We start from the raw sequence: 60,948 nt of genomic DNA on the forward strand, positions 1-60,948 counted from the left end.
CCGACGCCTCGACGAGGTCATGAGAAATACACTCGATGTGTCATTTGAATAGGATGGCTTGTAACAGCTGAGCTCCCCCCACACTGACGTCTTTTCCCCTTACATCTTTGCATATCTTATTAGGTGTACAAGATACAATTAGGTATCAAAGGGGTAGACGTAGTGCTTAGAGATACAGTTTGTGGTGGTTTTTGTCAGACTTAGGTTGATGGTTGGATGAGATGATCTGAAAGGTCCCTTCCAACCTAGGCAATTCTATGATTCTGTGACAATACTGAAGAAATATATTTGCTGCTGATGCATGCAGTATTAAGCACAGATGACAAGATGACTAATAACTAATAAATGTACAGCACGGTCTGTTCACCATTTTATATCCTGAAGTTCACCAATAAATCTGTCCACTCAATTATTGCTGTATGTAGGATTACTGGTACATATCTGGCCAGTGCCTTTAGACGCCAGTGATTAGGAAATTATGTCTGATTCAAGTACAAAGGTATAGTAAAACCTCTCTTTTCCCTTTTTAACATTTTTTTTTTACTAATTATAAGCCTGTTTATATCTCAACCTCTGAATATTATTCTCAAAATTAGATCTGAAAGACACTGTGGCTTTTAGAATAATTTATCCTGGTGACAGAACCTTACAAAAAAATTTCCTAAATTGTACCTTAGGCTATATAATTTTGTACTGATCTTGCATTCTTATCTATTTCTGTGTCATATGGCAAGCTGATCCTGTTTCTCCATTTATTAAGGTAATGTTTATGGCATTTTCAGAACTGCATAACAGTAAATTAGACACTTTATGTGACTGAAAAGGACAAAAGTGCAGTGTATTTTGCATGTGAAGAGATGAGCAAGTGTGTTTGTTCTTCTAACTTCAGGCTAGAAAAAGAAAAATGGAGAGAAAAAAACCATGCAAATACAGTCATCCTACTGTCCTGTAATCACCTGTAATTAAAGATGGACTTGCCTGCACAGTCATCTATGAGGGACAGACTCTTGTCCTTCCACTCTACTGGAAGTTAGATACAGTCATACGATTTGGATTTCTAGACACTCTGGCAATGGTATAACAACATATAGAATAGCTGCTGAACTGTCAGCGTGTGAGCAGTCTCACTGAGATTTGTGCCTGCAATATTCAGGCCATTTTTTGATCAATCCAGTTGAAGCTCATGGGACTCTTCAATAACTGGTGTCAGTGGGGTCCACGGCTACAGCTCCTTCCGTTCCATAGAAGGCCAGTTGGAAACATGCGTACCCTTTCCAATATTACTTTAACACAGCAGGGCTGTATTTGCTGCAGCATTGCTCCAAGGCTGCCAATAGGCAATGGTGTGATCCATGAAACAAAACTGCTGCATCAAAATGTTGTCTCCTCTAAGAAGTGATTCGAGTACTGCTACCTCAGTATTTTGATTCTCTGTTTAACTCCTCACTCTCTGGGTAAGAAAGAAATAAACTAAAAATTAATTCAGACACCCTTTCCACCAGAGCCACTGCACTGGACCTACTTCTGTTCACCTGAGATGGGCTCCTTTAACTTTCCTTTCAGCAGTTCCCACATCAATGCAAAATGATGAGTTTAACAGCTTGATTTGAATAACCTTCTAGCAAACATCCCATTTAAAATTAAATGGAAATGAAATGGAAATATTTTCATGTCCCGAGGGCGAATGCTCAGACAGATTGGTAATCTGCAAGGCAAAACTACCTTAAAAGTTATTGCGGTGTGACACGCACATCTGACACACACTGCAGATTACTACGCACTGCTAACTTGGGTGGCCTACTTTGGTAAGCAATTGCTCCTGATGTATTATAAACACACACACATATATATATATTTGCACATGTATCTTCATATAGTATATACACACACACATGTATGTATCTCTTCATTATGATGTATAATACAATGAAAAAATAAAATATCTTACTTTCATCAATCTTAACAAGAGATTGTAGATTCTACAAAGAGCTGTAAACTGTTGGCTTTTAGGACTCATAGCCTGAAAGAGTAACGTGTTACCAAATAGCTACAGGGTCAAAAACATTTTCAGCCTGAAATAAAAACTAGAAGACAGAAAGTTACTACTTAAAATTGTAAAAGACCTCCTAACTTTCTGACACATCAAGGTAACGGGAAGGTTGAGTAAGTTGCTGCCATTTCAGAATTTTAAGTCACTGGGACTGAAATAATTTGTTATGGTAAGTTTTGTTCCACTTATAAGGAAAATTATTTCAGAGAACCACCAAATCATTGAAATTGCCTGTTTTCATCACTGCGTTGATCTGTATTCATTCATGCTCAAAGGCAACAGAGCACTTAACCAAGTGCATAATTTTAAACATGTCTTAAAGCTCCATAGCATCTTAATTTAAAATTAAACCTGGAAGTGGTGTGCTGGATCAGCGCTTCTAATAAGTGAGAACTCCTTTCTCCCTCCCAACCTTTTAAGACAAAACCAAGTCCACCCTTCTTACACCTCAGAAGGATATTAAAGTAAGTGACCATTCAATAAGAGGCAAAATAGTGCTACAGTTAAGAAACCTACCAAGCAAAGAGAAAGTCACTTGCAACATAACGAAACAGCAGAAAGGAATCCCAAAGTCCCTAGAGGAGGACTGATTTTGCAGAAGATGGGGGATTAACAGTGAAGAGGCAAAATGTCCAGATGACACAAAATTATTTAGAGCAATGAGAATTAGAGATTATAATGGAAATTTCAGTGGTAATTTTTAAACATCAGGAGGCACCAGAGCTGGTATAATTCAGTGTTGATAAAGTGTGAGATAAGGCACATCAGGACAAATAACATGCAGGAATGGTAGGTGCCTATAACGACCTAGAGAAAGAGCTAGTCATTCACATAAGTCTAGCTTCGACTGAAATCACATTAAAATTGATTTTTAAATTGTATTATCAAATATTTTTGCATCAAGTTTTATCTCATAAGTCATTACAAGTTATTATGCCTGGTGCCTCTGGCATCCAGTCCTGCACTCCCCAGTACAAGAGAGACGTGGAGCTACTGGAGAGAGTTCAGTGAAGAGCCACTAAGAAGATGAAGGGACTGGAGCATCTCATATATGAGGAAAGGCTGGGAGAGCTGGGAATGTTTAGCTTGGAGAAGAAAAAGACTGTGGGCGGATCTCATCAATGTATATAAATACCTGAAGGGAGGGTGGAAAGAAAAGAGAGACAGGCTCTTTTCAGTGGTGCCCAGTGACAGAACCAGGGGCAATGGGAAGGAGATCCCCTCTGAACATCAGGAAACACTTTTTCCACTGTGAGGGTGACCGAGCACTGGCACAGGTTCCCCAGAGAGGTTGTGGAGTCTCCATCCTTGGAGATACTCAAAAGCCTTCTGAACATGTTCCTGGGCAGCCTGCTCTAGGAGTCCCTGCTTGAGTAGGGGGATTAGAACAGAACACCTCCAGAGGTCCCTTCCAACCTCAACTGTTCTGTTAATCTATGTCATGAAACGAATGCTAGTGACTGAGCCTAACCTGAACTCATTTGTAAATCTACAGTTAAAGGGATTTTCATTGAGATTTCTAGGTGTGTTTGCCAAGTGACAAACCACTAGACAGAAGAGGCAGGCAGTGAAAATTACCATGTGTCACAGACCAAGACACCTTAAATCACATTTTAGCTGAAACCATTTTCTGTTTTGCAGAATGCTTTGCATTTTTTAACTGTTGAAATTTTGTTAAATTCAATCTTTATCTGTATCTCTGTATATAGATAAAAACATTCTATTCAGTAAAGACATTGGATCAAAAGCAAAACTAACAAAGATTGTGCACTTGCCTCTTGTTTTCACAAACTCAAACAAAGAACCAATATATGTCAGCAGTGTTCAAAACCAGGAGCTCTTCCTCTGTGTTCTTAAAAGGCTCTGTGTAACCTTCTCTTCTGGACAGGAATGTCTTGCTGGCAGTTGATCTTGGTCACTCATGTTCTTGACCAGATTGAGCAATTAATAGTTCCTAAACACTGTGAAAAATTCCTACACTCAATTCCTACTTTCTGCTTATAATTTCAGGAGTATCTTCAACTATGTTATTTGTAGTAAGTGACAAAAATTTAGATAAGCAAGCACAAAAATAAGTCATGAAGAAAATTATGCTAAAGTGTTTTTCCTTAATATATATTTTAAGCTTACCTTAATACAGTTTTGGGGGTTGGGTTGGCCTTTTTTATTAGATACATTGTTGAAAAAATAAAGACATGTAAGAGGAGTAATGTTTTTATTTTTTTTCCTAAGCTTATTCAGTTACAGAAACCCTCCAAACCTGTCTTGGAGGTGGCTTTCCAGCCAAAGTTTTTGAATAATTTAACTATTTTCCTTCCTTTTAAAAAATCTTTTTCAAGTATGTTTTAAAATTTTTTAATATTATTATTTCTTTTCTGTTTCAGTCGTTGATCTGTTGGAACAATTCAATGTGGCCGAGGGGTTTTGGCGTCTACATTGTTCCAGGATCACAGAGTAACCTCACGGAATATCAGCTTGGGCCAAGCGTGCAAATCAGAAGAAAAATCAGGTACATGAAGTGACCTTGGTAGACACTTAGGCTTTCACACAGACATTATACAAGCCTTTCCTCCTACTATGACCTTTGTTTTCTATGACAGTGCACCCAAGCATAACTGACTGCCAAACTATATACTAAAAACAATGCACCATCTCCATATCTCCTGAAAATCAGTATATCTCCACCGGGTTTAGTAGAACCTGCAGGTCCTAATTCTGTCTGATTCAGATTTAAAATATATGATGATAATACAAGAATTATAATATTTTACTCATTTGTCTGGATATTTGTCCTTCCTCAAGGGTGCTACAGTACCTTTAAAGCCCTGTTCGGTACATTTATTCCCCTTCTACTGACAACCATAATTTCCCATGCCAGGTATCTTTAATGGAAAAAAAAAATTTCAAGGAGGCTTCATGTTGTTGCAGTGACAACACAGAATAAATACTTCAAAAATTGTACTGCGATTTTTTTATAGTTTTGTTCTTCCTGAGGAATAGTTCATGGTCTCCACCTTCTGAATGAGAGAGGACACTTCTAAGTTGACAAGGGACCTGTGGGAGATAAAGGACAGAGAAGGGGCTGACCAGTTCAGGTTGTCTCCATGGGGACAGCAAGGCAACTGGCATCTACAATGCAGCTGGAGAAGGGTCTGGAAGTGAGAGTACCATCTTTGAGAATACAAGGAAGGTTTTTGATGAGCCTGGCACAAACATGCCCCGAGTAGTAAGGGAAGGCAACAAACTGTGTTTGCAGAATGGCAGCCAGCACTCACGGCCCCTGTCAGTCACTAGAGAGCAAGGAGGGCAGATGGCGACGGTGCCCTGGCAAGGTGAGCCCGGGACAGTGTTACTCCCTGGGTGATCATCAGGGCCTTATTGTGTACATAGAGCTCCACTTGACCTCAGCTGCCAAGAGTTACCCTACGCACAGCTTTGATTGTGTATTGTAATGGCAGGAATTTATTACTTCATTAATGTTTGCCTTTGAGATTGCTGTTCTCTAGAAGCAGAACTGCGGTTAGCTGTCTGAATTTCGGGTCTGGGGACAGGGTTTGTTTTGTTTCAAGTGCAAAGGATACGCTCCACCGTAACTAGAAATGACTGGCTCAAAAGTCTTCAACCTGTTTAAGAAGAGAGGCTGATGAGTGTGCTCTGCCCTTTGCTTTGGTTCCTCCAAAATACAGAACAAGCCTCTGTCCCATAGCCAAAATAACCCTGGAGACTCAAAGCAGCAGTCATAGCATTCTTCTTCCCTCTACGGCCCTGAATTGCTACAGAAAGCCACCACTGGAACAATACAGGGCTATCCAACCTGGGAAAAGTAACACAGGTTTTCACAGGCAAAAAAAATAAAATTCTAGAAACTCACTCTCAGCTGAGATCACTTCAGACCCTAACACTCTCCAAACTAAATGCACGAGATATTTCCTTGAGGTTTAATATTTCCACAATTAGTTCTTCAGATGCAAGCACCACAGCACCAGAAATCCTCTCCATCCCATGCAGACAAATCCACAAGCCTACCAGCCTCTCTCTCCCACAAACTGTGAATTAATTGTTACACTCGGTCCTCTACCTGGGAAATGCTCAGACACGCTGGTGAAGGCATCTATATGGATAAGCAGACAGGCTGGACTTAGATTGCAACTGCTGAGGAATTTTAAAACCTGTCTTCCTATTGACTTATCCCCTAGGTTGATGTGCAACAGCTTGAACTTCATGTAGATCATAACATGGCAGCAGAGGAAACCTGCTGTGAAGTTCCTGGCACGGTGAGCTGACTGACTGCAAATAATACATCCTTGTGGGCTTTTTTCCACCCCCGAGATTTTAATTAAATTCATTTGCTTACTTTTCACTGTTGTTCTTTCCTTCACCTCTTTTCTTCCTTACAGGAAGACGAGCAGGCAAGTTTCTTACCTTATGGATTTGTAAATATGGAAATTAGACATACATATTTTCTCCCGCTTGGAATGCACAAGGAAAGTGTATGTCAAGTACTGCTTAAACGTGCCAAGTTTAGCCTAACTATGCTCTACTAATTTGTTTTTCGTGTTGCATGTTTCTTCCCTTCCCTGCAAGTGTGCTTGTTTGGGACATGTGGAAGCTCCGACAGATTGCAGCAGAGTTTTTAGAGAGCCAGGTCACGCCAGTCTGCCTGGTAAGGAGAACAGACATTTACGGACTAAAGAAGAACAAGCCTCTAACAGCACATGAAGCGTTAAGGGTTTGCAAAAGTGTATTCCTCATTTGCTTAAAAGATTTTGTTTGAAAATATTAAAGGACTAAGGTGAAAAACTGGTCCCACTGGAATCAGTAGTCGGTCCCCTGTTTTTTTTGTAGAGCCAGAACTTCATCCTAGATCTCCAGGAGGCAAAGCCTCTCTCCCTATAGCTGCAAATCAAAGTACTTCTCATTCCCCTTAATTTACCTAAGATTACAAACAGGTGTGGTTACTCTGACTGGGACCTGTATTTGAATCTGAGAGTAAATTTCAGCTCTAGGGCCGCTGCAAATTTAAGTTTTGGAGAACAGGGGCTTTTTCTAGTCTTTGAAGAATTTCCTTTCTTAACTTTTTACAGGCACGTTAGTTTTTATCAATAATGATGTACAGCGAGTTGGGGGAAGGATTCCTAACTATCACACAAAAATCCTTAAACGTTTCTGGACCAAAGTCTTGACCCCTCTGTCCTGTCTCTGTGATGCATGGTGCGTTATCATGTTACAACAATCCATCAGAAGCACTGATGTATAGTATCCCAATCCATTGGAACAAAGATTACAGATTTATATTCTTTGTAGTTAAGTGACTCTGGAACCATCCCTCCACATGGGACTCATACAGCATAGTCTGCAGCACTGTTATATGTTTATGTCCGAGGGAAGTCAGTAGAAGCGAAGACTAATCAAACATTCTCACAGCTGTGTCTTACCCTCCAGAAATGTTTTTGTGCTCTTCATCCAAGGGATGAAAAGAGGGCATCTAGATACTGCAGGGAAACTGGAGCATCTCTCATATGAGGAAAGGCTGAGAGACTGTTGAGCCCAGAAAAGAGAAGGTTCAGTGGTGCCCAGTGACAGGACCAGAGGCAGCGAGCACAAACTGAAACACAGGAGGTTCTGTCTGAACATATGGAAACACTTCTTTACTGTGAGGGTGACCAAGCACTGGCACAGGTTGCCCAGAGAGTTTGTAGAGTCTCCGTCCTTGGAGATACTCCAAACCCCATCCAGACATGGTCCTGGGCAACCACCTGCTTGAGTAGGGGGATTAGAACAGATGACCTCCAGAGGTGCCTTCCCACCTCAACCATTCTGTGATTCTGTGACCACGGGGAGGACAACCATATAGTCACACCTAGGAACAGCAAATAATACTTATCCATCACATGCTTAGAAATGAAATAATTTTTTTCACGTCCTAACTTTATTCCCACTACAAAACCAGTTTCTTGCATTTGACCTGCAACTAACAAAAAAGTGGTATGGTATGGTATGTTAATAATATGAAATGCCAAGAATTGCTATAAGAAACAGAATTACAAGAAATCAGTGATTGCAGTGTGAATTACATCTTTGATACTACTGCCCACTTCTCCCACACACACCCCAGCAAGTTACTCTAACACTGCATTGATTTTTATCTGGACAGCTTTTCACCCAAAATGCATTCCCTGCTTAGGTCACAAATCCTTTCTTTATCAGATTATGATCTTTATCTTCTGGCTGGTAGTACTAAAAAGGAAAGTCTGGTAACTTGGCTGAGCACCAAGCACGTCCACTACTACACGGCCTCTCAATGAAACACTACAGGATCACTGTGATTTAAGATAGATGCTGTCTTTTCCTATTTATTTCCCTCCCCAACAGCCTGCATTTAGACTAGCCTAATACATGCATATACATAAAAACATAAGGCATATACTATGTATGAGTTATTGCAAAGTGTATCACCACTGGGCACCAAGCGCACCTTTTACAGAAGCACTTTCATCCCTTCTCCATTTTTCAGGATTAATTATGGTAACAGAAAGTCAGCTTAAAAATGTTTTCATCTCATCTGTGATGTCCCTGCTCCAGAGTTACCAATTAGTACTTGCTTTATATTTGACAGGTTGACTCAGACCCAGTAGGCTCTGAAAGATCCTCTGGTTACTCAGGAACCATGGTAAATGATCAAAAACTTTCAGCAACACACATAATTACAATCCATGTAGTTTCAAAACATATACCAGTTGCTGTGTTCTTTTGTTCTCTTCGTTAAATCTTATCTGTTTGCATTATCAGGTGCCAGGCAAATCGCTTAGCGGGACTTCAATAGCTTTGATTTTGCGTGGTTCCAAGAAGAGAGACGTTACCACACAGTGCACAGGTTTGGAACAATGCCACTTCTTACTTGTATAAAAAAAAAAAAGTCACAGGGGTAACTGTTGAGTTTTCTGAAGAAAGAGATAAAGTTAGTTCTCAAGGTGAGGAAGCCAATATTTTATACCGCCTCATATCTCACCTTTAATAAGAAGCTTGACTTAATTAGTACATAACCATATCACCCTTGTTTACATCTCTTCTATACTTGCAAATCCTGTCCTATATTTAGGTTGCAATATTTCCCAGTCAAAGACAATCTTTTGTTAGTTGTTTTGATGAAGCCAGGCAGTGCAGGGCTGTCATCATTCACTGACCTTTTCCAAAGTTACTTTTGATGAATTCATACTCAGTAAGGAGTAACATCCACCCATTTGTATCGTGGTGCTGAGAAATGAAGACACAATTAATTCAATGTGTCTATTTTTAACTGTCTTAATTCTCCATCACAGAGAGATCCTTCTTTACCTGGTTGACTAGGTCTGCAGTGTAAGTCTAATTAATACTTTGCATTCTTACATTGTTTGCTGGAAGCAGCTAGGTAAGAGTCAATGTAAGCATACTGCTCGTTCAAACCCCGAAAGCAGTAGCTGTTTTTGCATTCCAGGGTGGTATTGATAGGAGTGAGGGAGATGGGTGCTCATGTGCTAGAGAGAAGATAACAAATACCAGCCTAATTACAATCTGCATTTATGAGATTTGATCTTGTTGCTGTGTTCATAAGAAACAGAGATCCGAAAAAATGAGCATTCACAATAGTAGCATTTCACTGCAAATAGGCATTTAATCAAGATACCTTTCTGCAACGTTATCCTTAAGATAAATTTCCGTTCAAATATCAGTGTGTTGTCTCCTCTACACAAATGAGGTGTTCTTCATGTTTACCATCTCCCACCGATTTAATGCACTGATATACACCGTTGCCCATGACGTAGCTAAAACGGCCACTGGGGCACACCACAGCTCCTAGATATTCTCTTTAGGTGGGGCTTACCAGCCAGCAGAAGCCAATCCTAAATCCACACCATTCTTGAGCAGCTATACCTTTTCTATGCTTTCTTTTTTATTTCCTTTTTTTCCCCCCTTTCTTTTTTTTTTTAATGCATTGGTTTCGAGGTGCATCTGTTCTCTGCTCAGGCTATATAAGAAAAGACAGCAAAAGCAAGAGGAATGCAGGATTCCCCTTTCAATCACAGGCCACATACTGAGCAGCATAATTTGCCTGTGAAGCTACATCCTCAGATAATCTCAGAAAGCATGCAGAATACATTGGCTGAAAAACATCACTTTGCTCAAAGGTATCAAGTGCCTGAGAGCACTGGATAAAGCCACAAACTTGGCCTGGATTTACAGCAAGACCTTCACAAGAAATGGACTAAAATAACAAAACGTTGTTTGGAGTTCATGTTTTGGACTAGAGTCCTAGAAGAAAACAACAGTCTCCAAGAATTGATGGATCCAAGGTAATTGGTTGATGGCATTGCTGCAGAACCAGCCTAGCAAATTCAGCTAGATGTAGATACAATTAACTTCTAACAGACTTTTAAAGAAAGAGAAAGAAGCAAAAATAATATAAAAAAAACATCTTGAGATGAAGCTGAGGTTTTGCAGGAGGATTCATGTAGGCATGTGTATAGAAGGGAACAAGAACTGTCAGTACATCTTATATTGACTGTTCAGATCTTTGGGACGTGAAGGTCAATAGGCCAAATCTCCATCTTTGTTTTTCTCCAGAAAAGAACAGTTGCTCATATAGGGTTAAGGAGCAAAAGGAAAATAATCCTTAACTGGTGGTACAAACCTGGGAACAAGGAGGAAGAAGGGGAAGAGCTGCATTCAAGGGCTTCTCTTGGATCACTAGGGTTCTTTGATGATGTGGCACAATCCTCTGCTTGGACCTGTGTCGTCAAATTAGGAACTTGGCCTGGCAAGGACTGTAAATTGTTTCTGGACATCATTGAGTGTGGAAAGCAGCAGACTGAAGTTTCAAGTCAACGTCCAAGGCTAGGAATGTGGGTGGTGCATGCTGCATTGAGGGGCCTCCTAAAGAAGCAGATTTTCTTCACAGAAGAGCTCTACAGGTGTGGCACGCAATCTGCACTGCCCAGCTCTGGCTACTCCACCTCTTTCCCTAGGGGTGGCTAATCTGAAGTAGCCCATGCAGTGAGAGGGACCCAGATCCCTAGAGGTGCACAAACCATCACGTCCCTGTGTCCTGTGTTCTGCAGTTTGATGAAGATATGAAAGCACCAGACAGCAATTTTTGCTAAGCTTGGTGTCACTGACTGGCATGTGGCTTCAGATGTGGTTCAGTAAAACAGGGCAAGGAGAGAGGCACCTGAGACCAATTTGAACTGAACTTGCCCTATTCCTTTATCATATTAAATCTGGTATTTTTTTGAGAACTCCTCGTGGTACAGAATTTGTAGTGAACTCACAGAGGGCTGGCTGTGGAGGCTAAAGGACTACAGGTATAATTTAGTGAGGAATAAGCAATTGTGTTTGCGTAACAAAACAGAAGACTCTCCAGTCTTCATCCCAGGGTTTTGCTAGTGCTAGCGGACCCAATTGTCTACCTGGGGAGATGGTAGATCTACAGCAAGACAAACCATGAGTTGTGCCTCCATCAATGCTGAGAAGGGACATCCTGAACACACAAATCCTTCATGTGTTCACAGTCAAATAAGTTCACAGAAATTTTGCAGAACTAAATTACAGTAGATTTAGGCCCTACATATACAAAACTATTATTTGCTTTGGTGTATTCTCACTGAAGTAGTCATTAATGAAACCAGTAGCAATGAGGCAGGGCTTATCCCAGTGCTGGTGCTTCCAAGAGGCAGACAGGCCCTAGACATCCTAGCCCCCACCACCGTAACAAAAATACCTTTACAGGGACCAGGTCGCTATTCTTGCTCTCTTATGGAAATACTTTTCCCCAGAACGAGCCCTCCTGACTCCAGCAGGACTGAGCATTCAAGGACCTAGAAGACTGCAAAAATCAGGCCTAAGGAAGGATTCAGTGACTTTCAGTGAGCTTAGCTGAAAGAATAAGACGACCAAGAGGCGTCTACTCTTTAAGGTTGCTGTGTCTGCACAAGTTACTTAAGAAGGGCACAAAGCACTAGGGCAATCTCTCTTCATCAGCCAAAGGACAGGATTCAAATATACAGCTACATAGTAGGCAGACACACTGTAGCCTTGAGGAGATTTTATTCATTCCTGTAAAAATTGAGGAAATTATTACTATACAGGGCGATTTGCCCTGACTTTGGTCTTTGCAAAGCAACCATTCTGAGATTCAAGACTGATAAAAGCTTATCAAAGGTGGTTTTCTGATGCTTGTTATTCAAAGGATCACAATCTTTTTGAAGTCATACACTGCGTACCACACAAAGTTTCAGGCAACTCAATTACAGCACCATTCCTTTAATTTTCCTTTACCTAAGGTTATGTAGGGTGTATGGGAGAGACTGGAGAAGGCAAGTGTGCAATATAAAACAAGGTCTATTCTGAGTTTGGTCCCACGTCATTAATATCAATGGTGCCAGAAATTTCTGTAGAAACAAGTGTAATTCTTAAAAAGTGATTTTTAGGAACCCATAATGAAAATATTTCAACCTGTTTTTTCCCTTTTCGGAAATTGCGAGCATCCTTGCTGTGAAAACAGCACCTAGAAGGTTACTCCTGGAAGGACTTCACTGCAATACTTGGGCTTCACTGCCTATTGTGCAGAAAATGCCATTCCCCTGGTTTGCTGAAAGGCTAACAGGATTTTCTCTTGTAGGGCGTGAGCTGGAGTACAGAATGAAACAAACTGTTCCATACGTTGTTCAGTTGGCCTAAAATCAAAGATATTCTCTTGTGCCTGAAGATGGCTAACTAAAAGCATGTAAGCTGAACATGACGTGCAGACTTCCAGCTTTGAAGAGTTCCTGTTCTATGGTGGAAATAATTTTGAGGGAACTGGGCATGTTTAGTTTGGAGAAGAGGAGGCTGAGGGGAGACCTCATTGCCCTCTACAACTACCTGAAAGGAAACTGTAGAGAGGCAGGGGTTGGCTTCTTCTCCCAAGGGAATAACGACAGGACCAGAGGAAATGATATGAAGCTGCGGCAAGGGAGATTTAGATTAGATATTAGGAAGAATTACTTTACTGAAAGAGTAGTCAGGCACTGCAACAGCCTGCCCAGGGAGGTGGTGGAGTCACCATCACTGGAGGTATTTAAGAAACGTGTAGACATGGCTCTTCAGGGCATGCTCTAGTGCCCAAGATTATTGGTTTGTGGTGGGGTGTTGTGTGTGGGGTTGTGGGTGTGGAGTTTAGTAGGTGGGTGCTTTTTTTTTTTTTTTTTAAACGTGGTTGGACTCAATCTCAGAGGTCCCTTCCAACCACTAAGATTCTGTGATTCTAGTGGTATCAAAGCAAATTATCAGAGAGCATTAAATTCATTTAGATACACAAGCAAAACCAAAAAGATCCTCCATAACACTGAAAAATATTGAGCAAGATGGGGAGCTTTATTTGAAGGGCTGTGTTATTTCCAGGGTGATGAAGGGTATGTGGGAATCTCAGGAGTGGATGGCAATCCAGGAAAATGTGCGAGTTAGGGCTCACTTCAAAGTGTTAACGAAGCCCATTTTCAGGCACAAAGAGCCTACATACCCTGACAAAGATTCCTTTATTTCCTCAGGGTCCCTTGGGGATCGCAGGGCTAGGGGGCAAGACAGGATCCCTGGGACCAAAAGACAATACGGCATGGCTAGTGCATGAAATCGGTTTTAGCACTCACAATAACAGGGACACAGAACAAAATGAAACAAAACGATAGCAGAAACAAACATCTCCCAGGGCTTTACCTTCCAACAGCACATGACTGGCTTTACAGCTGAAAGCCTTGCCAAAATCTAAGAGTGGCTAAAGAGCTCCAGATGATTCCTACAGCCTAATTTTTATTATGATTACGCCAAGAGGCTTGCCACATAATCCAATAACATCCTTGGCTATTGCTGCTGCCTTCTAAGCTTCTCCTTTCTGGCTAGTCAGGGTTGCTGTAAAACCAAGCTTGAAATAGAGATTTTATCATTCTTCCAGAACTGAAAAACAAATAAAAGAAGTTCCATAAGCCGTGATGAGTCCAGCTTAATAACTCTTAAGATTCACCTAAACTGCATAGTGAGCTTGGGTCAAAGCCTATTGCCATTAACTGCCCTTTTCCAGAAGTGAACGATCCCAGATGTTTTCAACTGCCTTGGCAGGAGCGAAGGGTGAACAAGGTCAAGGGTGCAGGAAGACCAGGCTTCATTGTGCTACACAGCACAATCCGCTTCAGTGGTGCAACTTGGGTACCAGTTTTTGGACCCAATGCGGTACAAATCCAGACGTGGCAGTGCACGCCTGTTCATGTGCCAGCACAGTAGGAAGTGGTGATTTATTATTTTTTATTTATTTATTTAACTGCTTAAAATGCCATTTCCAGGCTGCTGCAAAGCCTGAGCAGGAAAGACAGCAGTCTGGAGGGAAGCCGGTGGATGGCAGGAGGATGCCATGGTGCTAAGGTCTAACTGCACCGTCTCAGGCAAACACAAAACTACAGTCTTCTTGTGAATGATGTGGGTATCTGGGGTGCAGCTGGGACTACAGGAAGCATCACCTCCCTGCTACAAGCAGAGTCCTGCTGATCCCAGAGGTGGGGCTGACCAGTTCAGGCTCCATAAGGAAAGCAAGACAATTAGTATCTACAATGCAGCTGGAGAAGGGCCTGGGCAGCTGGTTTATCAGAATCCAGTTTTCCCAGCAGGGTGACGGACTTAACACATGTCTGACTCAGATTTAACATTAATCAGAGTTTACGTTTTACTCTCATATCTAACAGTTATGTCCACCACAAAGGTCTGACTTCCCTTGACAAATATCAGGTCAGATTTCTATACTTCATTTTGGTGACCTTTTAAAAGTGGCTGCTGAAATATGACCCATTCTTTCTTTTTTGCATCCTATGCTGATAATTCACATAACTGGCTGTGTCTATTTATCCTAGCATCTTGAACTGGAGAGCAATAACAAATAATACATGAGCAAGCCTCACTCTCTGCTTGACAATGCAGACAGTTCTTAGTTTGAGTATTCCTGCCTACCTCTTGCCAAAAATTCTCTCATGGGATAGCTCTGAATCGTAACGCTGTGATGAGCTGTCTGTGAGGAATGCCCCTATCATATTCAATCCAGTTGTTACTAATTTTATTCTTTTCAAACTTGGTAATCCCACAGCCCCGGGACAGCAACTTGGTCCAATTCAAAAATTCCTGCTTTCGCCAGTCACACCGCTCTGAAGGTCATCTTTCTGAGGTGCTATCTCCCATCCCAAGACTGATTCCTCATCACTCACAACCTTCTGAGATCACCATGACTGCTCTGGGGTCCCAAATAGATGTAATTTTCTCTTTATCACCACCTGCTGCAAGACAGTTTTTCAAACTCTGTCTCTATACCTTCTGGCTCGATGACCCATCTTACAGTGTCATCAAACTGTGCAATATTGTGCAGTCTATGGACCTGCACACTAGAAATTAGTCCAAAGAGTCTGGTAATACCCATCCTTTCATCCCAAGCGCTGGCATACAGGATGGCATCACAGGTACATGCAGGTAGATATGTGTAACCAATCCTTGACCGCTGCTTGAGTTGCCAGGTTTTGTAGGTACGTGGCTTTAACATCAGTTTGGTCTGCTAAGTACATCAATCATGGGATGGTATATCCCTTCAAGAAGTCCACTTCCTGAAACAGCGTCAGTGGAGCCTACCCAATCCACTTTAACCATTCATTCTGTTTTTCTAGTAGTTCTGGCTTAGATATTCCAACCCATGGGTCTATACATAGGCACACCCAGGGATTTTTCAGAATTATCCAGATCAATCGTGTTGAGGGGTGTGCTGTTTATGGTCCATGCTGGACAGTCATTGATAGCATAAGAGTCCTTCGTAGGCTGAACATAAAAGGCATGGCACTTCTCCTCTTGTGTTTTGAGGCCTGTCAGATCACAAAAGACCTCTAAATTTTCAATGTTTTTCTGCATTCTGCCCCAGGATTCACTTAATAGAACCAAGCCGTCTGCAAAAGCCAAGGTTGTTATATTTGCCAAACAGTGTTGGAACCCACACCCTTCCTCCTCCAACTTGCACAGCAGAATGTCCACAGATAACCTGAAGAAAACTGGAGACATTGGATTGGAAGCTCTAAGAGAACCTGAAAGAAATGGAGGCTCTAATGTTCCCAGGCTATGGATAAATGCATTCCTTCTACTCCAACAAAACTAACCAATACCAGATCAAGTACAACTATTTTGAAACTTGTTCTAAATGCCATTAACAGCTTTACAACTAATTTTAAAAAAAGCTAGAGAGGCTTAAAGATTTTCCTGATATTTCCTAAATGCAAATGCTTATAGCAACATTTTAAGATTGAACTAAATTTAATCATAAAGTTTTAAAAATGAACCCATATGAAAACGAAATATTGGATTATGTTTTTAAACTCCTTAGCTCAGCCAAGAAACCAAGTACTATTCCAGTTCTATCCTCGGTTGCTTGTAAAAACAAAAAACCCCAACTTTCCAGTACTTTGTTTTCATAGGAGGAAAAAAATAAAACAAACACATTACTCTTGGCTTAATTTTAAAATTAAAAAAAAAAACCCCAAAACGTGCAACATGTTAAAAAAGGGAAAACCTGATCTGCCTGGGCTTAATGGTGAGCCTGGCCCCAGAAGACCTATGGGATTTCCTGGAGTGAAGGGAGCGGCTGGGAAACCAGGTAGGAACCCAAAAGCCCCCAGGGTCAGTTCACAAGGCAGAATTACACAGCGGCCAGACGTGCTTCTCCTCTCATTTTGTGTCGTGCAGGAGACAAAGGCTGTAAAGGGTAGAAGGGCAATTTGGGCAGAGGTCTCCCTGGCTTAGAGGGATGCCAAAGTCTCGGAGGTAATGTACATGTTGAATGACAGCCACCTCTTATTGAATAGTTTTATCATCTATTTACCATTGATTCAGCCACGAAACCCAACTTCATGGGAGCAGAAAGGCTTTTTATATAATAAAGGGTTCATTTGTAGTCAGATATTCAACAGCATCGGTAGTCAGAGGCTCAGCAACAGCGCCTCTGTATTTACTGTTTTAGCAGTGTTGGAATCATGGTACTCATTTAACCTCTGTGAGAAACTGAGTTTGTTCGACAGTTGCCACTGCATAGGCAAATAACGGGATGTGTCCCTAGGGCCTTGGCGAGAAAAACGGCACAAGCGTGTCTGTTGGCATGTTGAAGGAAAGGGAGAGCAAGCTGCTCTGTCTCCCAGCAGCCTTTTCAGTGCCAGGTAACTCAGCCCCCCTCATTGAAGTGTTTGCCATATACTGAGTGAGCGCTGAGGACCCCCTAGGCCCTTTGCATGAGGAGGGTGCAGCATTTAAGAGAAGACGTGTCCCTCCCCTGTGCCTTGCTGCTCAGTTCCCATTGATCTCACCATTTGAGGTCAATTCCCATTGACCTCTGAATCCCCGTCATTTGCTCACGATACTGATTTTCTCTGAAGCACGCACCAGATTCAGATCCTCCTCAAATTTTACACTAGTGTATTTTCACCCCTTCTCATAGAGTCACTCCTGGTCGGCGCAGTGTAAGCAGACGACTTTGTGGTGGACAGTGAGGAGTCAACTCTTTCCGCTTATTTGCTTTATATAGCCTCATTTTCTCTTTTCAGGGTCTTGTAGATATCTGGTGGCTGCCCAAGATAGGCAGCCAGGCAAAACACATGCCCCCCACCACCACCACCACCCCCCAACACAGTGGCCACCCTGGGTGTCCAGCACTCCCTGGTTCACCTGGGCTGTGTGAAGCAAAGGACTGCATTACGCACGTCCCCAGCCTGCCAACAGAACAGGAATCTACAGAGGATCAGCAGCTTCAATATCTGATGTAGTAACAGATGGATGTTCAGCCCTCCTAATGGAGCCTCCCACTGGATTAAATCTACCATCAAATACTTTGCTGATAAATTACTAAGGCAGAAACTGTCTCTGAAAGATAATGAATGGAGCCCCAAATATTGCTTTTTCTTTATTATATGATGCAGTTATTATATAGGTACCAACTGTGCATTTGATGTCACTGTGAGGACAAAAAAATAAAGTTAACCTCAAATCACAGGTGCATAATCATGAAACACTAGGCTAGCAAACACGGGTCAGAAAGGAGCAGAGAGCCTGTGCACAGCCTGCCTTGAGGAGCCTAGGAATTGTTCTCAAGTTGTTTGGGTACGTAAAAAAAAAATATATTTTCAATTTAGCATTATTCTGAGGGAGTTACACATGACAAGGAAATTCTGCTCATCTCAGAATAGCCTAGGTTTCCTTTGCCAAAGTTTCTGTGAATGATTCTTCCAGATTTGTATTATAAAAGTGCATAGAAATTGGAATAAGTCCTAAAAAAAAGCCACCAAGACCAGCCAAAACCCACCCTCTGTGTAAATACTTACAATTTAATAATAATTCAGACAACTTTATACTAAGGCACATAGCTGCTATTCTGTAAGTCTCCCCACCCCTCTTTCATATTCATAAGGCTAGACTATTAATTAACCATGGCACATGGTTAATTTGGCATGTGCGCATTTCCAAATAGCGTAATACAGACAAAACTCTGGCTTTGAGCACTGCTGTGTTGTGCAAACCATATGGTGCTTTACATACTTTGAGTCCTAAGCGTCAGTCCTTTCCCAGCCTCAAGCCAAAGGACAGCAAATTGACAACATCAAGACCATTAAGCCAGTCAACAGAACTTTCAGAAATAAATTCCAGTCCCGTTCAGAGCACAGCCCAACTCTCTAGGCTGCTGACCCTGCTAATGACTGGGCTCTCCCCAGCCGTAGCAGCTGAGTCAGCACACTGGGCAACCATTTGCCATTGAACAGGGTGAGCACCACCTACCCCAAGGCACAGGGAGGAAGGAGGGGACAGCAAAATCAGAGGATTGAGCAAACCGCAAGGCTGCGGATGGGTACACCCAGCCCAGCACCCCTTGCGCGTGGGGAAGTGCTTGCAGCCACAGGCTGGACCAACAAGCTGCTTCTGATTTTTCAATACTGGAGAATCACTGTCTCAACAGGACAGATGCATCTTAAAAGAAAGATGGCAACTTTGGATGAAGACCAAGGTTCATTTCACCTTTGGTGCAGAAGGGCTACAGAGCCTACGACCAACCTGCCCCAAATCCACAGCAGTCCCACGCTCATCTCTGCGCCCCCACCACATCACACCATAACAAACCACAGCCTGCCTGCTCTTCAAACGCCAGGCAGGGCTCTCCTAGCTCACAAACACCAGGCACTGCCACAAACCCTCAGCTCCGCAACACCCTGCCCCACTGGATGCACTCACCTGCCATGCCTCTCTCTGCAGCAACAACCAAGCTTCAGCTCTGGAGGTTATTCCTTGAGTTACTTCCTCAGCACCTTTTTATACTGGAGGAAAACTCTCCACTTATCCCTTTAGCACCACACATTATCAGTATCCCGTCCCACCTGCTGCCTGCTCTGGCTCAGCTGCCACTCCGGCCCTGGACACCTGGGTCTCCTGCACCAAACACCTCTGGCCAGATAAGACCATCGCTGACTAATGTCACACAACCATCTGCTGCTCGAGTCTATGCAAGGAGAAAACATCGTCATCATCATTTCTGGGAGATGGTCTTATATTTAGGCTGCCACAGTAAGACAGAAGGTAGATCCAGCAGTAAAATAAAAGGTAATGGGTAAAGATGGAGCTTTAAACAACCTACCAGAGATGCCAGGAATGTCTTGTGCAAAACATAAGCCCAGTCTTGTGGCAATTCTGCCACAAAGAGCGCACAGGACTCCCCAGCGCAGGCAAACTGCAGGGGTGCATGCACCCAGTAGAAGACTTTAGTAATGACCAATTTCTACTTCTACTGTAGAGCCTGGGAACCTCATAGCCATTTAAGAATGCAGAAACAGCTTGGGATTAAATAAAGTGGTGATTTTTTTAAAGGGTTGCTTCTCCCTAGCAGCCAGAAAGCCATTCAGACTGGCTTCAGACACTTCCTCTATGGTACCAGCTAATGAATTGCAGCTGTAGAGAAAAACCTCTGACCCTCTGGAGTTTCCTCAAAGACGGGATGCACTTTCTCACCTATTTTCTGTAGAGGCCTCTGCCACTGACTTGTACCAGTCCATTTAATTTCTCAATCCAGTGACTGAGGACACTTCATATACGGCAAAGATTTTATACAGAGCTCTTATCTTAGAAAACCCTGGAAATGCTTTCCAGGCTAAAAGGTATGCTTTAGCCAGAGACAGCAGTAGCAAAACCCATGCTATTCTGCACTGCAGAAAAGGAACATACTACAAAAATGAGGCAGCATCATTAACATCAATTAGCATTCGTGCCTATCAGCTTCTTTCTATCTGTAGCAACTGATAAAATCAATAGACAGGTGGAGTTCCGACATGGTACACGGCCAAAAGCAGGTATGTGCTTCAGGCAATACTTTCAACTACTTACAGGAAAAAATTATTTCAGGTACTGGCAAATAGTTTTTTTCATTAAAGCTCTGTACTACCAGTTGTCTAAAACCATACTGAACTCTTGTAAGTGATCACCCTGATAAGAACATAATGCCTACTCAGAGGCACTTGCACTGCATAGCGAATGGGAGAGGACAGGATGGCCTTGACATATACAAATCATTTCCTGCTGTGGTTGAAGAACATTCATGGCAGCTGAAGTGGTTTCAAACCCCGTTGCGTCCTCTAATCCTGTGGTCACTTAAGTCCTTCTCTGGTTTCTCAGCTCTATGAAAGGAGGCAGCAGGCTGCCAACAGCAAGGCATCATGCAAACACTCATAGACTCTTACTATTTTCTCAAAACAGGCTTTCAGGAGCCAACAGAAGAGGTGGGAGGACATTACAGGAGGTGATGTTTCAGGTTTTGAAAGATCCTCTTGTGCCACCATACTGGTTGGCTAAGCCCCATCACTGTATCTTTGTTCTGCTCATTGTCCAAAGTTACACTGATGTCCCTTGTAGCTGCAGGGACAACGGGCTGCATCATGAGCAGAAGAAATACGCTCCTGGTCATCATCAAGTCTATAACCAACTGCAGAAACTGGCTTTCTGCTTCTAGGGGCATAGCTTCCATTACTGGTGCTATCCTCATTTTCCTACTGAAAATGCAGAATCGGAAGTCCACATTCATAAAAATGATGGATCAGCATCACGAAAAATAACGTGCCTGTACACTATTTTTATGACAAAGCTAGTACTTGTTACTTTTTTAAACGTTTCTTTCTCTAACCTGTACCTCCAAGAATGTCCATAGCTAAATTTAATAAGTGCACAACAAATACTTTAAAACTTTAAATGTTTATTGCCCAGAATAGCTCACTTGGTGCAGTTTGTTTGTTTTTTTTCGTTACATGGAAATCAAGCAACAGTAGAAAATATATATGGGTAACAGTAAAACAAAAGCCCAGCCTAATAATAGCCCTTTATATCCACCAAGTTATACTTAAGAAAATGGCTAGCCAAACATAGAGAAGTAGACCATCTGGAAGACAGAGCTTTTCAAGTTATAGTATAGATTCGAAACCAATATTAAAAGCATTTTCTGTCCATATTGTTAGTACTTTTTTCTTCACAATAGCAAATTGAGAAAAGGTCTATGTGGAAAAACAATTAACTACTGCAAGACTTTCCAACCTCAGTTATCAGCTTATGGGTTGACAGTTACAGATAACAGGAGAAGGCATATGACAGAGCATTTAAAATATACAGAGACCAATTAAAATCCAAACAGTAAAAGGAAATGGAAACCGAAACTCAAAATTCACAAATATGACTTTTTGCATCCCCTAATGTATATTCCATAAATTTGCACTCAAGCATTTTACAGCTTTTTCAGAAGAGAAATTGAACACACCCAGAAAAGACTTAACGGTTTTGCTTTGGGTTGCTTTGCTGTTGTTAGTTGTTGGTTTTGGTTTTTTTTTTTTTTTTTAGGAAAGGGGATATAGAATAATCTAAACAGTATTAAAATGCAGACACATTCCCTCACTTGCTATTAGCGCCCAATAGACCCACTACTGAAGGTTGAGTATGAGTAAGAATATGAAGAGCTTGCTGATGCATCAAAACTTCCCCTCCTGGACCCACTGCGTGAGCCTGAACGTGAGCCAGAGCGAGAGCCAGAGCGAGAGCCGGGTGCTGAGGAGACATTGTAGGGACTGGATATGCCTTTAGATGAAACAGAGGCTGCTTCCAAGAGCTTAAGCCCGGTGATGTCTTCCACCATCGACCGATTCATTGCATCTTTGTAGGATATTTTCAGTTTGGTCTTGGGACAGGTCAGAATTTTGGGATAGCTGTTCGTGTCTTGCAATTTCTGGGCAGCGCGACCATCAATCAATCCATTCCTAATGGCTTCTTCAGTACTTATTCTTCCACGCACTTCTGGGTCCACGAGACCTCCAGTGAGGTACTGGAATTCAAGGAACCGCTGCCCAGCCTCGTAAGGCAACCATTTTTCCTTCACTGCTTCAGCTGCTGACATCCTCTTGCGTCCACCCTTAATGCCTTCGAACCCTATGAAGGCCTTCTGAGCTGGCTTGAGACGTGTGGCCATATCCTGATCAATGATGCCTTGACTGGTGGCTTCCTGAAGCGAAAGCCTCTGGCCTGTGGTAGGGCATATTATGCCCCCTGTGCAGGCCTGGGCCTCAAGTAACCGTTGCCCAGTGATGCTATCCACGATGCCCCGCTGTATAGCTTCTGAAATGGAGATTTTCTCCAAGTTTTCTGTGTCAAATATGGCTGCAATGGGACTGCACTCCTCTGGGGTCTCTGAGAAAGAACCGCTCCTGATCAGCGAGGAAGAACTCCTGACGCTCAGCACTGTGGGAGACCGAGTCACCGACTCATGCCGAAACACCTCATCAGTGCCGTTACGGCAGGAGATCATGTCTGCAAACTGCGTCAGGCTTAAACTGCCAGAACGGTACTGGTCAAAAAACTTCCTCTCAACCAGACCTTTATCAATAGCATCTTGGATGTCATACTGGCTACCTGTTTTTCGGTCGACAAGGACTACTCTACTGCTACCATCTGATCCTGTAATAGTTATTTCTTCCCACTCGCACTCCTGTTCAGCTAGTTCTGTATAGGTGTCATAATCTATGAGGCCTTTGCTGTATGCCTCCTGCACGGACATCTCCCTGTTTGTTTCTGGATCTACAATGACAACCCGGCGCTTCCTAAGGGTGTTTTTCTGCGAGGTGTGCACCACCTTCTTCTTCTCTCTCAGGGGCAGAAGGCAGAGCCCTGTTGCATCATCCTTTATGCATCTTTCTTTCAGCTGCAAGTAGGTCAAGTTCTCCTCTGTGTTGGGATCAAAGAACCCTTTGGTGTCATCACTTGGATCACTAAGGATCTGGTTGAGCTCTTCATTGAAGTAGCCACGCTTGTAGGCCGTCTCTACTGGCAAGCGGTAGCTCTCTTTGGGGTCAATGATTCCTCCAGTAGCAATCTGGGCCTCCAGCAAACGAATGCCATGGCCTCTCTCTATCAGCTCTTTGTTCATTGCTTGAAACAGAGAAATGATGTTTCCAGTTTCCGGGTCTTTGTACCCAGTGACAGCTCTTTCAGCAGAGAGAAGTTTCTCTTTAAATTCAATTCCAACAAGGCCTCTTTTGTAAGCTTCCTCAACAGGCAGCCTCACATTGCTGACAGGATCCACTATGAACCCGGTGGCTGCCTGGGCTTCTAGGAGTTCAAGGGCTGTCCCCGGTCTAACCAAACCTATTTTCATAGCCTGGTAAATGCCAAGTTTCTCTTTAGTAGCCTCATTGTAGATACCCGCAATACAGCTAGAGCCCTGAAGGAAATCAATAATTCTCTCACTCACTTCTTCCACTGTAATTGCACCTCTTTCCAAGTCGTTCCTTGTTGATTCCTTAATAATTCCAGCCTCGAGCAGGGCATCTGCTGAGACAGGCTGCCTGATTCCTTGGAATGACATACTCCTCTTCTGCACTGGGAGGAGGAGCAGACCAGTGTGTGGCTCAATCCTACATTTTTCCTTCAGCTGCATGTAAGTGACTGCCTTTTTGGTGGTGGGATCAATGAAGTTCTTTGTAGCGCCTTGGCAGTTGTTTAGGATCCTGTACAGGTCTTTGTCAATCAACCCACGAGATAAAGCTACATCTTTGGGTAGGAAAACACTGTTGACAGGATCAACAATCCCTCCTACAGCCAGCTGGGCTTCAAGCAGACGAATCCCAGTTTCTCTGTCAACCAAGTTTTTCTTGATAGCTTCAGATACCGGCACAGTTTTTCCCGAGAAGGGATCTTTAAATCCTGTGATAGCCTTTTCTGCTGTATAGATTTGTTCTCTGTCATCAAATTCGATGAGATCTCTGGCGATAGCACTGTCCACAGTTAACATCTCATTTCGGTGTGGGTCTATCACGCCGCCTGTTGCTGCCTGGGCTTCTAAGAGCAGGACTGCGTTTTCTGCTGTAAGCAGCTGATTCCGTTTGGCCTCAACAAAAGAGTACTTCTGTCTGGGTGAAAGAGAGACCCCTGCAATAGCACCTGCCCCTTTGAGGTAGGGTTCAATATCAGCGGCAACTTCTTCCACTGACCTCTGCCCCTTCAGCAGTTTATCCAGTGTGAGTTTGTCTATCAGCTGACACTCATACAGCTGCATTGCTGTAATCTTCTTCCGCAGCCCACTGAACAGCAACTTGGACGCATCAATACAAAAGTCTTCCTCGGTCTGTGTAGATCTGTGGGAGCCATATGGGCGTTGCTTGAGTTTCTCAATTTCTCTTTGCAGCCTGAGACGCTCAGCCTCTAACTCTGACTGGTTTTTGACAGCAGTCTCTTCCAGTCGGCACCGGTATCTCTCCTCAATCCGTTTGATCTCCATCTGCAGCCTTTCAATCTCACTCCTCAAGGTGTTCTTCTCCCTTTCGCTCTTCTCTCTCTCACACTGGATCTTCCTTATGGATTCCTCTGTCCGGGAGTGCTGGCTCTTCCACTGATTGAGGTCATTCAGGATTTGTTGCTTCTCACTTTCCAGGCGTTGCTTCAAACGAGACTCTGATTCCAGAGTAACTTTCAAACGGTTCAGTTCCTCTTCCAATCTCTGCAGCCTGGCTTTGTCTTGCTCCAAAGCACTCATTTTTATCAACAAGGTTTCTCTTTCTTGCATAATGTGACTATACTGATTTTTGGATTCTTGAATCCTATTGGATGCCTACAATTTTAAAGAAGAAATAAACCAAGAGAGGATGGTTAGAGTTTACGTTGGTTAGAGTTATGCTGTCCACTTTCAATGCTCTTCAGCCTGTCATTTAACCTGTAGCAAGCTGCCACCGGAAAACATTCTAGTTGCAGCAGTGCCTTACCCAAGATCATATATACACATAAAACAGTGAAGGTACCTTGTCACTTCACTGACAGCGTCTCTAGTGCCACCGGAGATTCCATTCTGTTACCCACAGCCTTGATTTTCTGCTGATTTAGTTAGCTCTTTATAACTTTTTAATACTTCTCATAGTACGCTTACGTATACACAAAGCATTCAAGACTCATTAAGAGTCTGATGCTCAGCAGATGTGCCCTGGCAGTCCTACCAACCTGGGAGAATTTGTATCAGCTAAGGCATGGTCATACAGGGATAAAAAGGAAATATATGACTCACTTTTCACTTTCCTATTAGTTCCACATGTTACTCCAAACGATCTTACCTGTGTTGTTTTACATTTTAATTCACTTAATGTCTTCATATATGTATACACATACACAAACACCTACAAGCATGCACATTTGCATACAGCCCATATTAAATGGAATGCAAGTTTATATATTTGTAATACATGCGTATATATATGCACAGATGTCAGATAATCCTAAATGTTAATATTTTTAAAAAATCATTACTAATATTTTTACAGTAAAGGAAAGAAAAACTGAATAAAGGAAAGAATATCTGAGAATGGGAATGAAAAAATAAATATAAGGGGCAAGTATAGGAAAAAGCAAAGAAACGTTTTCACAAGTGCTCACTTGTATATATTTAAACAGTAGCTCTTTGGACAAGAAACCAGGTAGAAGAATGAAATAAAAAATGAGTTTTTCTTTAACTTGTTTATGCTGTTGCCTCAAGTTTAAGAAATAAGGGCCAATAGTAAAATTTGCAAGTGTCCGTAGTGATTTTGGAACATAAATCCCCCAGTCAATGAAATGTAGGCTTTAAATACCTTAGGTACAGCTGACAACATCGTATTTAATCCTCGCTTGCAGTCAACAACTTACCCAGCTAAGCAGCAATTTGACAGCTTATTGATTCTGGGGTTTTTACCTGGTTCAGTTAGCAATAGCACTCAGGTCAGCCTCAAAGGGCTGCTTTAGCCCATCCTGGCTGCAAGAGCCTGGGGAAGCACACAGCCAGCAGGGTACAGCTAAAGCACAGTGGTACTCCGTGTACTCTCTTCCCCTAGGATGATTTGGTGGAGACTGGCACAGACCCAGGGTCTCTCCTGGGGCAAAGGCTGAGGGCAAGGCTCAGCTAGACCATAAGACAGCTTATGGCTCCCTAGCACAGCTCTCAGGGAGTAAAGCGGCTAAGAAAGTGGCCAAATTCTGCCATTTTTGTTTAAAAATGAACAAGAGGAAGGGCCATAGAGGGGATATTAGTCACAAGTATAGCGAACTTAAACAGGAAAGTGTGAATTAAGTTGATGCAAATGGACACTGCAATTAATTATATATCTGAGAGACAGTAAAGCTGGGATCAAAATATGTGTGAATACCTCTAGAGCTTGCTTTTGGAATTTTTCAATTTCCTGTCTCAATTTTTCCCTTTCTTTCTGTAAATCATTAATCAACCCCTGAAGTTCCAGGGTTTGCTTGCTGCTCGTCTGAAGCTGATTCTTTAGTTCAGCAATGGCAGTATTTTTTTCATCAACTTCACTTCTGACCATTCTGAGGTCATCGTACTCCAATCTAACATTTCGCAGCTCTTCCTCCAGTAACAAGTGTTCCTTGGTTAGGTTCTCGGTGAGAGACTGAAGCCTTTCGATTTCTATTTTGCACTCATTCAAGTTTTTGCTTTTCTCCTCAGAGGTTTTCTGTAAGTGCTCGTATCGTAGGTGAGCCTGTTTTAATTGCTCCTGTTCTTGGACCAACTGGCGGCGTAAAGTCTCAATATCAGATGTGTATTTCCTTATCTCCTCCATGTATCTCTGCTTCTCTCTCACATGACCATCTAATACTTCTCTTTGGTGTCTAAGGTCATCTTCATGTCTCTTCTTTACAATAGACACTTCCTCTATCTGCTGTGTGAGATTAGTTATTTTAACCGATTGCTCTCTGAGAGATCTCCTCATGCCTTCTATTTCCTCCTCCAGTTTCTTCCTCCTGGACGTCTCCTCCATTAAGTTTTTATTCTGCCTGCAAAGTTCCTCCTCCAGCTTATGTTTCTGGATCTGCAAGTCTTTTACAGTGCTCTGAAACTTTGCACTTTCTTGATCCCTCCCTTTTTTCTCTTGTGAAACTCTTTCATAGTCAATTTTCAGTCTGGCCAGTTCCTGCTCTTGGATCCTCAGCTTGTTAATTGTCTCAGTAGCACTTGTGTTTGCTTTCTGCAGGTCAAACTGGACTCTCTTTAACTGACTGTTCTCATCCTCTAGTTCTTTTCTCTGACTTGTTTCTACATCCAGCAACTTTCTCAGCCTTTCAATCTCTTTGTTTCTTTCCTTAATCGTCTTAGAAGCATCGTCAAGTGACTGCTTGTACCGCATGCTTTCATCAGAGTGCCTCTGAATAACTTGTTTTAGCTCGATCTCCAGCTGCTGTTTCTTCTGAGAAAGCTCTGAGCCAGCTGCCTTCTGCTGCTGAGCATTCTCTTCTATTTTCCGTAGATTATCTGTTGTCTGACTTATTGTATTTTTCAGCCTCCTAATTTCCTCACACAAATTCCTATTTTCTCTCATGGCATTATCAAGCTGTGTTCTATAATTATTTGTGTCCTCTTCCTTTTGCATGGTGACCTGGTGAATTGTGGTCTTTGTGATATTAATCTCAGTTTCATATTTGTTCTTTAAACTAATAATTTCCTCATCATAACTGTTCCTTACCTTAGCCAATTCATTTTCAAGTTCCCATCGGCTTTTAGCCTCTTCCTGAAGCTGAACCTTTAGCCTTTCCAGCTCCTTAGTTTTATCCTGAATAGTTGAGGCGGCCTCCTCAAGAGCCTGCTTGTACCTTGAGTTGTCTTCACCACGAAGCTGAATGATCTGTTTCAGCTCCAGCTCTAACTGATGCTTTTGCTGTGACACCTCAGAACTGCAAGCCTTCTGCTGAAGAGCATCTTCTTCTGCCCTCCTCCGTTGATCTGTGGTTTGCAGAATGGCATCGTTCAGCCTCACAATCTCATCCTTAAGGTCTCTGTTTTCTCTTGTCAGTCGGTCAACCTGGGCTCTGAGGCCTTTTGCATCATCATCTTTCTGTGCAGCTATCTGCTGGATTGTGGTCTTCTTAATATTAATTTCTGTTTCATACTTGTTCTTTAAATTACTCATCTCCTCGCTAAACTGGTTTCTTACCTTAGCCAGCTCATTTTCATATTCCCTCTTCCGTGTGCCTTCGTCCTGAAGAAGAACCCTTAATCTTTCTATCTCGTACTCCTTCTCCTTGATGACCTTCTCAGACTCTAACTTTTGCCAACCAAGGCTGTCTTTCTCATTTTGTCTTGTTTTCTGCAGCTGGTCATAGTCATTCTTCTGCTGCTCATATCTATCCTCCAGCAACTTCCTTTTCCTTTTCTCATCTTCAGTCTCATAAGTCAGCCTGGTTATTCTGTCATTTAGATCCTTTATTTGGGCATAGCATTTGTCCAGGTTTTGCTTAGCAGAATTTCCATCCATTTCAGCTTGTCTTTTCATCTCCTCCAAACTCATTAGCTTTGCCTTGAGCTGAGAAATGTCCATCTGATACTTCTGCAGATTTTGCTCCAGGAATTTATGTTTGTTGCTTGTCTCTGAATTTGAATCCCTGGCAAGCCTAAGTTCTTCTTCCAGGAGTTCAATTTTGGTGTTTTTCATCTGCAAAATGATAGCGGAAATACAAAAAACCCACATAAACATTTGTCACAACTGTTTCAAAAACATCACATGCAATACAAGATGCACTTGTAACACTGACAACTTACAAAGCATTTTTTTCTCAGCTTCAATGAGAGCTCAAAATCCTTTTTTATTTAATGTCATCAAGACAAATTCTGGAAATTATTCAGAGTCAAACCTAATTCAGAAATCAGCATAATGACTTTCAGGGGGAAAATGGTACTTGACAGGGGGAGGGAGATGCAATACAGACAGTAACATCTGATGTACCAAGAGTTCCCCTGCAGAGTATTAAATAGCCTCATTTAGAACCTCCACAATTTTCACACGGGTGATTCACATTCCATCTATGTGACCTCTTAAATGGGCCTCTCTGTTGCCACTGAGCTGAATCAAATCAGGGGTTACTCCATTTGAAACACTGTGCATACGGCCTGAAATGAGGTGTGGCCCCTTAACCACGAGGAGCAAGTTTCCAGCACTGAGATAACTGTACTCTCACTGAGGTCAAGGTTCTGATGGGCAGAGAAGGACCTCTTGCATGCTTTGATGAGCACCTCCTCATTATCAAGGTGGCTAATGTTCTGGACCTCACACATCATCTTGGAGAGAACTTTGCAAGATACTGTACTCTTTGACAAAAGATCCATGAAACCGCTTATGTGCCTCCTTCATGGGACACCACTGAGCTCAGGATTTAGTTTTGTGGACTGTTTTGCACTGTACTTAAGCAGAAAGTCTTTCATCAGTGATAACTTGCTATACTGTGATAAAAATAGGTGAAGAAAATAAGAGTCAAATTACCTTCAAGTCCTCCATGCTCTTTAACATTTCACTTAGGAATCTGTAATAATCTCCTGATCTTGTAAGAAGTTCTATGTAGCGAGAATGAGCCTCGCTAGCCTTGAAAAGAAAGAGAATTGTTAGCCACTTGTACTACAGAGTTAGTGATGAACATACCTATGTCTCAGACCATTTAAAGAATTCCAATCCGCTTGAGAAAACATATGACTTGACAAAGTAAAAAGCAAATTCTCCTCCTCACAAATTCACATGACTTTGCATGGTCCCCAAATGTATAAATTCTTCCTTCTGATAAACCCGCACCTCCTTTTTCAAGGTTATTTTCCCCCATGGCTGCTGCAATATTAAATCCAAGGCTTCATCCCCTGGTTCATCATGCTCTTCTTGTCTGACAGTCATAAGTAACACAAGTTAAACTTTTAATAGTGCTTAATGCCCAGGTTGAAAGTGACTAAACCACTTGGGGCATGAATCTTACTTTCTCACAATATGTATGCAATGGACATTGAATAGGAATGAGGTAAATTCCTGAGGGCTAATCTGCTGCCTAAATGAGCCCAAGTATAATTTTACAGCACAGCAACTATTCCGCACTAATTCCTCGTGCTTAAGTGCTTCGTACACATTACCAATGATGGTGCTATTATAAGAATACAGCTGGCTATGACTCACAATGGTTCACACGGACAAATATACTCAAAAGATTAACAGGGAGGAAAGAAAGATACCTCTTGCAGAATCAGCACTGCAGGAGACTGAACCACACACTTCTTGATAGGTATGTTGAGCAATGTTTCTAATCCGGAACTGTAGGAAGCAACCTGTAGTTCATAATCCTGTAAAACAACAGGGAAAGGTAAGACCCGTTTAGCAACTGCCAAGGAACTCTCTGGGAATCTGGATTTGACAAAATGCAAAAAAATATTTGGGGTTGTTTTGTTTGCGTTTGTTGGGTGCGTTTTTTTTTTTTTTTTAAGAAAAAGCTACATTTTCCCTTGTTTATATCTCTGGCTATATACAGAAGATCCTCTATCATAAACAGAAGCTCATCAGTTCAAGTATCACTGTGGAAACTCATGGAGGAGAATGACAAAGGGAAAAAAAGAAAAAACATTTTACAAAAAACGGAATATACATGTTTCCATTAGTTAAAAGCTAACCTGAGGTTAAAAAGATTCATGGGTTCAACTGGTCTAGGTACTGTTATCAACCAAAACTTCATAAGAAATAACTGTCTCTGTATCTCTTTCATATCACATACACCGCACCACATATATAGCAAGATCTTTGTCACAGAAAGTAAGACTGAGCTGGAGAAAGCATAGATATAAAGGTGACAAAACTGCAAAGACCACAAAACCATTCCCTGTATATCTTCTTGGGTTTTATGCCTATTGCACACCATTCCTCCTGCTAATCTGCATTTGTCTTGCCTCCTAGACCAGATCCTAATCAATCCTAATTCCTAAGGTACCAATCTGTTCTCTAGTCTTTTTCTCTTAGTCTTGTGAACTGGAAAGTTTGGTCTGGCTAGAAGAAGGCTTTGATTCCCCTGAAGAGAAGCTCTCACTGCTATCTCCTGCGTCATCCTGTGGTCTTCAGGTGGCAAGTACACAAATTGCTTTCATTATATTTTGTACACAAAAGTGCTTCACCCCAGCAATTTCTGCGCACACACATCAGAGAGCCAACGTTTCACCTGCCCGCAGAGAAGAGACAATGGGATGAGCCTGACCATGAAAAACCACACCCCATAAAAACGCTGAAATCCAAGTACCTTAATTGCCGCTGAGCACTGATCTGCATGCTTGAGAAGCTCCTCAACTTTGTCTCGCTTCCCACAGATTTCACTGTGCAAGTTCTGTCAAAAAAATAAAAAAAAAGTGAGCTGTGAAACACTCCCTCAAGGTTTGCCAGTATTTCTCCCTGCACACGCTACCTCCACCAGAAGGCACCTGCAGTATGAGACCACTGCAAGCCCAGAGGCTGAGACCTGTAGCTGTGCAGTTTTTACAATGGCAGTCTCCCTGTGCATGACAAAGTTGTTCTCAGAAAGAACACCTGGCAACTGAACAACCCCCAGAGCTGGGGAGGGAGAGTTCCTTGACTTTAGCTTCGATGTATTTCCTTGCTTTTTATTTTTGTGCTATGATTTGTCCCATAAGTTGCGCCATAATACAGTCTCTGGAATTAATTCAAAGCTGATATGTAAAAGTGTCAGTGACCGTGTAGGAGCCCCAAACAGTCTTGTTCATAATCTGTAGCAGTGCTGACAGAAAGTAATGAGTATCCTCTCCTGCCTTCTACAGAGGTGGTGTTTTTTGGTAGCTTGCGTACTTTATAATCCAAAACAGGCCACTGCATTGCAGACTGCATTGATACTGATATTTTCTCAATAGCAAAACAATTTAAAATCCAGGTAATTGAAGACAACTCATTCAGGTGCTGCATACCTTCTGATCATGTAGATATCTCATGATACTGTTGCAATCACACAGCTTCATGGACTCGATAGAATCCTGCCTGCGCTTGGCATCACAGATCCATTTGCACAGAGCCTGGTAGAGATCTCGGTAAGTTTTCAGCTGTTTGATCTGCCTTTCTAAATCCCATGATCTAGAAAATAACAGGGAAAACTGTCAAAATGGAAAGTGCATTCCTCTTCCTCTCCCTTTAAACATTTTTCAGAAATAAGACAAAGTAATAGACTAGGTAAAACTATGGGAAGCTCTGAACAAAAATTTCAAATAAATGAGAATTGTACTGGTTATTAGTCACCCACCATGTGGTTTTAGTGCCTCATTTTTGAGTAACTCTGCAATACAGAGAGGCTGGCACTTCCTGTCAACTAAGTGAGGGACGGATAAAACCTTGCAGTGATAAGAATCAAGTTCACTGACTTCGGTACTCTTGTTTTCAATTTTCACTGAAACAACGAGCAACCAGTCAATTTTTATTAATAGGACTAGATTTTGGCCTGAGGTAAAACCAAAACAAACCACACCCAAAAAAACCCACAAACAATCTGAATATGCCTTCAGTTCAATTAAGCATTAGAAAAAAAATTGTTGGGATTTTTTTTTACTTAACTCTTAGTGTTAATTTTTTAACCCTCAGCTATAGGGTATTCAGGAATAAGCATGGTTGTTTTGTTTGAGGGAGAAAATGCTGAGTGGAAGCACTTAATCCAAGAACATTAGCAAGAATAAAAAAAATAATTAGAACAACTCCTTAGCACAGAGGTTATACATTTCCATGAATAACTTACATTTTCCTGCTTGGTCTTACATAATACCTTTTAAAGTATATTCAACCTATTCACAGTTGCTCTAGTCTTATTGCCCTGAAGTCATAATTTGTCCTCTGGAGGTGATGATTAGTGCACATCAGTTCTTTTAGACTCACTATTAAGATGATCTTAGTAACAATAGCAATAAGGAAGAAGCCATTAGGAAATACAGTCAAACCTGTTATCTATCTGCTTATCAGCTCTCTGCCAGCGGTCCATTAGCTGGGTAACTTTGTCACAGAACTTTCCAATGTCCATGTCATACAGGGTATATGACTGACAAGACTGTGAGTGGATCTGAAGCGTTTTCTGTAGCTCATTTTCCAGGGTGTTCAGTAGTGATTTCTTCATGTTTAGGTCTGCTTTCATTTTCTGGAGAAAAAACAAAATGTTGTCATACATTTTATCCTTGAGAGGAATTTAACCATCAACACCATGCACAATGTATTCGGATCTAAAGATTTTGCTTCTAATTCAGTAAGGTATGTACACTGATGTCAGCTGGACTTAATATATTTAAAGTGAAACCCCTACTTTGGTAAAGAGAGTTTGACTTAAGAATGTGTTTAAAGTTAGACTCACCCTTAAATAATTTGCTAAACCAAAGCCCTCTGCTGTCATATTCTGTAGCTAACATTTCCGTTTCTCAGAGGTATGTAGAGCAGTTACCAAAAAAAAAAAAAAAAAAGGGAATAGCCTGCCTCGCTTGTTCTTAGAACCAATTAACTATGTGGAATCAAGCCTCAGGATGTCACATTGAGTTTTTAATTGTTATCTAAAAATCTGCACAGATTTTTTTTCCTCTGTTTAGACTTTTATAAACATTCTATGAAGATGCTGCTTTACACACACACTTGTTGGTGTGCACATACTGGCATACTATGGGGTATAATCAAATAGCATATACAGTGCAGGCAGTGGGCTGCCTCACATCACCCAGTCACAGGGATGACTGCATCCTTCAATAATGTGCTCAAGCATTATTTTTTTGTGTGTAGCTCAAATTTACACCAGCTAAGAACAACTCCCAACAACTGAACTGCAGCCCTCATTTAACGTAATAAAAAGGTAACCTGGTTGTGCTCCATTTGTGCCACCTACACGCTTTTTCCCTACTACACCTGAGAACAGGAAAGAATAAGAGAGTCCCTATTCTCCCAAAGGCATTCAGTGCATAAAAGGACCAGCTTGATGCCACATAAAGCAAACTTTGTGCTCAGCAAAGCAGTTATCCTTTGCCTTCTCCCCTTGTACAGGATGGATAGTTCTCACTATAAGATTTGAAATGGGCTCTATGGCAAAACAGAACACACAATAACACTCAGATTTACTTCTTACAACTAGATGACAAGAAGGGCAATCAACAAGCCTTTTTTGCAAGAAAGGGGGTATTGCCTTCAAATCTAGCTTCTTAAGTGATACAAATAAACACTTTGTGTTGAAATGGAGATCTTCCATGCCACTGGCTTTTCTGTGGGGGCAGCAACAACCAGGGGATGGAAGCAGTATCCCATAAACTCCTTCCAATAATTTGCAAAAGCATTGTATGTCTATGTCATAAAATATGACAGGATCAGCGTTTCTGTCTCCTGTGGTTTCAGAACGTTTTCACCCAGCTGACAGCTATTAATTTTGCCTTGCTGTGTCCTTGAGTCTTGGCCTCTCACCTTCAGACAAGCCCGATAAGCCTCCACTTTATCGAGATCCAAGGGAACAGTCTCCTCTTCAGAGAGTCTGACTTCAAAAACTCTGATCACATCTTCTGTTTGCAGAATAATCTGGAGCAGACACCTCAGTGCATTCAAGCTAAAATAAATAATACAAGACAAATTTGTTATGGACTGGGCCAGGAAAGGTGGTATTTCTAATTAATTGCAGATCATTATTTAAAGAGGATAGATAATACAGAAGAAATTTCAGTGATACCCATGATCCTCAGTTTTTGGTTGTTTTTTTTTTTTTTTTAAAGTCTTCCAGAAAAGGGAAGAAATTCACATAAGTGTCTGTTTCTACCCACATGTACAGCATTTGTAGGAAAGAAGGTGCAATTTTACACTACTGGTAACAAAACGCAGATTTCTAGACTAAGAATTATGGAAGAAAGTAAATGATTTATTGCTATAACCTCAATTTTCTTACCTGTCTAAGTAGCCAGCAGAAACACCATTAATATTTTCCAGTTTTTGAAATAGGGCGTTTATCTCTGACTGCAAGTACACATACTTTTCACAGCCTCTGAAGTTAGGCAGCAAGTCCTTATGCTTATTGAGGGTTTCAGCCATTATTTGAGAGTCATTCTGCACACCCTAAGGAAAGAGAACGCCTGATTTACACATTTTTGATGGCTGAATGATCATTCTACAGCACATATACAATTGGTCTCCTTACCCAAATAGTCTGCTGTTACCTAACCAGCTTGACTGAGGACTGAAGCAGTGCCTGAGCTTGCTTTCTTCAAGGTAACATTGGGCGGTTTCTTTTTTGCACAGTCCACAACAGGCAATACCTCTTTTTGAGCACCTCATCCACTCTGAAACAGCTCTCTTGAAAACAAAGCACCTTACTGCCAGCTGCCTACTGCACTCAGTAGACATGCCAAGGTCCTGTTGCTCTTAAGACCTTTGCAACCTCATCGCCTCAGGGGAATTTTTCATACACTGAACCCGTTCTCTTTTCTTACTGATTTTCACTCTCCAGTCCGTGCAAAAGGATATTAATAGTGCTTTAACCTGGTGAGGCTTAACATGAGCTCATGTTGACTTGACATCAGGCTTTCCGTATTCTTTGCCTGACAGAATTTGACTTCCAAAATCCAAGAGTCAACTTTTTCTACATAAGAGCTAAACTCCAATCCAAATCATCATGGTTAGCTTCCAATTGAGAATTTTCTGCTTGGGATGTGTGTCTTTCCCAGCTGATCAGAAATACAACTGCAACATGCTCTGCAGCACAGAGTCATACTGAGCTTCAGATACTCAAAGAAAAGCATCCACAGTTACCTCTAAATCCTTTATTCTGACTGAAAAGTCATGCATAGCCCCTTGATCCACTCCAAGAGGAGCTCTTTGAACCATCCGAATCTCAGAAGCTTCAATCTGACGCCGAAGTTTCTGAAGCTCCATCAGCAGCCAGGCCTCTTGCTTCTCATGTTCTCGGTTTCTCTCATTAACAATAATGGTGTTTGAGGAACCCACAGGACAGGTTTCAGTTGGGACCACTGTAAAATGAATTGGGTACATGTCAACTGCCAGAGAACTGAGCACCAACACATAGAAAGCCAATGCAGGGCCAAAGTGACCTAAGCAGTGATTTGATCTGTAGAACTGAGAACAGGTAGAAGATCTGGGCCCTTATGCAGCTGTTTCAAGTAATGAAATCTCCCCTTCACAAAAAGAGAAACTTGTTTCCTCAAATGCAGCAGTGAGGTTTTGCTTCCTAATAATTGAAAACATAACAGATGAAAACATAACAAATTATCCTCATTTTCCCAGCAAGTTCTATGAACTTCAGAGGACTATTCCCAGATTCACGCCCCAGGAAGGAAGAACAAAATATACTCTTCCCTGCACAGGGCCCATTGTGTTATGTTGGGAGACAGCAATACAATTCTTGAACATGTTTCCATTCATGTGTTTATGAGAACATTTTCACACAAAAAGAATGCACCACCATCCCCTAAACAAAGAAACCCAAGCAGTACAATCTCTACAAAAATCAGGAGGATGACAAACCTGTTTGTGGCTGCCGTGGTTGGTTGGGCAGTTGTATAATCAAGGTTTGGTAGTGCTTCTGAGCATCAGTGAACTGAGTCTGCATCTTTCGTTTGTCTTCATCGCCAAACATCTCTGAGCCTTGGCTGTTCCTTAGGAATTCTTGATAATGGATCTCCAGGTCAGTTATTATTTTTTGGTAATCTTCCTTACGCATTGTTTTCAGCTGAAATGAGGAATAAGAGAAATTTGAAAAAAAGAAGCAACTGGGGAAAGCTTATGACTAGTTAATCATTAAGGAACAAGCTAATACCCCTAGAGAAAAAAACCAAAGGGATCACATTTTAGAATAAAACCTACCCAGGGGCTGCCTCTAAAAGTACAGTGCTAGAAGTGCCTGCCCTCTGACCTAATCTACTCTTGTTATAGCCATTTCAGAATAGTTTGAAATTCTACCTCTTACTCTGCCTATCCATGCCCTTGCATGGGTGGGAACAAGTACAGCAAGTATGTAATAAATCCCCTTGGCTAATCTTCCCATTTACCCCTATAAGTTTGAATGTGAAAGCTTCTCCTTTAATAAAACCTCAACTTCCATATGTAACCGTGCAACCCAGCAAAAGGAAGGCCCACGGTTTTGCAGAACATACATCTGCACAGGACACAACAAGCACTGTTCAGGACAGCAGAGATCAGGTCATGGATGTCCCTGGTCTACAGGTAAGGCCAGCTGGAGTCTTACCTTGGCAATAGTCATCGCTCTGATTTTCTCAATGTCAATCATACAATAATGCCAAGATACCAGGCTCTTCATGTTGATATACAGCTGGTTCCACAAAGCTAAAATAGCTTCATAGTACTGCTCAATTCTGAGATGAGAAAAGAAATTTCATGGTCAAAACGTTTGTCCTTGTAGCATAGCTACAAAACATCCCAAGAAACATCCACCAGATGTGGAGTGTGTAAAGGCTTTTTCTCTACTAGAAAAAAATCTTGTAAATTAATTTATCCATGACTTTTCATTATTAGAGATGAGAACAACCTTGTAAAAGTTAAGTTTTATATATTTTTAGATCCCAGTCTAAATCCCGGCAAGCTTCACTGAAGTGAATTTCTTCAAGTCCAGGCTCTGGTCCCTAATCCCCCACCCTTATAATAAAGTGTGGGGCCACTCTGATCAAGGTATAGAACAGATTTTGCGGTTGGTTGCTATTTTAAGCGAATTCTTCTATCTACTCCCAGTGGCAGATGTCCAAATCCAGGCAGCAACTCACTTGGTAGCAAGATCCACTGCTAACGGATTTGGGGGTGGGATGATAAGACTAACAGATGGCACCAGCATATCCACTCCTCCAGGGCCAGTCACCAGCCACTTGCTGCGCTCGTTATTGTCTTTCAGGATACATTCATCTCCTTTGCGCACCGTTTTCTGTAAGGAACACAGAACAACATTTTTTTCTTTAGTTAACTAAGATGGGGTTTCTAGGAGAGACAGACAAGGCCGATGCATCTAGATCACAGAAGTGGGACTCCTTCCCAGCTGCCAGGTCTGGGTGTGCATCTTGGCTTCATACCGGGGCAAGAGATCAACCTCTTTTCCCTGAATCTGGTTTTCATGTGAAGAAAACCAAGTGGGAGCCACAGAACACTCTGAGCAGTTGTCAGTCTGGCTGATCATCAGACTCGGGGCTTGCCATGACAAGCATCGAGGGCTGAATGTGGATGCATGGTCATAGCAAGCTACGCAAACATGTACAGCTGTAAGCCAGCGAGCTGGAGACATAAGGATGCTTGCTGCTGCATCCATATTTGTGAAGAGACTATGAAAGAGTGCAACAGAACTAGATCCACTAGCCCCAGCCACCAGAAATCCTGATGCTCTGCATCCATGGGTGTGGCCATGGTGCAGGTTACAACCCACTCACATGGAGAGGGGGAAGCTCCTCCTGTCATTTATCTTGACGGGACTCTTTCCTTCCATCACACCTCTACAGCCAGCAGATAGATTTTTGACAGAACTAGTAAAAGGCCACAGGCTTGGCATTGACCTGACCATGCAGGGGCTCCAGACTTGTCTGGGCTTACCTTTACCTGAGCAGAATTTAGTATGCTTAACTCTAAAAGCAATTGCCAAGTAGTCAGGTAACCACTGCCTAAATTTGTTTAGCTCTGCTGATAGTAACAACAAGTCATTACTCTGTGTGGGCTGAACTTCTGTGACTCTCGAATAAAACATGGTATGGAAGATCACAGAGAGAGTGGATAGCAGAAACCCCAGATCATAAACACAAATCACAGTGGTCGATTACTGGTCACTGCAGGATGGCAACCTAGTGAATCGGGTAAAACAAGTTTTACAGGTAACAGAACAGGAAAACTGGATAATTGGGAACCAGTAAAGAGAAAGAGCACTTAAGCAGAAAATGCATCTAAGCAGACTAAGGAAAAAAAAACAAAACCAAACAAGAAATAAAGCAAGGCAGCCCCAGTACTGAAAAGAAAAAAACCATGACCATCAATTTCATACTCCATCCAGGAAAAAACTCAGAATACCAGTGACTTATTGTACATTTCCTCATCTTTTGTTAGATGCAGTCTTGAACTAAAGACTCAGAGGGACACTGGAAGAGTGAGCAATCGCCAAAAGGGGTAGATGCTGGGAAGTATCCATATAACAATCTTAACCCAATTATCAATGCAACTTTTCTTTGCTAATTTGAACGATGAATGTTAATGCTGTTTAACAGACTAATAATAATCATTTTGACCAAACTTACTAACCAACCAGAACCTAGCCTGTTTATTCATAATTGCATGAAAGTCAGAGCTTTTTCATACAAGAAATGTAAATGCTGACCAAAAGCAGATAAAGGGGTTCCACCTATCAGCTCAACAGTTTGTTTACCAAATCATTTGCCATGTTCTAGTTTACATGATATTCATTATCAGCCAAAAAGGGATACAGTACCAGATCCTGTTTGTAGTCACACAGAGCCTTGAGGATAATGGGCTTGTTACTCCGGTAGTCTGGGTTACGTGGCTTCAGCTGCACAATCTTCTTGGATTTATTCACCAAACTCTGCACTTGCCTCTTGTATTCAAGAATTCTCTCTCGTTCATTCTGCAAAGATTAACTGTATGTTAGAAATTTCATTCTAAAAAGAATTTGCCAGCAAAAAAAGAGTAGTAACTACACTCTCAAACCTGACTTCATCAACTGCCCTTTTACATCACTGACCATTTTTCCTCCAGTATATTCAATTTGGAATTGTAGGATGACATTCAGCATGTCAGAAACTTGGGAATTCATTGAGCTCATTACAGATTTAAAAAGCAGTCAGAGTTCCCAAACAGTATTACACAAATTAAAATAACACTGACCCATTTGTAGACTTTCCTAAGAAATGGGCAGGAATATACCCTTATGGTTTCAAGTTCATACAGTCCTGTATATAAACGTTGCCGTACAACTGGGTTTACATTGGGTATTTGAAGAGGGCAACTGATTTCCACGAAAAGCAGAACACAACCTGTCAGGTGGGTGTGACAATACCTCCAGCTCTTTGATCTGCTCCAACAAACACTGCAGTGACATACTCTTATCACAGATGAACTTCTTTCTGATGGAGTCTTGTAAGTTTTTCAGGTAGCACTCAGTGGCTTGGGCCTCTTCAAAGAACTACAGGAGAAAAGTTGTAATTTCAGTTGTACAGAGCTCTTAAAAATGTCTGATGAAAATCAACGGATTCCTTTCATGAGAAATCCCAGTTCACATCTGGCAGAATGTTAGCATTTACAGTATGGTAACAGTGTGTTACGCATTGTGCACAGATTTAGAAAAATTTTGGTACAAAAAAAAAAAATCTATGATGAGATTCACACTTTTAACAAAAGTAGTGTGAATTCTCCACATCACTACTCACCTGAAAGTAAGCTGCATTCTCTTTCAGATGAACATCAATGCACTTGGTGATCTGAAGAATCCAGCTCCACTGGGTTTGTAATGTATCCATGTAGGCCTAACAAAAATAGTAATAGACAGAACTCAAACCACCACGCTGATTGCTCTCCGTACCTAGACTCAAGCAGAACTATTTATGCTCCACATAAATGCAAATGAAAAATCTGCTAAAATAAATTCATGCACACCAGAATAATGTAATTCATGCAAATAGTTCCCCAAATTCTAAGCATCTACCTAAGCAAAAACAGTTAAATACCTGCTTGTGGGATGCAAAAAGAAATTTGTTCGTGACTTGAATTTTGTTTGATCAGCATAAAGCCTGAAGTGCATGAACAAAAAGGGGGAAAATGCACAAACAGTAGTGCAAATCAAAAATATTTAAACTGCAAATTGTCATGTTCTTCCAAGGAACACTGTCAAACATGATTTTGTAATGATAGCTACTTTTAAATTCAAACTTCTCAAGTAGTCCTCATATATTCTTGTGAAAATTACACACGACTTTTACTTCATTGCTGGAGCTTACAAGAATCTTTCCTTTAAGGCAGAAACTGACCACAGAAGAAATATGAAAGGTGATATTACACAACAAGATAACAGTTGACAAAAGTAAATACACTGAAAAGCAGAAGGGACTTGTTTGTTTGGGTTTTCTTCTATAAGCTTCTTTCAGTTTCAGGGTTCTCATGCACTCTTTAAAACTAAAACAACTACAGCATTTCCTAATAAAATGAGATTTTCCAAATTGCCTCTCTAATTGAACAGTAAATGTACACCAAGCTGTGAAAGCAGAAATGTCTTGGCTAAGCTGTAGAAATGCACTATGAATTTCAGTTACAGAAAGTATTTGCACCTGGATTAAATATAAACCCTCAAAGGGTGTGTCATTCTTCAAAATATGCCTACTAAGATAGCAGAAGAATGACATGCCTGCCCACTATAAATTCTGCTCCACTGTAGTCAACTCAAACAAGATACAGCAATTTCAATACACTCAGGCAACTCCCTAAGCTTTGTATTAATTTTTACATGCACCTATAATCAAATTTGATAGCAATATGTGAGCTCTCCCCATTGCTTTTCAGAAGCCTGCAGTTGTTGCGGCTAGGTTTGTAGAGGAAGGCAGTAACATTTGTTAGAGCAGCTTATACAACTGCTTGAAAATGGACATGCTTTTTGGCAGGCAAACCCTTCTCACGTCCAAATGCAGCATTTAATTTGTGGACTTTCACTGAGAACTTTTCCCATATAGCAATAATGGAGCAAGTGAAATCACACAAAGTCTAACTCACCTCGATTTTGTCTGAAGCAGGATGCTGGTTGAGCACTAGCTGGTCACTTTCTTGCTTCAGCTTGTTGAGTTCTTTTTCTTTGAGCTCCAGTTCACTCATGCGTTTCTAAACAACCAAAAGACAGCTTTAAACAAGCCCCCAAACATATGCTGCTTAAGATTTTCCAGATAGATGTGATAATGTAAAATTATCCCTGCTAACAGTACATAGTAATTCTATTCAGTGTACTGAAGTTAATTATGAAGACAGTAGAATCAAAGAAGGTATAATCATCTCAGTTCTAGTCTCTAGGCTTGACGCTTCACAGAGCAAAGCATCCCAAGTGCTGCCTTTCCTAAGAATGATGGCAGTAAAAATGACTGCATCTTGCAACATCCAGAACAACTGAACTAAAAAAAAAAAAAAATTACCTCCTTAATAGTGTGAACTTTCATTCCCTTTTCAATTTGCTGATCAGCACTAATATTGGTTAAAGAAACGCACATGCTCAACTTCCCTATGTGCCCACAGAAGACAGGGAGCAGTTGCAAACTACCTCTGACTGTGCGCTCAATGTGCTGCTGGCAAAACCGTCAGAGAAAGACAGCAGTTCCCTCTGGTATAGCTCTACCTCCTGGTGACAGACAACCAGGGCCAAATACAGGGACCCTCTGGCCCCTACACAATTAAACTGCTTGATTAAATTGTGGAGAGAATGAAACTGCTTGATTCAAGTCCCTTAGTTTAGCATGCCAACATAATGACTGTGTTCACAAGCTATGTGTGATTACTATTCCACAGCAGACAGTACTGATAAAGCCAGCTTCCAAAGTCAAAAGAAACCATGGCAACTGGTTGAACGGGAGCACAACCTTCCAGTAGATGTCCGATCTTGACTCAAAAGGCTGTCACACAGTACTTCTTAATCCAAAAGCATTGATAAAAATCCCAGGAACTTTGAAAGAGTGAAGAAACATCTGTCCTGGGAAACTGTTCCTCCCCCACTATCCCAAAAGAGGGCCCATGGAAAGCATGGGGAGGTTGAGCTGTCTTACAGAGAAGGCCTCCTGCTTCCTGGAGATGTCAGTGTTCCTGTCACTCCAGTCGTAGAGAAGCTCCTCTTCCTCACAGTCATTGATCCACATGATCTCTCTGCTGGTGGCTTGGATGAGGTTCTGGAATTGACGGAGCTGATCCATTCTCTCAAAGGAGTATTTCTGCAAGGAATTCCAAAAATGAGAAGCCATAAACACAGAAATACACATAAACACACCCAGCCTCTGCTGAGTGGTGAAGGGAAAGCCAAGAGCACAGTACGTCCTTTTTTTTTTTTTTTTTTAAATAACCTAACAGTGAAAACCACACATCTATAAAACCTGTTGGCAATGGACAACAGATAGTGTGCCTGGGTTTATAGAACTATGGAACGTGCTGGCAATGGACAGTGGACAATGTGTCTCGATTTATAGAACAACGGGAACCTGAAGTCAGAAGCTGACGAAAGTCATTTCAGACACAAGTGTAGCAGACATGTAAGCAGGCAAGCAAAAAGGCATGGGGGAAAATACAAGAAATGTCTGAACATTTAACATCCCTTTTACTTGCATTTGCTGCTCATAGTACATCCTTGATGTTGTAGCAGCGCTGTTTGCACAGATGACACTTCTTAAAAAGATTCCTTCTCTGTCCTCACATCACGATACATATCCTGTTGCTTGACATGTGTACAGGAATCAGCTTCCAATTCCAAGGGCTGAATCTACCATTTGCACAAGATTCTCACTGTATTTCACACGAAGATCCACAGTGGAGAAGATGCACAGCCCCACACAGAATTTGGTTCCAATCCCACATTTGAGTAACTTTTTAAGCTTCATCTATAGACTAACTTCATCACTACATTTACTCCCATTAAGGAGGTAGAGTTCTACTCTTCACCTGCTTAAGTGACCAAATCCCTTCACCAGGTGCAAACTAGAAACTTCCTTGTGAGGGTAAGTCAATTATATACCAGGTAATGAATTAATTTCAAGTTCATGACTCCAACTGAACCTTATAGAAACTACAAAGCACTGCCAGTTTACTGCTTAATAGAATTATTTAAATATGTATCTGTAACTCTGTTGAAACCTGAGGTGTCCCTTGACTATCACATGGGTGTTAATAAAGCAAAAAGAGCATTCATCATAGAGCCTTTCAGAAATGAATACATCTCATGCTCACCAAAAGTCCTTCATATTCTTCCTCCAGCTGATGAACCGCAGCCTTCTCCCGCTGAAATAGAGACAGCAAATATTTAGTGAGCCTTTTACAAGTTGCCTATTTGCTGATAGTTTTCTTTACAGTATCAGTATCATAATGTTATAACTGCAGCTGGTAACCTGCAAATGCCTGTAAGAGACAGGTGAGTAGCAGATCTGCACCACTGGAGCACCACAAGAAGTGTAAAACCAAGGCTTGGACAAACTTACTTCCCTCAGGGATGCTTAGTACATAAACAAGGTTGCCCATAACCCCTATAATACCAGAAGAGTTCCTGAAATTGGATCTCTTTCTATACCAAACTCCTAGACAGCTGTGGGGAACCCGCTCATCCTAGAGCTAGCTTTGGAGATTATGAAGTAGTATAAACTACAATGTGAGCAGGAGGTTCCAATTTTTATTCCCATTTCTATGGCTGGGAACATGCACAACCTTGGAACTGGTATTCCGTAGGACCAGACTATCACCTTTCCTATTTGAAGCAGAAAGGAAAAGGGACTAATACCCCTTCCACTCTTCAGTTTGGCTGAGAGATCAGAGCTTCAGAATGGAGTGCCTTTTCTTTAGGTACAACTCCCTCTCCTCCTGTGTGTGTGAGCAATTAACAAAAAAGAAGAATGGGAATGAAGTACGCCTCCTTTCTCCTATGCCTATACCTAGCTGCTGGGCTGATAGGAGAGAAAGTTAGCCACCACATTTTCAGTGTCATCTTTATTCCAATCACAAAATCCAGGGGAAAACAGAAGCCTCAGAGGGGGAAAAAAAAATCCATGAAAAACCCCACACCTAGAAAAGCTCTAAGCTTAGCCCAGAATTTTGGAACTTTTCACAGAAATTCCCTCATTATTCAAGGCTGTATCTAAGCACCCACCTTATCCTTTCCACTTTCTTGTTTTAATGTAGCTAGACAGAAAGTGAGAATAATCATTCTTAGCCATTCTTCCCACAAAAAGTGTTGCAATATTTATTTGCCAGCCTTGGTACACATCAACAAAATGTTAAATAGCAACTAATTTTTCTTTTTAAAATTCTGGGAAAGAAGCAGAACACAAAATAATCATGAAATAATAAATATTAGGGTTTAAAGTGGTTGCTAACATGACACCGGTGCTTCCTGAAGAGAAGCTGTGCTATTCAGATTTCCTTTTTGTAGCGAAACACCAGCGAGCCAATGATATAGATCTAGACTAAGCAACGTGTAAGGGAAGACAGTGATTACCAGATCTGTTTTGACTTTGTCCAGGTGCCAGCGATAGTCTCCAATGGCATTGTGAGTCCTCCTATGGTCACCAATTTGTTGCTCAATGGATGCTGCATCAAACCCCCATTTCACTAGCTCCATTTCAGCCTAGGAGAAAGAAACAGTATTTGTACTTTCATTTACAACATTATTATCTAAATCAGAGCATAAAGGAATTGAACTGAAGCAAACGTGACTATGCAGTAGAGAGTAAAACTGAACAAAGGAAAGTTCAGAATAGGGGGTTACAATTTCTTAAAATTGTCATAATTTCAACCGTGTGACAGGCTCCCAAAGTAGAAGAAACAAAGTAGGGAAAATATTTAAGTTGCTTAAAATTAGACTAGATGAAGCAGACTCAGTAGTGTATTTTCATTTGTTTTCTTTGGACCAAACTATTCTTTTACGTTCTACAGTACAGTTACATTCTTATCACTCTGAAAACAAATTATGACTTTATCAAACAATGCTACTCATGCAATTAATCTGAAAATCCCAGAGTAAAGTTCAGTAGCCCAGTACACCGCATTTTCATTTTAATTACTCTCATGTAAACTCCAATAACTTCAGTTAAATGCAGTCAAACTAAATGAAAAAACAGAAGATAATCTGAAATGATTATAGAACATGTTTTTTGTCTCGCATTTTGGCAACACTTATTGTAGGATGCCGAGTGAAAGTCTCTAGTAACAGCCTTTGAAAAACAGTAATACCCCTGGATAATTACTAACTCGAAAACTATCTGACTGCAGTTCCTTGTTTCATTATTTTGAAATATTAAAAGCCACTGAGTTCACAATTCAGTTCCTCAAACTCCAAATCAGCTTTTATGCTGTAAAGACACACTCCATGTCTGTCTGAATGCCTGCCTGCGCACGCGCACAGTAAAGAAATAGGCATCTTAATCTTGGGTTGGGACCCAATTTGGTAATTACCGGCCTGGAGCCAAATCTCTGTGAGTCAACAGACGACAATAAAGCCCAAACCATGCTCAAGCGTAGGGGTTCAAAGGCAGTGTTGAAAATGATCCAAGAAATAAAACCATTTTGCATTCAGCCATCTAAAAGTTACAGGACTTTGACCCTTATAATTATATTTAAACAGTCAAAAGAGTCTGTAGCAACAGCAGCAGTCCTGGCTGGCTGCCAGCACATGAACAAAGGCTGTCTGGATATCACTGCACTTTTCTTAGCTCTGCACTGGAAATTTGACCGACCCTCCTATCACCTGATTCTCCTGTCAGCGAACCATCCGGACAGAAAACACAAAAACAGCAGCAGAAAGCCACAGTTGCTCAGACCTTTTTCCCACATCTTATCATGTTACTAGGAGAAACATTATCATGGCCCCAATGTGAGCAGGTAATGAGACACAGCACGGTGGGAAGAGGCATGGTGGAAAGTTCAAAATAAGTTTTCCCTAAGAAAACTCAAAAGCTGAACAGGGAGCTAAGTGCTTCCTGGCCCCACATCAGCTTTGCCTTAGGGATTGAAGAAGGGAGAGTGAGCAAGCCTTTTACTTTCACAGGAGCTTTTGTGTGGGAACACATCTATAAAGCACTTGCTTATGGTCCCTGTGCTCAGCTGGGGGTGTCTGAGCAGGATGTCACGTGGCGTCTTTGGGAGGTGCAGCATGTTCGCAGTCTTTCATCACTGGAAGCATGCCCAGTGTCTGTCCAACATCACTCCTCAAACCGTGGCAGGTCTGACGATTAGCTCGCTCTCCCACAGTGTGTGTAGAGTGACCATATCTGCTGTTGCTCTCCTGGCACGATGCTTATACACGTTATCACTCAAGGAGTCCATCTCCACTTCCCCTTCTTCCTCCAAAGCATGCCACGCTATGGGAGGGCACTGAAAGACTAGACTATGACTAGCACTCACATAAAAGTATGGGAACTGTACAGAGCTCTCCCCTCCTCATCTGGTTTGCATAGCAGCCACCTGGCAAACACCATATGCAGATAACAATGACAGGATCACTAAGCAACAGCCTAATAAAGAGAGATAAAAATAATGCAATTTTTCAGTTTACAAGGCATCTGCAAAGTATAACTTCAGCCAACTTGTTCCATCCTCCATACCTGTCTCTCAGAAAGGGCTGTCCACCCACAAACACACAACTTTCACTTCAGATGCACAAAAACAGGCTACAGGCTCTCAACATGTGTTTCCTACTCCAGGTTACATCATCAACAGCTGTGCACAGGCAATCTATTCTGCGCATGCAACAGACACATGCGAAAATGCTGAATTTGCTATTTCAGCAGTGACTTCTGAAGATCAAGTCCTGGGGCAATCGGCTCTACCTTCTGGCTCCCACTATGATAAGGTTAGATTAGAGGGAGAGAACAACTGTAAAATACTGGACAGTGGTTAAATCTGTGAAGCTGGTCCTCTCTGTGTAAAGGGTTAAGATAAATACGAATCGTAAAGGAAATCTGTGGAAGAAAGGAAGGAAATATTGAGCGTAATAATCTCTAACGCAAACATGCCAATGTCTTTTGTGATGTTAACATCTGGGTCTTATTTAGCTTTCAAATCTAACTTCCACACTTTTTCCTCTGCAAAAGACAACCCCAAATTCATGTTCACATTTCAGTGGAAACTCAATACATGTACAATCCTGCAATTAAAAAAAATAAAATGAGTAACTTAGAATAATATATGAGCATTAAAGTATACTTTTAATTTTCTGCTGGCACCCAAAACGTTACTGCATGTGAGGTGACGTTCATAAACAACACCAGGTCTTAGCCTTGTCTCTGGGTTTTGCACAGATTTACCTTCTGCTGCCTCATCCAGTTTAAACATTCACTTGTGACACGTTTCGTGTACTCATCCCATCCTGAGCCACTCTGAGAGGAGAAGCAACCACCACCTTTGGAGCTGGCCCTCCTGGCGCGGGGAACACTGATGGCTTTGTACAGGGCACGCATTTGCTCTTGAAGTTGAAGCAGCCTGAAAGGGAAGGAACCAGTAAGCGCCTATGAGGAAAACAACCAGAAAACATGGAAACAACTCAATTCATCTCTCCCACTGGACCACCAGGTACTCAAAACAAAGTGCTGAAAACACAGGCTGTGGGAAAAATATATTTAAAATTTCATGGGGACAAGCAAGGTGTGAAATTATGTAAGAAATATGTTACTGCAGGGCCCTTCTCCATGTTAGCATGCCCCAAACAAACACGACTGACTTCTGTCACATCCTGCAACACCAGAGAAGGTGTGCACTTTAGACACCACAAACTTCTATCAGCCACATTCCCTTCCCCAGCCCTTCCCTGGCAATACCTTTTCTGATACATTTCACAGGGTTGGCCCATCTGCCTCATCTCTCTGATCAGCCCATCCAGGATATCCATTTGGTCATTTGCCTGCGCAAAACACTCTTCCAGATCTCTGTTCCCTCGAATCTGGACACCATCCCCATATTTCAATTCCTAAAAAAAAACAAAAAAACCAAAAAGAGAGAGAGAGAGATGGGAGATTAAAGTAAATATTCATCACCCAAGCTTCAGCATACTTGTTTTAAGAGAGATGCTATAGGGACCAATTATTTTTAAGAAGCATGATAGATTTCAACTGCTGGGTCTCTGATTGCCAGTTTTAACTGGCAGAAGGCCAGTCAACAAAGGATCCACAGTCATTGGAAAGTCCTTATTACAAATAAAATACAATAGAAAATTATTAAAACACAATACCAACCAAACCTTTCCATAAAGAACAGCACACCCTGACTGATGTTTGTTTCACCAGAGCCAAGGCTTTGCACAGTGTGCTAAGCTTTTAAGACCTTATGCTTTGGTGTTTAGAGGGCAAGAAGCAAACACTCAGTCCCAGCGGGAGTTGGTGGATATTGCTCCTGATTTTTCAGAGGTTTCTCTGAGGTGCTAAGACTTACAGACATTGCTCCTCCCCTGCAAAAATGTAGACTGCACCCTGTCTGCCTGGGACCAGCTCCATGTCCAGTCATATTTGCATAACACCTTACCACCCAAAGTCTACGCAAATTCTGCATGCACCCTCTCAGTGCAGTGGACCACAGTATGGTCATGATGCTTCAAGCAGGAAGACAGGACTTTTTTGGTCTCATCCTATACTGACACAGCCATGCTGGACAAAACACAACACAGCTGTGATTTTATTTTGAAATAAAATGTTGATGGACCTCATTACTTCGTCCCTCAGAAAGAAAAGAAGAAAAAAAAGTAAGCAATGCATGCTGTGGCATCAAGATGGAGCAAAACATCACTTTCTTTTAACTTCAATGGAATAATATTAATCCTTCACAAGAGGCAGTATTTGCTCTGGCATTGATTTTTATATAAACATGCTCACACGTGCTGTATCTCTGAAAAGGAAATGAACTGCTAACCACAGAGTTCATTCCTGAACTAATTTTGTGTCCACAGAGGGACCAAAAGTGCGCATTAAATCACATCTACTGCCAGAACTGCAAATGGGGTTTTCTTGAGGATGCACTCACCACCCTGCCCCTCCTCTGACTTCAGCCAGAAGAGGGGACATCCCACATTCGCCAGGACCGAATCTAGTGTCAAAGAGTAACCCACCCTCAGGCACTATGGATTTATATCGGTGCAGCATATAGCAAAGATCATCTCTATGCGTTTGGGATGAAACAGTCAAGAATATTTTAATGTAGTTTCATATAATTCTTCAGGAATAATCTAGAAAAATAAAATAAACCTAATGAAAGTTTTTCCTGTGGTGGTTCAGGTTCTTTATGGCCCAGAAAATGATGACGATATTCTACAGGACACACTAAGAGATTATAAGTGGTCATAACATTATTAACAGCTGTTTACACTGACAGTGGCCTTGATCTAAAGTTGGAAAATAAGATGCAGTAGAATCTGTTTGAAGGGTGGTTTTTTGTTTTGTTTTTTTTTAAAAATCAAGAAGTCCCCCTTTTCTTAATCAGATGCCTTTCAATCAGTTTTACTGAACACTGAGTGCAGACAGAGGAGTGAGACCTAGGAAGGCAGCGCGCTATTCTACTCCCAGTTGCCTCACACAAACAGCCGAAAGGGGCGAAAGGAGATGAAGAAGCAGAGCCTGTGAGTCCAGATAACAATGCAGCATTCATTCCCTGTAATATTCATAATCACTTTTGATAAGAAGAACAAGGAGCACTCACGGGTTGTACTATGAGCTCAGCTCGCATCAGGCAATCCGAACAGTTTTGCAAAAGCTCCTGGATGGTGTTCTGGCGTCTGGACACTGTACAGGTCCCATTCTGACTGTTGTGGGGGAGAAGAAGGAGACGAAGTAAGTACAGAGTAATCACCCGTTTTGAAGAGACACGAGAAACACAAATTTGGAAAAGCTATGGGAAGTTACACGAAATAATCCATCTCATTTAGCTTCACAGAGACATACACGCTTTATCTGGCCCTCCTGCTTTACTGCACTGTGAAGTTTTAATGCCGATTCCGCGATGGCAGAGCCACTTTATAATTCTGTAACAGCAGGCGTGAACTGACTTTGCCACAGGGTAGAGTAGAAGATGGAAACCAGCATGCCATAAAGGAGAAAGTTCTTCTTCCAGTATGGGTATCTGTGGCTTTGATAGACAAAACTTTTGCAGAATTACAGTGAGAATGAATTATTCACGATCTTTGTTAAAGTCAATATATTAGAACATAGCCTTTGCATCTTACCACACCAGCCATCGAATGTCAGAGCATAAAAGGAAAGTAGGATACTCTGCTACACAAGCGCATGAGAACACACGTCCATACAAGCATAGAAGGAGCCCTTTTATCAGCAGAAATGCATGAAGCTAGTGCAGTGTCTTAAGAAAGAACTGCAAGATGCACAAGCTACTACAAAAACAGATGTAGGCCCTGGAGTTAAAGGACATGCTTTCTTACAAAGAAATAAAATGGGAGTTTGTGAGTTCCAAGTAAAACTCTAGAAGCAAAAACACTAGTAGGGGAAAAAGCCAAGACAGATAATGGGGTCATTACTGTTGTCTTGCACATAATCTACTGCATCCATACTGCCAGAAGGTTGCTTTTCCAGCGTTTGGGATTCAGCCACCAAAGCGAGCCACTGCTAGTTGAATGTGGGTGAGGTGCTTCAAGCAAGGAACCATTCCTTGCTGATGGAATCAGAGCTCCCAAGCAAGCCCAGGCAGCTCCCAAACCAAAGCACTTGCCAGTGAAACTAAAATAAACCACTACTAAGAGACAGTAAGAAACTGAGACACTTCCAAGCCCTGCCTCGTTTTCTAACTCCTGTGCTCATGGTAGGTAACCTTTTCCATTACAAATCACTAAAGGCCCAAACCTTCCATACAACACAAACATCAAAAAGACTATCAGTGCAAACCTGTCCAGCTCAGAGCCAGCAAGTCGTATGGATTCAATGGAAATCTTTCTACTGACTTCAACAGACTCTGATCACCCTTCACAAAAGGAAATGTGACAATGTAAAAAACTCGTCAGGGCTACCCTTGGGAAAATCACTGCAGTGGTGAGAAACGTTCAACAGTATATTTTTAAGAGCTCTTCTGTGTGTGCAGCTGGTGCTTCAGCAGCCTGCCATTCTCCTATTAAGTCTTCTTGAACAAGTGGAAAAAGTTTGAGCAACTTTTCACCAGCTTCCCCTAATACCAGGGAGCAGACCCTCAAAGACAGAGAGAGGACTGCAGAATCATTGGGTGACTTAAAACAAGCCGTGCACACACAACTCCTGGCCTGCGGTGTGACCCTTTGGCTGCACAAACGCTGTGCTCTACTGTGCTATGCACCCCCGTATATCTTGGAAACAGCTTAAAGAAAACAATTGTGAAAAATAACATATGGGTCTGATTTTGTGCCAGGCTTCCCATCAGCTTCCTTTTCTAAATCATTCCTTCTCCTTAGGCATCGCTGTTGTGTTTGGATCTAGAAGTATCTGACTCCATCTAAAATTTGCATTTAATTATACTCACAATTATTTTCATGAATGAAACATAATAAAGAAGAGAGAGGAACCTTCCAAGCAATTTTCTCTTTTTAGAACATCAGAAGAGTATTTTTTCTTCAATCACTTTTTCAATCATCTCCTGACAGCTATAAATGCTGGATATCCATTAAAGCCAGAAGATCTATAGAGGGGGACCACACTTCTACTGTAATAAATCAGAGTATCTCCACTGGCTTCACTGTAACTTCACTGACCTCAAAGACATATACTTCACTCTGAGAGAAGGTCTAAACAATGGCTGTCACAGTTAACACACTAAGAAATTGTGAAGAAAAGCTCTTTTCAAATAAATAAAAAACAATTTAAGAGATAGAAAAAGTAGAATTACAAGTATTTTGTGTTCATCCCAATAATGTTAGAATACCACATCCAGAATTATTGTCCAAATACTAAAAAAGTTGGAAAACTGAATACGATTTCATATAGATGCACAAAACTATTTCAAAGGCGGAAGCAGATGCCTTGAAGTGGGAGGCTTAAGCGTACCCTATATAGATCTTCAAATGAAGATCTAGAAGTTACTTGTTTACAGTTCACGGGGACCTTCACAAGAAGAAAGCAGCAAGCATTTAAGGCTCTCCAATCTAATAGAAAAAGACATAACCAAATAATGGCAGAGGCTGGAGCAACACAAACTGAAACCAAAAAAGAGCACACTATTTCATCAATGCTGCCTTTCACACCTTGGATGTCAGTTTTGTTGTTAAACAACTAACTGTTTTGCTAGTCAAAATACTGAGAACAATACTAGGATAACACATGAAAAGGTAGTGGCCTGTTAGAGGCAGTTGGTGACACTGGAAGAGATAGTGGCTTTCAAATCCATCAGCTGACCAAACAGCTAACATGGGTTATGGGGCATACCCAGAGACAGCAGACACAGGTACTGGAGCTCATGTTTGATGGCATAGCTCCACCAAGTCAACAGGACTCAAAGACTTCACCTCCGAAGAGGATTTAGCTGTACAAACTCAGTCAAGAAGGGCATAAATCAACTTCTGAAATTAGAAAATAGAGATACATAGCAAGCCAATGCCTCAACATATACCGGTTGATACCACAGATGGCATTAGCATGATCTCACATGGACACATCTTCAATACTTTTCACCCATGTGACAGTAGAGTATTTCATAAGCAGTTTCAAAGGCCCTTGGTGTAATATTCCTCTTACTGAAGCCAACAAGCCTTTAATGGGAAGGGGTAGATCAAAGCAGAAACCCCAATGCACAGTAAGCAGACATCCAACCTTGAGGCAGAAGGAAAACAGCCAGCCAAAGGAAAACCATATCCAACACAATGGCATAAGGAAAAAAAAAACGGACTAAAGAAACCGAGACAAACCCTAAACCCTGGAACATGCTACATGGCATCTTACCGTGGAGGCAAGAATGAAGCTAGGTTACAACCACGTAACCTCGATTATATATAAACACACATTTATGTCCCTCAAAGATGTACGACTCCAACAATCCTCACAGGACACAGATTAAATGGAGTACTGCAGATGGTATTTGGTCAATGTCTCTCTTCCTTCCTCTGATTTTGTTTACATCAAACTGAATGAGCTTAAAGTAATGTTTGGTCATTGTAACAACTACTGCTGCTATGATGACAATTTGACTTGATTTGAACCCTGGCAGCATCTAAAGCTCGAACCTGTGAATAGGATCCTGCTGCACCAAACACTGTAGGCACACCACACAGTGAAAATATGGACAGGTTTTTCCTTTGTTTTACTACACCTCTGTAAATAGAGTGTATGTTTTCAACCATTCCAGCAGAAAGGGAAAGAACTGGAGCTTGGTCCTTTATCACGACTTGTAACACAAGAGTGCACAGACTCCTACTAATAAATACATGCACTTGCAAGAATCTGACTATTTGCTGTACTGCTTTGGTTTTGTAAACCCTGAAGAACAGTGCCCAGTGAAACAGCCCAGACTGCTTCAGAACTTAACTACCTATTTGTCCCTACAACTCAAAATTTTAGACCAAGACACTTATTTGGAAGGCAACTCATGAATTTCAAAAAGATACTATTAAACTGAACTCTTTATTAAAATTACTTAGTTTTAATAGTCATTAACTATTAAAGCAACAAAGGAAAACAAAGGTGGCTAGTGTCTTTGTTTTAAAGTTATGAGAAAACTTCAAAACACAGAAGAATCACTTTTATTTGGGACTTTAAAATGTAGCCCTGTATTTCTCTACTGCCAGAAGAATCCTAGGAAAGCCACGGCACCCTGACATTGTCATCATTCTGTACAGGAGCCACCCTGCTTGCTGCATGCCAAGGCAGAATACATTGCTCACGTGCTATACTGCGCTCTTGCTCTCCCAGAGAAATGAGAAGCAGCCCAAGCCCTGCTGCCACCGGGCTTTGGGCAGGATGGTAGCTCAGACAACACCTCCTTGCTACAATACACCCCACCTGAGCTAAACTCAGACACCTCCTTACTGATGAATCCGCAGTTTCTGGACTAGGACCGCACCTAACTGTTAAGCAGTACCAGTGATCCTCACGAGACCCCCAGCTCTACAGAAACAAGGAATAACTATTCCTGCTTTTCATAAACGGGACTGAGAAACACTCCCGAGCCCATACAATGAGTTACAAGAGTTGAGACAGACACAGCAAACCCAACTGTGCCCACGTCCCTGGAACACAGCAGGGCTGGCTGCTGCCCCACTGACTTTATTCAAGCAGTGGAAAGATTTCCTAAGTGATACATTTTGAATAAATGATATATCCTCTGTAAATACTCAACTTGCACCCTTAAAGGCCCAGCCAAGTTGTCATTACTGCAGGACCTGAGGGGCAAGGAAGAAAGCCAGCTCCCTTCTGCTTTCTCATTTGCCTCCTGCTGCTGAAGACCTGCACACCCCCAGCATAAATGCCTGCAACCTGGAGACAGCTCTGGCTTCTGCCTTTATTAGTACACATCAAGAGGCTGCTGTGTTATCCGGGGGGGCGATTAGCGTCTACAGAAGCAGGGCAAAGGAGACACCCAGAAGCACATCCAGCAGCTCTGCGGAGCCTTCACAGCTCCTTAAAGCTTTGGAAGCACAAAGGGGAACACTCTTGGCCCAAAGATCCAATTTAGACCAAATTAGAATAATCCTTTTTAAGTTTTCTGACTCCTCCACAAAACATTTAGACTTTTAAAAATTCAAAGCTTTTTTTCTTTTTCATTCAAAAAGTAAAGGAAGCTTTAAAAAAGGTCTTTTTGCAGATCCAAAGCATTGAGCGACTCCCATAACTCAACACTGAGAGCAAAACAATAGCACTTCTTTTTCTTTTTTTTCTTCCCCCCTGCATGCACACAAACTTGTTTGAACAAGCAATAGATTCATCAAGGGATTACCTGGTATGCCCAGAGTAGGCAAGTTAGAAGAAAAACCTGACCTGGAATCTCCATTCCCAGCACACACAGCCTGCACACACCACGGGACTAAACCACCGCCCATCTGCCACCGCCTGCCACTTGGGTATGCGTGCCCCTGAAAACGCACAGTCATACACCGGCAAAAAGTACAAATCACAATATCCATTAGAATATAACCAGAAATTAAAATACTCTAACACAGGGGGTTCCACCCCGCTCCCGCCCCAAAAGAAGGTGAATGCAAGTGTCAGAAATCATTGAGAGGTTCGTAACTGAGTTCTTCCCATATGTCTCTGCTCTTACTAGGATCACTTCTGGCACACCACGGCCTCGACAAACTAGCCCCATCCGCCGAGTATGCACATAGACTAAGGCACGATGACAGGAAACCTCAGAAGATGTCTGCATCTTGCATGATCAGGCTCTAACTACCATTAGAAACGTGCAAAAAATTTAAGAGTCGCTAGAGAAATCTTAAGACCCCTAAGGCCAAGTGCCTTCAGAGCAAGCAGGGTTTCACAAGGGTTCCTGCCACACCTATATGCAGAAAATCCTTGCACTTTTTCCCACTATTATTAATCACGAGCAGCAACGGCAAGTTTCTAAAGGCCATCCCTGCCCGGTGCAGCAGGTTGCAGACACGCTGCCTCTCCCACCTCCAGCTCTGGGAGAGGGAGGTGCCGAATGCAGGGTCCAACCAGGACCATGGAGATACACCTCTGCCGGAGAGCAGCTGCTCCAAATGCAACAAATCCCTTGCCTGACGGAGGCTTTCAGGCCTGCAAAGGTACCTCGCTTGAAATCTCACACACATACCTATGACAAGGTGAGCTGGGAAAGGTACAGTCTGGCTTTCTTCTCATGGCATAGCAGTGTCACCAGCTCTTGCCAAGACTCATTTCTTGGCCAGCTCGAGCACGGCACAGGCTCTGCCGGCGTGGCAAGTACTCAGCAGCAGTTCAGACACATTCCTCCCTCCCTCTCTGTCTGCCCATGTTTTCTTTTGTCACCAGGCAGTTTTTCCCCCCCAACAAAAGGCTGTGACAGCGGAGTTCAAAGAGGACATTTCCATGCCAGCCCCACCACGACTCCACTGGGCTGGGACCCTGCAACCCCCTGCGAGGCTGATGGGAAGGGCAAAAAATGCAACTTTGAAACTGTTTTCTGCAAGTTGACCTTGTCTGTGAGTCCCTGAAAGTAATGTCAGGGCACGGGATGTGAATGGCTAACTCTTCTTCTAACTCAGAGCACAGAAGTTACATTAATCCTTAACCAAAAATTGCATAAATTAATTTATTTTCTGAGCAACATATCACATGGTGGCCATGAATCCTACGCTATTTTTTTCCCCTAATCTCAGCAATGACAACTAAAAGTGCACAACTTGCCATTTTTTTCCTTCTCTCACAGTGTACCAGATTTTATCTCTCCATGGCGAAGACATTGATAAATATTTGACTGATGAATTGGCAGTTTAGGAGCGTGTGACTCACTGTCAAGCTGAGTATCTGTACTCAGGGCCAAGCTCATCCTGAGTTCCCAAGCCAGAAGAAACCAGGAATGTTGTAAAAGCACCTTGCTGAGCCCTACGGGCAGGGAGCGTCTTATATTGCTCTGTGAGTAATGTAATGCTCAGCACAGACTTGTTTGGCAGAATACGCCCCAAAACTTACAAGACTAGACCCTAAGTTGAATCCTACTGCATTTAAAATAAAGGTACAGTGATCTTCCCCATTGGAAAAAGAAGCCTCAGTTTTGTAAGTTCAGTAATTGCCACTAAACTTTGGCACAGAAGATACCAGGCTGAACTCAATTATTAAAACCAATTCCACAGATGATGGCCCTGATCCTGCAAGCACAACATGCACAGGATTTAGTGGATTTTCTGCATGCAGCGCATATGCAAAATCAGGCACTACTGCTTTTTTCCTTAACTGTCAACAAAACCCTCATTTTGTATTTCCGGACACATTTTATTTCAAATCAGCACTGGTTAAAAATAAAGCTATGCAACTCAGTAAGGTGCAAACACACATATTGTTTTGCAAAATAAAAAAATACTTAGTATTTTGTATAGTCAGCTCTTTTCACATAAAAGAAAATATGGAAATATATACATACATATATATATGTATTTTGATCTCATTAACAAGGGTCTTTAGTTCCATGCAGAAACCTCACAATAAAGTGAACAAGAACTTTCATTGCAACCTCCTTGCCAGATATGCCTTCCCAAAAAGGATATATGAATATTATGTTATAAAGAGTAAATGAAAGGATATTGATATAAGGTTGTTAACCTCTTGGTCAGTTCTGTCCTTTCCACTCTTGCTACACCACTATTGAACACTAAAGAAACCAGTCCTAACAAACTATGGACTGGTTTAAAATATGTAATAAAAGCCAAAGGAAGCTAAATTAAAGGAAGGTATTTCTCCTCTAGTGAAAGTCAGGAGTAACAGGGAAGTCACTCTAGTGAATCCAATATAGTTGCAGCAGAATGAAGTCTGGAAAAAGAGAACAGCCAGGAAGTAGCATGTTCTGCCATTAATTTTTCATGTCTGTCTCTTGTAAACAGCGAAGGTATTTCCAGCGGAGCACCACTAGTAAAACAAAGCCTCACAAATGCAACACAGCGATGGCATTTTGGAGTCCTAGTATGTGCACTCTCCCATGGTGAAGTATTGAACTGTTCTAATTATATAGCAATAAATAGATATTCTCATACTACTGTAATAGTAAGGAGACATGTTGTAGCTGCAATTCATCTTAACTAATTTACCTGTGCACGCACCAAACTGAAAATCAAATGAAGAAATGAAACTAAGAACTGGACAAAGTAACAAACAAAAAATGGGTAGAATCCAAGTTTTGTCTTTCATTCAGCAGCCCTCTAGCAAGAGGTCTGACGTACCTAAACGGAGCTCTCTCTGCTCTCTAGGGTAATCCTGATTCTCTACAGTCATTTATAGATCTGCTTGATGTAACAAATCCTGCCTGTTCTCATCTGCTGTTTATTTAATATATATGTTTAATTCTCATCCTTCTGCAATGTAATCATGATGTACTATCCATAAAATCAGGGCTTAAATTCTATCACAAATTATACAACAGCACTTCCAAATAAATTCCTAAATTGGTGGCATCAGTAATTAGACCAATAAGTTTAAGCGAGCCATTCCATGTGTAAAAAAAGAGTAATCACCAGCATAGTTTTGTATAGGTGCCTTATTCACACACCAGTGCTGTTTCCTTCAGTGACAGTAAGTGCTGTCTGCTTTTCAGTCCCGTGAAATCACAGCCAAGGGGATTAATGGAGAAGTCTTCATGACCACTGAACTTATTTTTCATACATTCATAGCACAGCTTTGCTCCAAAAAGTCTTTGCTGGAATTGATCTGCGCAGATTGCAGGTACAGCTGCATCCATGACAGCAGGAGTTCTCCAAAGCAGGATGCACAGCCGGCACCCTGCCTACAGGATCTTGACCGGGCTCGCAGCAACAGGGCAAGTAGGAATTTAAAGAGGAAGAGGGGAGGAAAGCAGACTGATGTTGCCGGTAATGCATCTTTGCTCCCCAGCCACCAAGTGTCAGGGATCATAAAAGATCCTGGCCTTAAACTCCCGGGCCTTGCACAAGCTAGAAACAAACTCAAAAAAATGAATGAGAGCGCCATTCTTATTAGTTAAAATCTTTTCCTAGCCCTAGTTACGCAACCGACAGGGAGGACAGCCTGGGTGTGTGAGATGTAACGCAGTTCAGCCCAGCACGGCCTGCTGTGCGTCACCGTGCGAAGCGGGAGTTCATCGGCAGAGAACCGCTGGGTCAGTACCACCGGCACAGCGGCACTCACACCCCGGAGCGCAAAGGGGAGACGCTGAGGCTACCCTGCTGCTTTTTATCCTGTTCGCTCTCTTCACAGAGAGTCCCCACCAAAAGTTTTTGTTTGGTTGGTTTGTTGTTTTGTTTTTTTTTTTAAATTAAAAGTTCTTTGCTTGCGTTTAAAAGCCTTTTTAGAAGTTAGTCTCCTCAGGGAGGACAGGAAAGGCTTGCAAGCTGGCACACCTAGGACACAAGGGGGTGGACTGACGACAGCCCTTCGAAGGCAGGCCCGAGGGACCGGGACCGGCACCGGGACGGGGGCCGTGGCCCGCTCCCCCCGGACCGCACCTACCCGTATCCGTCGGAGGCGTAGTCCCCCCCGTAGGTCTTCTGGTAGTAGTAGGTCTTGTGGGTGTGGGTGCCGCCGCCGCCGCCGCCCCCCACCACATGGGAGCTCATCTCGTAGCGCAGGTCGGTGCCCGAGTCGGCCCGCGCCATCCGGCCCAGGGTGTTGATCCGCGGGTGGGAGCCGCCGTTGACGCTCATGGCGGCGGGGGAGCGCGGGGGGCCGCCGCCCGGGGGGAGAGGGGACGAAGGGGAAAGCGAAGGAGAAACTGACCCAGACCCGACGCGGGGAAAGGCATTCACCCCCGGCAGGGCCCAGCCGCGCTGCCCGCCGAGGGACGGGGAAGGGCCGAGCTCCGGCCCGCAGGTGAGGGGAGGGCAGGGAAGGGGGAGGCCGCGGTGCGCGGTGGCGGACCGGCGGGCGGCGGAGGCTGCGGGCGGCGGCGGCAAGAGCGGAGGTCCTGTCCTGTCCTGTCCCGTCCCCTCCCCGCCGGCAGAGGAAAGGCGAAGCCACACCTTTCGGCGTCGGTTTTAAGCGGCGCTCCTGGGCGTGGAGCCGCCGCCGCCCTCCGCGCCTCCTCGGCGGCCGCCTCAGGTTTCCCCGCCGCCCCGACCCCTGTCCCGGCGGTGCCGCTCCCCGCTGTCCGCCCGGGCACCTCTCTCAGCCTCCCACCGGTGTTTCCACCGTCCGTGGTGCGTGGACTCCCCTCATAAGTTCCCGATGGAGGGTTGAAGTCCATTAA

At 42.2% G+C, this 60,948-nt stretch overlaps 1 protein-coding gene across 4 annotated transcripts; it reads right to left on the reverse strand.

The window, feature by feature from the left end:
* Positions 1-21,959: 21,959 nt before the first annotated feature.
* Positions 21,960-60,712, reverse strand: DSP (desmoplakin). 4 transcript variants are annotated; one of them, XM_063325944.1, is made up of 24 exons: positions 60,213-60,712; positions 50,815-50,917; positions 48,948-49,096; positions 48,438-48,612; positions 45,632-45,760; positions 44,374-44,424; positions 43,206-43,367; positions 42,172-42,276; positions 40,839-40,934; positions 40,469-40,594; positions 39,884-40,036; positions 38,190-38,344; positions 37,658-37,784; positions 36,937-37,141; positions 36,205-36,422; positions 35,345-35,511; positions 34,873-35,011; positions 33,384-33,577; positions 32,370-32,532; positions 31,694-31,777; positions 30,645-30,752; positions 29,917-30,015; positions 28,594-29,091; positions 21,960-25,241 (listed from the first exon to the last, which is right to left on the reverse strand). In XM_063325944.1, the coding sequence occupies exons 1-24, from the start codon at positions 60,404-60,406 to the stop codon at positions 22,047-22,049; spliced, it is 6,795 nt and encodes a 2,264-aa protein (XP_063182014.1). In that variant the 5' UTR covers positions 60,407-60,712; the 3' UTR covers positions 21,960-22,046. The 4 variants fall into 4 exon arrangements, with proteins under 4 accessions (XP_063182014.1, XP_063182012.1, XP_063182013.1 ...); XM_063325942.1 differs by having other exon boundaries at positions 26,800-29,091; XM_063325943.1 differs by having other exon boundaries at positions 28,126-29,091; positions 60,213-60,541.
* Positions 60,713-60,948: the final 236 nt, after the last annotated feature.

Source organism: Chroicocephalus ridibundus, chromosome 2 (assembly GCF_963924245.1).
Source record: "Chroicocephalus ridibundus chromosome 2, bChrRid1.1, whole genome shotgun sequence".
NCBI classification, from domain to species: Eukaryota; Metazoa; Chordata; class Aves; order Charadriiformes; family Laridae; genus Chroicocephalus; species Chroicocephalus ridibundus.

Coding starts and splice junctions, on each gene's coding strand:
- DSP (XM_063325942.1), bottom strand. CDS start 60,406: ATGAGCGTCAACGGCGGCTCCCACCCGCGGATCAACACCCTGGGCCGG. Junction 35,512..36,204: donor TCAGAATAAAGGATTTAGAG/GTAACTGTGGAT, acceptor CTCTTTCCTTAG/GGTGTGCAGAATGACTCTCA. Junction 33,578..34,872: donor CTTATCGGGCTTGTCTGAAG/GTGAGAGGCCAA, acceptor TTTTTTCTCCAG/AAAATGAAAGCAGACCTAAA.